Below are 72,089 nucleotides of genomic sequence, written 5' to 3' on the forward strand. Positions count from 1 at the left end.
AGATACTCTAACTCTAGAATCCATGCTGTCTCTGTCTCTGTCTCTGTTTCTTCTTCTCTCTGCCCCATATAAATACTACAATACTACAAAATGTAATTCTGTATAATTACTTTCATAATGATAGAGGAAAGACTTCTGAAAATCTACTCTTCCATGAAAGAAACAAGAACACTGGTAATAACGTCAAATCAACTCTCTCAGAACTCTATAAATGAACTAAAGGCTTTCAAAAATCTGAGTGTTTATACAAGAAAAAATTGTTCACTCTCATAAGTCAGCTTTGTAGTGGTTACTTGCAGTATTNTGGAGGGGCAGTACAGGTTTGGAGCTCGCCCTTCCCAGGAATGTCACTATTTCATTGGTCTGTTAACTGTCTGAAAAGTTCCATTTTCAGGAATAAACTTTATTTGACCTGACTCAAAACACTCTTTACAAAAAACTCTTATAAAGGGAATTTATTAATAACAGTCAGTGGTAATTGCCTAACATGGAAGCTGCCTGTTAATGATGATTCCAGGTAAGGCTAAGAAGAGGCTGACCAATATACTTAAAGGTAAAAAGTGGGGGATGAGATGTTCATAGAGGTCTTTGAAAAGAAAAGATTTCTTGGGAAATAAAAGTCTGGACAGGACTAAGAAAGACATGAAAAGACCTTCGTCGCTTACCTCTGACTGACCTTGAACCTCTGTGAAAGAAGATAGTGGAGAGTAATACAGAATTGTAAAAAACTTGCCTGAGTGTTGAATACATGTCTCAACATATACACAGAGTCCCCTCAGTAAGGCTAGGAGACTTACTAGTTTGCGGAAATATAAAAAAACAAATCTCTGTTAAATCATTCGTTGACCACTATATTAGCCAAGTTGAGATTTGAATAGCACACAGGACAAAGAAAATAATTTATAAATTTAACTATTTTGGAAAAATCACCAAACAATAACAAAACCAAAATAAAATAAAATAAAATAAACACAATAAAAAAAGCAACGACTATGAAGAAATAGTATTTGATTTACAGATTTGCCACATTATGTTATTTAAAAGGTTAAGTGTTCATAAAAATGATGAGTCATACAGAGACAGAAAAGTAAGATCCATTTACAGGAATAAAGCAGCCAGTAGAAACTATGCCTGAAGAAACCTGAATATTGGACTTACTTCACACAAATATTAAAGCAGATAAAATAACTGTGCTCAAAGAAAAATAGAAGCCATATCTAAATAATTAAGGGAAGTATGAGATTGATGTTTCACCTAATGGAGAATATAAAGACATATCAATTATAAACAAGAACACAATAGAAATCCTGGAGTTAAAAGTATAAAAAATAAAATTTGAAAACTTATGAGAGGGGCACATCACTATATTTAAGTTGGTAAAAGGAGGAAGCAGTGCATCTGAAGGTAATCAAGATTATTGATACTGAAGATCAGGAAGAAAAATGAACAGAGCCTCAGATACCTGTGGGACACCTTAAGAACATTAACATACACATGTGAGAATTTTAGAACTAAAAGAGAGAGAGAAAAGAAATATAAACTTTTTAAGAAATAAAGGCCCAAACTTTCTACATTTGATGAAAATGATTAATCCACATCCACGTAAATGTCAATGAGCTTCAGGTAAAATAAACTCAAAGACATAAAACACTAATCATATGGTAGTCAAGCTGTCAAAAGACAAAGAGAGAATTTCGGCAGGATTAAGAGAAAATGATTCATTATGCAGAAGGGACCTTCAAAAAGATTAACTGACTTATCAGAAACCATGCAGTCCAGACATACTTTAAATGCTGAAAGAAAAAGACTGTCAACCAATAATTCTACATCTCTTAAAGCTATACCTTAAATTAAAGGAGAACTTAAGACATTCCAGATAAAAGAAAACCGAGAGAATTCATCAATAGCAGATCTGCCCTGTAAGAAATAGTAAAGAGAATCATTTAGGCTAAGATGAGAAGATACTAGACAGTAATTTGAAATCACACACTAAAATAAAGGGCACCTGTAATGGTAACTATATAGGCAAGTATAAAAACAGTATAAATGTATTTTTGCTTATTCTGTTTTGTTTCCTATCTGATTTTAAAAATAGTGCATAAAGCATACTATAAAATTGTGTTGATGGGCTTCTAATCAATAAAAGCTTGAAGGATGTGGGAAGGAGTAAATTAACATTGGAGCAAAGTTTTTTTAATTTTTTAATGTTTTATTTATTTCTGAGAGAGACAGAAGAGACAGTGTGAGCAGGAAGGGGTCAGAGAGAGAAGGAGACACAGAATCCAAAACAGGCTCCAGGCTCTGAGCTAGCTGTCAGAACTAAGCCTGACGCGGGGCTCAAACCCATGAACCGCGAGATCATGACCTGAGCTGAAGTTGGACACTTAACTGACTGAGCCATCCAGGTGCCCCAAAAGTTTTTGTATACTATTGAAATTTAAGTCATTATTAATACTATGGAGACTGTTTTAAGTTAATAAGTTAATTGTAATCTATAGGACAACTACTAAGAAACTAAGAACAACTGCAAAGTAAAAATTAAAAGGAAATTAAAGTGTAATACCAGAAAAAAAAAAACTAACAAAAGAGAAGGCAATAATGGAGAAAAGGAGGAGCAACAACATATTTTTTTAAAAAAGAAACTACACATATAAACTTTATTTCATTAGTAATGTTAAACGTAACCAAAGTAGACAGTCCAATAAAGGTAGATATTGAGAGTGGATTTTTAAAAACAGTCAAATTATATCCTATTTATGAAAGACAAGCTTTATATTCAAAGTCACAAATAGGTTAAAAATAAAAACTCAGAAAATATATACTATGCCGTTAGTAATAAAAAAAAAAGGGCAGAGACAGCTATACTAATATCAGGCAAAAAACAAGGTTACTCAAGGCAAAGAAGGACATTTTATCAATATTTAAATCCATCAGTAAGATCTAACAATTAGATCTTAGAATCTTAAGATCTAACTTAAGCCAATGAAGCAAGGTATGGCATATTAAAGATACGGCATTTTGCAATAACAATTGCAAAATTTAACTCTACAATGGATGGAACAAATTGGCAAAAGATACAGAAGACTTGATCAACATATAAACCAGCTAGGCCTAAAAGAGTCCTATAGAAGTTTACAGCTAAAGTGAAATACACAGTCTTTTCAAATACATATAGAACATATGTTAGGCTATAATATATGCCTCAGTAAATTTTAAAAGATTTAACTCACACAAAATAAGTTTTCTTTCCACAATAAAAGTAGAAATCAATATCAAAAGAAACCTGGGAAATTCACAAATAAGATAAGTTTAACAACACACTTCCAAAAAAACAGTGAGCCAAAGAATAAATCACATGAGAAATTAAGAAATATTTTGAGATACACAAAATATCAATAAAAATATGAGATAAAATGACAGCAGTGCTTAGAGTGAAATTTACAGGTGTAAACTCAGTATTAAGATAGAACAGAGAACTCAACTTAATGATGGAAACATTCACCTTAAGAAACTAGAAAAAGAAAAGAAAACAAAGCCCAAAATGTATAATCTATCAAAATTCTGATGAATGATAAAATGACTATGTGAGTCTGTGTTAATTTAAGTGGCAAAGTCTTCTAAAACACTTATAAATTTAAGTCATTAAGAGTTCACAATTAGTAGTGTCAAAGTTATCTAGAAAGACTGATCGTGTCTTATGAATATTAAAACGTATTTTAATTAAGTCTTATAAACTTTGTGCTTGTTTTTAGATATTCAAGATGTCTTCCTCAAATAGCAAATAGCAATTATCTAAATAAAAGAACTATCATGTTGGGTAATAAGTTAATATTTGAGTTTTTATTCTATTTGATATACATTATGAAAATAATGTATTTTGGACAAATAGGTGGGCAAACATAAGTGACATATTTCACATAAATACACATATACATATATATTTTTTTTCCATATGTCTGTATTATAATGTATTTTGGGAAGGAGAAAGAAAAAACTAACATCTAGGGTACCGAGGAACTGGTCAGGCACTACAAGCAGGTATATAGCTAGATCTTGATGTTCCTTGGTGAACGTTTCAACAGACAATTTCACAGGACATCAAAATGAGTCAAAGTTACTCCATTACCATGGTTAATCATTACAAAGACAAGTCTGCCCCACAATCATATCTAAATGCTAACAAAAACTTGAACACTATCTAAGCCACAGGAATCGCCAAACATTCTCCTACCATGGTAAATATAAATGGTTGCTGCTTCTTTAGAAATTTCGGCTTTTAGTATGGAGGTTCCTCAGAAAATTAACAAAAGAACTCCCCTATGACCCAGCAATAGCACTGCTAGGAATTTACCCAAGGGATACAGGAGTTCTGATGCATAGGGGCACATGGACCCCAATGTTCATAGCAGCACTCTCAATAGCCAAAACATGGAAAGAGCCTAAGTGCCCATCAACTGACGAATGGATCAAGAAGATGTGGTTCATCTATACCATGGAATACTACATAGCAATGAGGAACAATGAAATCTGGCCATGTGTAGCAACATGGATGGAACTTGAGGGTGTTAAGCTGTGTGAAATAATTCAGGCAGAGAAGGACAGATACCATATGTTTGCACATATAGGTGGATTAATGGAACTTAATGGAGGACTATGGGGGAGATGAAGGGGAAAAATAGTTGGGGAGAGGGAGGGAGGCAAACCATGAGAGAGTCTTGAATGCTGAGAACAAACTGAGGACTGAGGGGGGTGGGGGAGAGAAGAAGGGGAGTGATGGGCATGGGGGAGGGCACTTGCTGGGATGAGCACTGGGTGATATATGGAAGCCAACTTGACAATAAACTAAGAAAAAAAAGAAATTTCGGCTTTCACTTCTGTCCAGTCTTCTTTTCTTCTAGGTAAGATTTATTATGAATGTAGGTAATACTTTCCACTTCCTGACAGTATCCTTATCCAGGCCAAAGGCCTACTTTCTTAAACCCTCCCCAAAGTTATATTTCACAAACTCAAACCTCTAAGTCCTTTCCAGGATCCTTTAACTGAGATGCTGCATGGATTTAAATGGTGTGTGTTCTCCCTTATGACAATGAGTTATATACCCAACTTTTTCAACTATAGGTGTGTTCCAGCTGGTGCTTGTCTGGAGGAGATTGACAGTCTGAATACATACATACAAAAATGTATAAACAAATTATCTTTAGGAATTACATAAAGAGCAAAATGCTAAAAAGTATTTATCAGAATTTTTGAAATATATATACATATAGTATATAAATAGAGTCATTTAAGAAAAGTAAAATAAGCATAGAAACTATGAGAAGTTTTTCTTTTAAAAATTTTTTTTATTATTTATTTCTGAGAGAGAGAGAGCACGCGTGAGCAGGGGAGGGTCAGAGAGAGAGGGAGATACAGAATCTGAAGCAGGCTCCAGGCTATGAGCTAGCTGTGAGCCTAGAGCCCAATGCAAGGCTCAAACCCACAAACCGTGAGACCATGACCTGAGCCGAAGTCGGATGCTTAACAGACTGAGCCACCCAGGTACCCTGAGAAGTTTTTCTTTCCTAGCTCAACAAAAGGTGATTGCTTCTCCTACTATATATATGGAAAAGCAGTTAATATTAAATTATGATGATATGTCAGTTTTAATAATTGATAATGTCACAAAAAGTAACTTTGTTTTTTTACATTTCTACATATTTTAAACTAATGTCAACTGCTGCCACTGTGAGTTTTTCCTATGTTAACAAAATTGTGAATTTTTTTCTCTTACTGTGATTGAGATATAAATCGAACTATTGACAGAATATTTCAGAATTGCCTTTAAATGAAATAAACTGTCTACTGCTGATCAGTCTGGATCTTATGTCCCATTTCAGTCACCAAAAATGAGGAATAGTGTACAAGTTTTTTAGAGGATGCTCTGAAATCATTTTGATTTCTCCCTGAGGAAATGATCATCTAAATATATTCATATTCAATTAATCTGCTTCTGCCACAAGAAGAAAATCATTCTAGTTACAGTACACCTGGTTTTGCATTTGCTTGAGAGACCTAGTACATAGTTCTCTATACTGTGCACTTTAACAAGAGTAAAAGATTCAGTTATTAAACATTTGGAATAATAGAAATAGCTACTCAGAATTTCTATTTAGAGCTTCTTCAGATTTATCATCTAAAACTAATACAATTGGATTATGGAAAATGTGGACAAAATAATGCATATTTTATCAATAATTTGACTAAAATAATCCAAATTCATGATTATCTGTAGGTAATGAACTGAAAGTTTTAATTCAATATACTCACTAGGAAGTCATTTGTGGCACTTATTTTGCATGGAGTGATACAAAACAACAGTGAGATGACAAAAGCATGTTTTGAAGAAGTAAAGGCATTTGTAACAGGCGCCAGATTTGGACATTGCAAATCCAAGCTTAATTTTATTTACTACCTTTTGACACAAATTTCAAATGAATGAATGTTGGCTCTATCTTGTCAGAAAATCGCTCTTCATCTTGCAATCATTATTTTAATTAACGGATACAAAGTGAAAATAATATTTGGAATTATCCCATGAACACTGAACACTCCAAGTGATTTCATGAAGAAAATGATAACTACATTACTCACCGATAGCTATCATAAAGATCAGTACAGGTGGAATTGTTCTTACAAGGATTCATTATGCAGTCATTGGATTCTTGTTCACAGAAACCTCCTTCCCAACCAGCTAAGCACACACACTGGTAGCTCTAAGGGAATATGAAAATTATACACCCTTTAGGTTATTTCTTGCTATTAAGCATATAATATCATTATTACTTCTGGCAATGTTGATCTCTGTCAATTTATGCCTATTTCAATTTTTATAGAATGTCAATATTTCCCCCAAATCACTTTTACCATACTTTACAAACTATGTGGACAGTATTCTTTGTTTCTAATTCACTAAAAATAAATATGTATTATGCTCACAACACAGAACTATTGGTTTTGTTAAATATCTTAACATAAACATAACATATTAGTAATATGGTTAGTGATTGTGTAAAACTAACTAAATACATAACTCAGCAACTAGCTCACTCATTAAATATATACGTATATATACATAACTGTATTATATATTTACTGTATTACAAATAATTAATTAATGTCTCTACACTATTGTTGTTCGATTGAAATTAATTTTGAAGATTTACTGTGAAAAAAGGAATGTAAAATATCTCAATAATAACTCTATTACTTACATAATATAATCATAACAATTTGGATATGAAGAGTTAAGCAAAATATATTAAAATTAATTTCACCTGCTTCCTTTAGCCTTTTTTAATGTCGCTGCTAGAAAATTTAAAACACACACATGGACTCATTACTTTTCTATTATACAGAGCTGTGCTAGCTAATAATGACAACTTGGTTCCTCTGTGTGGAAATAGAGTTAAGTCTACATAGTTACATCTACCAGAGCAGGAAGTCCATGAGATTCAAGGACCTATTCTAGCTTAATACATTCCAGCTTCTTGAGGAGGACTGGAACCTTATAGATGCTTAATACATGTTGGCTGGATGCATAAGAATATATATGACAGGAAAAGTCACATAAAAACTGATGTAACCCACATGGATTTCAAAAGGATTCTGTATGTTTGCTAGAGGTAGATAGTAAGTGTTTTTGAATACTACATTCAAACAACAATCAACAAGCATAATTTCATGCTCTGTGTATTTGCATTTAGGTTACAATAATTTGAATGCCACTGAATATTCTGTTTTGGCTTATTAGGGTCAATTGGTTTGCTATGGCTTGAGAGCAGCTGAAAAGTACAAAGGGATGACAGCCACCATATTGTCAACACTGGGCTTTATTCCTGACATATGTGTTAATTCTCCAGCATACTCATTAATAGCACTCCTGGTTAGCTGGAGTTTGTCAGTAATTTTTTCATGCATTGTGCCCCGCACATTGCTAACCTTCTCAATGATTTTGGTTAGATATGGAGTTTTCATTTAATGTAGTTAGCTCATTTTTTCTTCCCTTTTTTGAAAGCATTAAAAAAGAATTACATGACTATTGATATAGTGCTTATATTTATTTAAAATGAAAGCAATTCTATAGTAAGCAAGACAAACATCTACTGTAGGTAAATTGGGGAAACTACCCAACTCAGTGATGGAAATTAAGGTGGAGTGGTATGGATAACCATGCATACCATGCATGAAATGTGGGGACAAATGAGGTGCTCTGTTCACTTTCTAAGATATATGAATAGTTTCTGCAAAGACAAAGGTTCAGGTTTACTGCTGGCTTTTCTTTTGACACCTCAGTAATAATTTGAAACTAATTTAGTAATTGAGTAAAAAACTGATCATATCCTTCCCATTAAAGCTATATATTCCATAAAAGCTAATAATTATTAGATATTCCATAAAAGCTAATGATTATTGGTGTTCTTGATGATTTCATAATTAGTAGAAAATTATCATCAATTTAATGGTATAATTATCATTAAAGTCTCAGGTACTACAGCAGTGATCTAATTATATGTGATATAATCTGCACAAAATAGAAACATAAAAAATGAAGGAAATAGATTTTTAAAATCTTAAACATTAAAAATATACATTATGAAGAAAGCAGAAATGAGTATTAACTGGAAATAACCCAGAGTTCAACTATTTATATTAACCTGTTGCTTACATATTTCAGAGGCATTTTTCTGAATTTGAATACTTTAGTACAAAGTACTTTCTCATTCAACATTAAAAAATTAATTAATTCCAATAATTTTAAATAGCAAAGGTAAAATACTATTTTTAAAACATATTACCTTGGTATTAAATAAGTAAATAATAATATTTTGAACTGGTTTTGCTGAGGAGAGAAATGTATTTAAAAATGTTTACTAAATGAAGAAAAGTTTGCATGAGGGGTGCCTGGGTGGCTCAGTCAGTTAAGCGTCTGGCTTCAGCACAGGTCACAATCTTGCAGATCGTGAGTTTGAACCCTATGTTGGTTGCTGTGCTGACAGCTCAGAGCCTGGAGCCTGCTTCACATTCTGTGACTCCTTCTCTCTCTGCCCCCTCCCCTGCTTCTCTCTCAAAAATAAATAAACATTAAAAATTTTCTTTAAAAAGGAAAAAAAGTTTATATGATTTATGAAGTCAGAGCCACATCATTTTTACCTCTTAATACAAAGTAGACATTATCCTTCTTACCAAATAGAGATGAAATATTTTTTTTATTTTTAAAACACCCCAGTAAGAAGGAGAAAGGGAAGACAGTAACATGATAGTATGTATATAGCATAATGAACTACATAAGATAGTATGTATATAGCATAGTATGTATATAGCATAATGAACTACACAACCAGTGAGATGATAGACAAAGCGGTCCAGTTTTATAAGTATAATAACTATATGTTAAATATATGTGTATAGTGTATTACATATAGCTGCCTTCCATAGCAGGGCATTTACCTATTTAAATTCAGGTAAATGGAAGCTAAGCAGAAAGAAGTAGCTGGAGCTTACCACAATCTCCCATTTCAGGAAAGGAAATATTGGTATTCAGCTTTATCAAGGACATATATCCCTGAAAAGAGAGCAAATGAGCCCATACTTTGATGAATACTCTTTTGCGGGCATTTGTCCCCAGTGCAAGCCAAAAGTAGCTAGAGTTAACAACAAAGATTTAGTGGTCTTGTAGTGCAGGGAAGCTAGAGGTTGGAGTTGCAGCCTGAAAGATGGAATGGGTCTGCTAAACACTTCTGGCTTTCATTTGACACCTCAGAGGGCCACCATCTAAAAGGAAGAACAAACCAGCAAAAATCCCAGCCCAGATCATGCTAAAACTCTACTCAACAGAAATGAAGTCATGTATCCATTTTCTACTTGCCTGCCAGGGAAAATTAAGTGCTCTATGGAGGAAGTTAACATTAGAGCTTTTCAGTCATGTCTGGTATTTGATAAAAAAAAAAAAAAATTAAAGGAATGCTGATGATTATAATGCAAGCGAAAAATGATAAAAATAGCCTCCTCATATATTGCACTTATTGGACATTTAAAAATAACTGTGATTAATGTGATAAAAAATATAAGTCAAGATAGAGAATTCCACTAGAAACCTGCTATAATAGAGTCAAAAGAATGACGCACATTTGAAAATAATAATTGAGGGGTGCCTGGGTGGCTCAGTCAGTTAAGCATCCAACTTTGGCTCAGGTCATGATCTCAATATTTGTGAGTTTGAGCCCCACATGGGGCTCTGTGCTGACAGCTCAGAGCCTGGAGCCTGCTTCAGATTCTGTGTCTCCCTCTCTCTCTCTCAAAAATTAAATAAGCATTAAAAATTTAAAAAAGAAAAAATGAACATAATAATTGAAATTTAATAATGTAATCCATTAATTTAATATTAGAAATCTTAACAGAGGGGATTAAATGTAAATATCCAGGTTGAGGTGCATAAATTACAAAGGATAGGGAAGGCAAGAAGGAAATGAAAAATATGGGAAATATTGTGAAGAATTAATATATGTTTAATTGTGTTACCAAAAAAAGAGGAGTAGGAGAGATTAAATAAGAGAAATATTTGAAAAATTACTGAGAATTGTCTAAAAATAGCAAAAGACAGTAAGTAATCACTGACTTAGAAAGCTCTCCAGGCCTATGTTGGATGAGTACAAAGAAAACTCTTTCAGGGAGTATGAAAGAAGGAGAATAAAATTTAAAAGCAGCTGAAGAAGAAAGATTATCTTCAAAGAGCCAATTCTGACATCTCACTTCCCAGTAGTGGAAGCAAGAACCCAGTAACCAATATTCCTATGAAGGAAAAAAAAAATAACTACCAACCTAAAAGTCTATGCCCAATAAAAATTACCGTTGGCAGAAGAAGAATAAACACATTTTTAGAAAACCAATGCCTGAAAATTTACTGCAGTGTTTAAGATTGTGCAGATTTAGTGACAGACAGCTGGGATCAACTAAGCTCCATGAAGTATTATTATATAATTATAAGCATATTATTTAATCTCAAGGAACATCAAAAATAATAGTAACTGGGGTTACCTGGGTGGCTTAGTCGGTTAAGCATCTGACTCCTGCTCAGATCATGATCTCACAGTTTTTGAGTTCGAGAGGCTCTGTGCTGACAGCACAAAGCCCACTTTAGATATTCTGTACTTCCCCTCTCCTCTTTCCTACTTCTGCTCTCCTCTCTCTCTCAAATAAATAAATAAATAAATAAATAAATAAATAAATAAATAAAACAAACTTTAAAAAAGAAGGAAATGGTACATGATAGATAAGAGTTTGAGGATTCAAATGAATACTTTGTATAGAACTTCATGTGATATCTGACTTACAATAAAATACCAATAAATCTTAACTAAAATGTTCTTTTATCCAGTGACCTATGCAGGTAGTCTGAACTATTTCTCAGACTCCTATTCCTGCTGCTTTGACATTCTTCATCATGGAATACCTTTACTTACTCTCCCCAACCCCAACTTTCCAAAGTTTATCCCTCCCTCAAGGTTAAAATAAATGTCACATTACACCCAAATCTTATTTCCTCCAGTTTACTTTCCTCTTTCCCAATTATTATTTTATCTTTATCTTTCACAGTACTTTAAAAGTACATAAGTTACTCATGTACATATATTTTACATGTAGTAGTTATGATATTTAAAAATATTTTATTGTTTTTCTCTAATATAAAATATAAATATAAAATGTAAATTATAAGAAGGCAGAGACTTAATCTTTTTTGTTCAGTTATTATCAGTATTTGGAATGCTGTCTTTTTTGACTAAATGAATGGATATTAGAAAATAAAGTCTATATGATATTAATTGGTAATAATGTAGTCAGACACAGGGAATATTTTATTTATGAAGTTTCTAGATATTAAATCATCTCATTTTCCTAACAAAAAAGACTATTTTAGAAAACATTCAAATAACCCTTCAAATAAACATTCAACTAAAAACAAGTTCTACAAATAAGGACTGGAAATTCCAATAAAAGAAAAATTGAATTAGTTCTCTTATGAACAGTGTATATTGAGATAATTATATTTGATTCAATCTTAGCCACAAAATTCATCTTACAAAATACGTCTTGTGTGAAACTTCCTTTTAGACTCCTAAAAAATTTAGATATACACCAAAGAATAAAAATAACAAAATTTTCAAATTGTGATCTCTTTCTGACTCATTATTCATAACTAGGCAGAAGAAAAAAGATTTTTTTCTTCAATAAAATTTTTAAAAATGAAGTAAAATTCATAATAAATTTACTTCTTGTAAGAATAATGAGCTCTGCTTGTTGACTTAAAGTCTGTTTCCTTTTCATGTTATTTTTAGTATTCATTTTAATCTATAAAGTCTTAGAAAATTGGCTATAGACACAGATTTCTAAATACTGGATATAATGATACTCAGGATTAGATATAATACAGTAATATTTATTCTTAAAAACAAACAAAGCTATGTTAATATGATTTCTTTCAACTGCAGAAACTGATTTATCTTGGTGCTTTAGGTCTAAAGTGAAATAATATGTATTATTCTGACATAAAGTTAATGGAATATTTAAAAACAATTTCTGGAAAAAGTTATAAATGCTGAATTTGATTGAACATATTTTGAAACAAGGCAATCAAAATACATGCTAAACTGAGTGGTAGTTTCAAGGCAGAACTGTTTTAGAGAAAGTTTCTTTAACTTGGGAAAATGTAATCTATGAAGAGAATGAAATGCCATGTGTTAGATGTGGATGTTGATAGGGCATAAATCAAACTATATTGACCTTTTAAAAACACTTCTACAAGAAATATAAACCTGTAAGATAAGTATCTTTTCATAAGTCATCATTTTCATGTAAAGATTTTTTTCTTAGTAGCAAGAAAAGGAAATAAATATTTTAGTTCTTATTCTAAATGAGAAAATGATTTTTAGTGCAGATTTCCACTTTCATTGCAATTGGTTCTCCTTCATTATAATTAATTCATTATAATTTAGTTCTCTTATTGAATGTCCTACCTTCATAAACTACTGGCAATCCTTTCAAAAGGTTTCCTTACCGTTAACAATTCCTTCTTCCCTTCCTTCCTTTCTTCCTCTTTTCCTTCCTTTTTTAAAAGAATTTAGGGGCACCTGAGTGGCTGAGTCTGTTAAGTGTCTGACTTAAGCTCAGGTCATGATCTCATGGTTCATGGTCATGTTCTCACTGTTCATGGGTTCGAGCCCCGCGTTGGGCTCTGTACTGACAGCTTAGAGCCTTGAGCCTGCTTTGGATTCTTTCTCCCTCTCTCTGCCCCTCCCCCACTCATGCTTTTTTTCTCTCTCTCTCTGTCTCTGTCTCTGTCTCTCAATAATTTAAAATAAATAAACTTAAATAAATAAATAAAATAAAACAAGTTAAAACTAGACTAAAAGGGCTTTGGCTACCAGTGCCAGGATTTTATTCTTTACAGATAATATAGCTATCATGATAAAATAATTCATCTGCCATCAGACACATTTCCAATATTATGACTACTGTTTTTCATACTGACTTAATTTGACAACTGGAGATACAGTATATTACCTAGAGCTTTCTCCCCAGGACATATATAATATTAAAGAATACAAAAACCATAATTTTCTGAGAGACCATCACAAACATAAAGATGTCAGAATATGAATGCAATTCTGCTAAAGATAGTGTAGATGTTTGGGACAATTACTTTCTGTTCTGAAAGTCAAATGACAATGATAATGCAAGTGCACCATAAACTAAACATCACGTTTTACCCTCTGTTAGGCTCTTTCTAAAATATTTCACAAAGATAATAGATAACTCCTTTTCTCATGCTCCACTTTCTGGCACATTAGAAAACCCACAAAATTTTACATCTTTTCTTGTTCAAAGTTGTGTTAAACATTAGATTATTCAGTCCAGTGGTTTTGAAAATTTTGTTAATTTTAAGTAAGAAACCTTCATACAGACATAATTTCCTAGGAAGTGAAAAGAAATAAAGCAACCTAAAGCATATTTGCTCTGACTGAAGCAAGGGAAGGAAGCCCAAAGCCCTTCTCATTTAGCAGCTTAGCCACCCTCTCCCTTCCCCATCTATCCTTGAGGACATCATTAACACTGAGTTTCAAATCACAGACTGAAAAACACTGATCCATCCAACCTATTTCATTTTATAATGAAGAAACTGAACTCATGGATATTAAATTAACTCCTCAAGCTACTATGACTAGCTGATAGCAATACTGGAATTAGAACTCATGTCTCTTGACCCTCTGTCCAGTATTTCCAAATGCAGCTTGAAAAAATCAATTCAAACGTCTGACAAATTAGAAAATTCAGAAATAAATTTTCTGAAATGTGCCTCAAGACAGCCTGAGAATTTTTTTTCTAATTTTTTATTTTAGAGAAAGAGAGAGAGAAATCAGAAGGAAGTGAGAGGGGCAGAGGAAGAAAGAGAGTCTTAAGTAGGCTCTATGCTCAGTGCAGAGCTTAACATGGGAGCTCAATCCCACAACCCTGGGATCATGACCTGAGATTAAATCAAGAGTCAAAAACTCAACCAACTGAGCCACCCCGTTGCCCTGACAATCTGAGAATTTTAAGGCAATCTTCAAATCATGTACATTGAATAATCATCTCACATGAATTCCTATAATCTTCTCTGTATATCAGAAATTTGCTACATTGTCTGGCTGACACAAACATGATGCCATGCGAACAGCAGTGACCGATAATCGTTACCCTTACTCTTATGATAGAGATGATAAAGAAGAAAGCCCTGATAATAACATAGTAACTGATATTAATCGGTTTATAACTGATGTTGTATATATGAAGCTTGAACTGTACAAGTATGGACTAAAAGCTTCCCTGACTACAGATTATTTTCAGGTTAGACATGGGCAATGCTCATCCTTGCTGAAGTTGATAGCGAGCAGAGAGAGTAAAAATCACTACTTTGATTGAAGGAAGCAGTCATGGGACATTTTCAGTCTCAGGATATATGTAAATCATATATCAGGAAAACTTTTCAGTGTGTCTAAAGTTTTCATACCACAAGTTTGGAACTCAGATCCAGACAGAAACCCCAAAGAAAATGAACATCTAAAAAACTGGAAAAGTAAGCTAGGTTTTTTCACAGCAGCAGTAGAAGCAAGTACCGAACAAATAATGCTGCATTACCATACTGTTTTAGATCATTTCCAATATTGCCTTACATTACATCATGTTATCATTTAGTGAAGTGAAATAAAATAATGAACATAAGATAATATAAAGATATTTTGAACATGTTTTTCAAGCTATTTTGATTGTTTTGTTTTGTAAAACTTTGGATCTAGATAATATTTTTAATTTATTAGGATTTTTATTTTAAGTTATATAAGATTAGGTAGAGATTTTTCTTTAAGTTTAAACAGAAAGCATTTATATGCAACACTATTATGTATATGCACATATATAATATAGTGCACATAATTATAGATACATCTAATACATATGATAGATGCATATATATCATAAATTCTACATTATATACGTATAATTGAATTTAATGTCATCTGAATGTCAGTGTGTTTTCCGAGTTAAACCTTCAGCAAATACCACATATTATAGTGTGTCTTTATTTTTTCCCTTTTTTAAAAATAATTATTTCCTAGTAATTGCCAAGAGAAATTCTAGCACATCACAGTTAGGAAAGCACTGATTAGACAGTCATAGTGTAAACTGGCTTTGTCTCTCACGACCTTAACAATATGAATGCTTTCTATATCTACAGGTTACAGTTCCTTGATAGGAGGACCGTTTTGTCTTATGGTTAACCATCATGGTTTTATTGCAGGCTGAAAAGTCACCTTTGCAATAGAAATAGGCAGTAAGAAGGGTGGAAAAAGAACTCAGCCACAAGTGTTGTAATGGAGACAGCAGAGGGTACGAGGGCTAGGATGGTGCAACAATGCTTAGAAAAGAGTGAACAGTTTCAAATTTGATTCTAATACAATAATAATTCCAAAAAAAATAATAATTCCAATAAAAATGTGTTATTCTTAAATTTAATTAATTATGAAAACAAGCATTTTGGAATTTAATGTTATTGATTTGATCACTACTCCTCCCTCTCCTCAGGATAATTAGACATAGATGTTCCTTTCTTCCTTTCCTCCTCCTTTTTCTTTCCTCTCCTCCCTTCCTTCCTTCCTTTGGAGTCAGGAAATGAAAGTTATGTTTTCATTCAACCCACAGGTAAATAATTTCTACAGACGTTAAACCAACTATGTTATTAAATTGATGTGAATAGGGAAAGTACCCAGGAAGAGAAGTCAGGATATTTGATTCTGGACTAGGATTCTGCTACATATACGCTATTGAGCCACTCACTTAACTTGGTCATTACCGGTCTTAATTTTTAAATCACTAAAATTAAACTTGCTTTTATTCTGTTACTATAATTTTTAATAGGAGGAATAATCAAAGTAATTTTGTGTGTATGTGGTATATGGAATCTCTCGTTAATTTATGATCATGTATTATATAATTGTTTTCTTAACAATAATGTAAATTTTAAGCAATCAATTTAAAATTTTAAGACAAAATAATTTTGAAGAATTTTTCACAGTACCTTCTTTTTCTTTTAATTTTCTTAAATGTTTTTTTTTTTTTTAATTTATTTTTGAGAGAGAGAGAGAGATGGAGCATGAGCAGGGGAGGGGCAGAGAGAGAGGGAGACAGAATCAGAAGCAGGCTCCAGGCTTTGAGCTGTCAGCACAGAGCCTGGCGCGGAGCTCAAACTCACAAAATGTGAGATCATGACCTGAGCTAAAGTCGGCCACTTAACCGACTGAGCCACCCAGGCACACCTTCACAGGACCTTCTTAAGTTACTATCAATTATTTCTTCACTGATGTAGATGCCAGGTGACCTAGTGTAGATTTTCATATACCTTTCTGTTTTCCAATATGTCCTTCACAGAATTAAATGCTTGCTTTTACAAGTATTTAATCTACAAATCTAAATCTGTCCCTAGAGACTTTGTTGTCACAAAATATATTCATGCCCCCTAACACTTTGCATTTTTCAACTACTGATTCAGAATATAGCCCTGTAAAGCCAACTTTCCCAAAGAAACATTCTCCTTTTGGTCAACTGGGTTGTATGGATTTGTTGTTGTACATTATTAACTATTCAAAGATATTTTGGCATAAAACGAGAGAAGCCCCATTGTGATCACCTGATGTGAGTTACAAGAACAGTACAAGGGGATCATTTACTCTCTCCATACTGCTAATTCATAGATATAATATATAAATGCATGCATATAAAAATTCCTGTTTAAAATACTCAACGGATACATGGGAGCTACTGGTGGCCCCTGAGGTGACCACAAGCTAACAATGATACTGAAAAGATTCATGCGTCTTCCTTAGAGCGGTACAAGTCCCAAAGGAATTTATGTTTTCACCTATTGTTTTCATTTTATTATGTTTTTTAACCTCACCCCATTCTCCATCTGCCAGTGCCAATAACACTTTTCACTGTTCACAGGGCTCAGGTTGCAACCCAACTTCTGTTTTCTGTCCATATGCCATTGAACAATGTACTTAACCTAACTTTTCATTTATAAAACTGGATTGAGAACAGAATTATGTGGGAGATATATTTTGGAAGGGCTTTCTGTATATTCATGTATTAAAAAATTGTTATTGTTTAGTTATCTTTATATTTATTTTATTGTTCACTGTCCGAGCACTGTAAAACCATGAACCCTGAGTTCTTGGTCTTTACTGAAGCATAACCATAAGCCAAACTCATAACCACAACTTAGCTCTTGTTTTCCCTAAGGCATTTTCAACCTCCAACATCTCAAATCATGATATTTCAGTCTTTGACACCATCTCTTATACTCTCATCTCCTCTAATGCTTCATTTCTATTCTATTTGCTATTTTACTTTTACCAGTACTGCTCACTTAAGTACCCCTATTCTCCAAGTATATTTGACCAGATCATTAGTGCTCTCTCTTCACTTTCCAGATTTAAGATTATCATATAGCATTTCCCAAAATGGGATACCCACACCACTTGATATATGAGAATAACAGGTTTATCATAATATTTATCATTACTCTAAATTGTATTAGAAGAATAGAAAAGTACATCCAATTCTGAATACATTACTTGAGAATAAATTTATTTTAAGAAAGCAATTGAGTTGATATAAGTGGTGTATATATTTGTGGCAAAACAACAAATTTCTCTAATTTTAATTAGCTGGTTGAGACTGAAAGTTATGCATGTTTCCTTGATACTCTATTAATATACTCAGGTCTGTTTTAATAACTTTTATTATGTAGTTTAAAATACTCAGAACTGTGGTGTGTGTGTGTGCGTGTGTGTGTATGTGTGTCTGTGTGTGTACTTCTGATAGCTACCCTACAGACAATGTTTTTCCTTTGCAAAATTTCTTTAGGTTTGGTAAGCTAATATTCTGCTAAGGAGGCCTACATTCTAAAGATGGTTATGACAAGTATTTTAGTTATCCTTATTTCTGACCAACAACAGATTTTCTTTTCTTTTCTTTCTTTTCTTTTCTTTTTTTTTTTCAGTTAGTGTAAGTTAAAAATAGTAATCCATTGGGGTGTCTGGATGGCTCAGTGGGTTAAGTGTCTGACTTCAGGTCAGGTTATAATGAGCTCTTGGGTTCAAGCCCTGCATCTGGCTCTCTCTGGTCAGTGCAGAGCTTGCTTCAGATCCTCTCTCTCTCTCTTTCTCTGCCCCTCTCCCACACTTTCTCTCTCTCAAAAATAAATAAACATTAAAAATAATAGGAATTCATTGGTGAAAATATTATTCAGAGACCTGAACTGATTAAATATTTCAGAGACATCCCTAACTTATTTTAGAAACATCCCTTGCTCCTTCATGACCAGGTGTAGTGTGCCCTGTAGCTTGCAACCACAGAAATGCTAATCCTGGTTAAATAAATTACCCTGTGCTCCTTTTCTTGTTTAGAGGTTTTCCATTCCCATGACTCTGAAAGACACTGCAAAGGAGTCCCATGGCTAGAAATCATGTCACAATTGCCTACGGGAAGGTCTAATGCAAGTAATTTCTGAGACAAGCAAAAGATATAGAATGGGGACATCATTAATGTAAGAAATGCCAGAATTATAACATAATTCAACTTGGCTTGATTTTATTATCACCCAATAGTATAGAAGCAATGGAGGTAACTCACATCTATTTCAAACTATTTGTAGCTATAGGGTTCTGTCAAGAAAATTGTAATTGGTATTTTCAAACAAATTTCAAGTTCACTTTCTAAATCTTTAAGTACTATTTCTGTCCACTCTTCTCAGATGGCTCAATAGACTTTCTTTTATACCACAATGTCATTAAATGACTTGTTATTTACAACAAACACATAAAACACCAGTGACAGCAAAATGTTAGTAATAATATTAGAAAACAATTAATTTTAAACTGTGATATATGATATAATGTTATTTCATATCCTATATTTTATTAATTATACTTCTTTTATATTAGTTGAAACATGCATGAATGCACTTTTATACAAAAGAGGTTATCACTTTCTGTTAAAAAGCTTAAGAAGTAAATAAATGAATTTTACAAAGTCTGATATCTAGTAAATTCTCAATAAATTGTATGTTTTTTTTAATGTTTTATTTATTTCAGAGAGAGAGAAATAGACAGCTTGAGCAGGGGAGGGTCAGAAAGAGAGGGAGACACAGAATCTGAAACAGGCTCCAGGCTCTGAGCTGGCAGTCAGCACAGAGCCCGACGCGGGGCTCGAACCCACGAACTGTGAGATCATGACCTGAGCCCAAGTCGGACGTTTAACCAATTGAGCCACCCAGGCGCCCCAATATATTGTATGTTTTATAATTATTACTATTAATACAGATTCTTAATATAGATACTTCTAAAAACTTGAAAATTAGATGTATATCATTTGACATTTAAAATGAAAAAATAATTTTCTTTAGTGAGTTTTTAAGTAAGGCTTTCAAAAATATATGTATTCATATAAATTATCAATTTTTATTTCTATAATTTAATTTGGAAATAATTATTATCTCTAATGTCCTCTTCTTTTCCTCTAGACATTTATAGTTTATAATGAAACGTCTATGTGGTATTCTTTATTCATTAAAGAAAAAATATCTCTCAGGAACCTGTGTGGCTTAGTCAGTTAACTCTTGATTTCAGCTTAGGTCATGATCTCACAGTTTTGTGAGTTTGAGCCCCACATCAGGCTCCACACTAACCCGTTGGAGCCTGCCTGGGATTCTTCCTCTCTCTTTGCCACTCCCCACTGCTCACATTCTCTCTGTATCCTCAAAATAAATAAGTAATCTCAAAAAAAAAATCTCAATTTTTTTCAACTGTAGCACTGAAATGCTACAGGTTTACCAGCTTTGTGTTGTTATTAAAATAATTTATCAATATAAAGTCTTATATTAAATCATAAGATATATTTACTTTTGTTTCCCTTCCACTGAAATTATTCAAATGTGATAATTTTTATTCAAAATAAAATATTTTATATTTGACAGGGTGAAAGTTTGGGAAATTTCTCATCATAGTGATTAGCACTAGGAAACAATTCCCTAAAACATGAGCTTTATCCATTGCTCTAGAGCAGATGCAAAGAAATAGAAAATTAGCACTTTTCCCTAAGAAGCAAGGGCACGGAAAGTTTATAATTAATAACATTAATAACAGCTGAGCTCACAGAAATGAATTCTATGTAAAACTATCCTCATGCTCAAGATTAACAAATGAATGCTGTTAAATCATTTCATCATAATATTGACAAAGAAAAACACAAGAGAAGTAAAAGAAAATTCATATACCATTTTTTCTTAATTTCCTAAATATTTACTAGAAGTTAATGATATCAGTGGCATTCTAGGTGTTTTTGATACTTCAGTAAACAGGACAAAATATTTGCCTGAAAATTACTATAATGTTCACATAGGAACATATACATACAGTATTGATCACAAATAAGAATACCTATTGTCTGTAGGCCTTTTTGTATAAAATGTTATGTGTACTATAGTTCGTGTAATGTGGGCTGCGTTGGGAGGCTCTAGGTGAGAATCGATTTCCTTGCCATTTCCACTTACAGAGTTCCTTCCTCGTATTCCTGGTCTTATGGCCCCTTCCTTCATCTTTAAAGTCAGCACTGCAGCATGGTGCTTTAGTCCTTACACTGCCTTCCTTTGTCTTCAAATCTCTCTGTCTCCTTAAATGATACTTGTCATACATTTAGGGCTCACCCACACAATCTACTCAACTATCTCCTCTCAAGACATCAAATTTAATCACATTTGTGAAGTTCCTCTTACCAAATAAAGTAACTTTCACAGTTCCAGGGATTAGGTCCTAGGTATCTTTATCTTCAGTCTACTCACTGTCCATCTGTCTACCCTCTGGCATTCTATTCATGAAGGTAGTTTTCTAGTTAACACATACAAAAATAGATTTCAAATTACATTCTTAAATATCATTCTATTAAGTCTATTAAATTAATTTTTAAAATTTTTCTAATTTTCTAATATTTCTATTTTTTAAAATTGTTCTTTCTAGTTGCCTACCACTACCTTATTACTGGGCTATTATATTTATCATCAGTTATGGTATCTACTTCCTAAATAATCTACATGTCTCTGACCATATTCATTCCTACTTCGTAATAGCCAGAATTACCTTTCTAAAATTTAAACACAACTGAGTTACCCAGCTCCTGAAGAAGACTCTGTGGACTACTACTATTTATGGAAAAAAAAAATCTAAACTCTATACTTCTGAATAAACCGTCCTCCCTATCCTGAGACCAATACTCCAGTCCCCTTTTAAACCCCTTCACATCTTTCCACAAGTATACCAAGCACTCCAAGTACAAAACAATTAACCACCATTTTATAAGCATGTGATGTAGAATTAACTTCAATCAATACTTTGCTTGGCAAGCTCCTATTTATCCCTCAAGAGGGCAGACTAAACTTCATTAAGACTTTTGTTCCTTCAGTAATAGAAATAGTGGCTACTCCATCTGTGGGTCTCCACAATAATTCATATTCTTTTTATGCCATTTGTGTGGTATTATTTTTTTAAATTATAACTCTCTCTCCTCAGTGTGAATGTGAGCATGTGGGAAATACTGTGTCCAGATCATTTTTGGATCCCTCGAAATGAGAGCTTGGCAGGAAGAAGACACTCTACAAATGTGATTAGTTGAATGCATGAGGCCTTCAGAGGCAAGTGAGAAAAACTAGTGCCTATAATAATAACATAACTGATGAACACTTCTCCTCTCTTCAAGATACTATCATATATTAAACTAGGTCTCTCTTCAGAAATAATCATTGATTAAACATGAAATTAACTCTTGTTTCTATTTCTACTCCTTATTCAGAAACTGTAACATACATACATGCATGAATGTATATTTACATATGTACATATATTATACACATATGCATGTGTATATATATGTAATGCATATATATACAACACACACATATATATTATATATGTATATATGTGTGTATATATATGTATATATATGTATATATATGTATATATATACATATATATATAGATATAAAACATTTGCTGAAACACATTTTTGGCCCAAGTTTTCCTTGACTGGAATTTTAAAACTACTCAGTAATACATTTATATAAATTTTGCACTGCCTGCAAATTATGGTGATTTTATATTTTCCAAAACTGTTCTTCTTAAATGAATAATTATGCTGCTAAAACATTATTCAAAGTATATTCATATGAATTCTTTCATTCACATATTAAATGTAGGTTTCTTTGATTTTTAAACTTCTGTAAACTCACTTAGATATATCCTTCTCAATCTTTTTTTATTGAAGTATAATTAACATAAGTATTATTTCAGTTTTAAGGGTATAATATAATGACTCAACAATTCCATACATTGCTCTCACTCAATCTTCCTTTTTGAATTATTGCTCTCAAAAAGAGTGAGAGGGTGCTTGCTTTGCACAGAGGCTCCAGCAGGTTTTTTGTTGGTTTGTATTTTGTTGTTTCCTCGACAACAAAATAATCGTATCATATAGCTGCCCAATTTAGCATCTCAAATTCTATTTACCAAAGTCTGGGCTGCTTAGCTAATGTTTACTTTCTTTAGTCAGAGCCATGGGCTGTTGTGGGATCTGTGGTGCATGAGTCAGACTCCTCTGCATACCCGAAGCTCTCCTAACCCCTGTTGCCTACAGTATTGGCAGTTGACAATCCATAGCTGAGTCCTTCCCTAGGATTTGTCTTTGCCTTAAGGGAACTGCTTTGTCCAATTTTATGCCACTCTGTCTAAGCCCCAGGATAGCCTACAACCAATTACTGGTTTATACAAAGGTACAAAGACCAAGCTCATTGGCCTCAATCAGAGACATCTCTGAAGGGGTAACTCTGCTTAAGCACTTCCTGTGGGACTGCCTAAAATCTCTGTTACACCACACCATTGCTAAAATTGTGTCTGTCCATTTCACTTTCCTCACTCCCTTATAGGTACTGTTCCTGGAGTATTTCACAACAAACTCTCTCTATAAAAAATGATGTCCTCTCTATAAAAAGTCTCCTGGGGAATCCCATCTAATAGATTTGGAGCCAGGAGTGGTTTAGCACATGAACTGTAAAAATGGCCTTTGGAGCTGGGTTGTCTGAGAGTCAGCTGGCAAAGAGAGCTCTGTCAGTGGCTGTAGGTGTAGTATGGATGGCCCATCGCATGGTATACATATGTGAGTGTTACCAGCTGGGAACTGCATTGGAATAATTGTCAGAAGGGAATATACTGACATGTAGTATTATAGGCACTTAGGAAGTTTAGTGAAAGTAGAAATAATCAGAATAATGTCATCAAGTGGCTCTTGCTAAGTGTCACTGATACACTGGAAAAAAAAAAAACAACCAAGGACAAATTAGGGTGAATAATTATGAATAATAACACTTAAAAAGAGACCTCTTTAGAATCTCATGAAGAAGCTCTGATCTTCTGCAGCTGGAGAGAAAAAACTGAGGAGCAGGACCAGGACTTAATTACCAGAGCAGGAATGCCTGAATCCCTCTGGGAGGCACTAGCATTATAGGAGAAGCCACTCTCGTGCAAGATGACACAGAGATCAAGGTCTTATAAGATAACATGCAACTGCCCTCCACTAGGATTTAGCCCCACCCAGCTGTAGGTGTGAAGATTATATGATAAGACTTCCAGACATATCTTCCATCACACAGAGATCACTGGCCTATCTCCACACTTACAGAAGTAGTAAAAGGTATATGCAATTGTACCAACAGTAGAGTCTCAAAGGACTGGTAGAATCTTACCTTGGAACCATATAGTTTATGACCCTGGATGTTTCCTAAAGCCTCTAAGCCTCCTAATATGTAAAATTATTATAGAATGTTTTAATAGTTATATAATGTATCTATGACTCATTAAGATAGCTCTTTGAATTACAGATCTTACTTTTATGTCATATTTTATAGTCAAAAGCCCATGTTCCCATGCATCAAAAGTAAATGAATGAGTTATTGAGAAAAATTGCTAGTTAAAAAATTGTAGCCATTTCCATTATTAAATATCTTCCATATACCAAGTATCAATTTAAAAATGAGACTATATAATAGGGATCCAACTTTATTAATTTATACTACATATATAGACAGAAACATAGACCTATAATACACATATGTACATAGATATATAATATATACATTTACTAGTATAAATATTATATAATATATATACTACTACACACACATACACACGCACACACATATACAGTGTGATTATCATAGGAGGCATGAGTGATTAAGTGTTTTCTTTGACAAAATACATCTGTAGGAAGCTCAGCCCTTCATAAAACAGGCCTGAAGAAAGGGCATCTTGTTCATTCACCTAACAGATATTTACTGACTCCTTTTTATGTTTTTGGTGCTCAGCATACAACGATCAATAAATGACATAAGGTCACTACTCTGAGGTCACAATATCCTGAGGCTTCCACTCCATTAGGAAGACAAAGGAGAAAACACAGACACACACACACACACACACACTGTGTATATAAAATCACCAGATCCAATGATATGAAGAGAAATAACACTTGGCATTGAGAGTGTCACAACACATATTTAACAAAAACAAATAACTTAGCTTGGTGAGTCATGTTATTTTCTTTTATCACACTTTATGGTAAAAAAGTTTATTTCTCTCTCTCTGCAAGAGTCCTAAGGGAAGGGATTATGTATAGTTTGCCATTTTGTCTTCAATTAATAGTACACCATTTTTTGCCTTGAATGTATTTGAATGAGTGTACAAACTAATCTTGCAAACCAAACTGAGAACACATAACAACAGTAATTCAGGAAATACTTGTTTGACTAAAAATAGTGCTAAATTCTGTCCAGGTCTGAGGATACAAACTGATGTACAATTGCAAAAATCAAATGATGAAAAATTATTATTTTGCAGTATTACCAGATTTTTTTCATAAATACATGAATTATTTCTCCTTTTTCAGTTTTATTTTAGTAAAGTTTATTTATTTTGAGAGAGAGAGAGAGATTGGGCACATGAGTGAGCAGAGTGATGGTAGAGATTGAGAGAGAGAGAGAGAGAGAGAATGGGAGAGAGAGACAGAGACCCAAGAGGCTCTGCTGTCAGCATAGAGCCATTTGTGGGGCTGGATCTCATGAGCCACGAGGTCATGACCTGAGTGGAAATCAACAGCCAGATGCTTAACTGACTGAGCCACCTAGACGCCCCAATTATTTCTCACTTTTAAAATGAGCTTTCCTATAATTTTCCATGTGAAAATGATGAAATGCTCTTTTGTAAATCTATACATGGATATGTTAAATCAAATTTGAGACAAAATAAAGCATGTAGGAAAATAATTTTTCTTTTCCAAACCAAATCAAGTGTCATATAACTAAACTGTAGAGAACGAGTACACATTGAGGAAAGTATAATAACAGTAGCATGAAAAAGACTTTAGCATTTAATTTCATGATTAGATTACATATATGAGCTTTATAAGAATTCCTAAGAATTCATATGCACATTAACAAAGTAAGTTCTTAAAAATACTTATTTAGTTTCTTTTTTGAGAGAGTGAGGGTGCAAGTGAGCGAGGGACAGAGAGAGAGAAAATCCCAGGAGGGTCAGAGAGAGTGAGAGAGAATGAGAAAGAGAGAGAAATGGGGCACACCTGAAGTGGGGCTTGTGCTCACCCAATGTGGGATTCGAGCTCATGAACTGTGAGATCATGATTTGAGCCTAAGTGAGATGATTAACAACTGAACCACCCATGTGCCCTATTTAGATATTTTTCTAAAAATAACCTGAAGGAGCAGCTAGATGAATTGATTCCGAAATTATATAGAGAGCCTAAAACACAAACAACAGAAGCAGAGTCTGGCTAAATTAACCAAAAGAATGAGAAATATGGCAGGAGATTAGAATTTATTTGAAGATTATTTGTTAACTTACTTAAAATTAAGTAAGGGAAAATAAATGCCTCATATTGTAAAATCCAAGGCAAATCCTACAATTTCAAAATGTTATCTTTGGCCACTTGATCAGAATCACCTGAGGTGCTTATTAAAAATGAACAACTCCCAGGCCCAGCCAGGACTACTGAATCAGAATACCTAGGGAAGGCCTCCACATATTTGCTTTTGAACACCATCATGAACGAGACTGATGTCTTCTAATATTAGTCGTTAACAGTGACTTTGGTACAATATACCAAATGCTGTATTTTCCTACTGAACTCAAAAATTCCTGGAAGACAAAATTGTGCTTTCTTCTCCCAACTGGCAGAGCAATGTCTGCACTTTTTTTTTCTCTTATATGATAGATATTACGTGCTACTTTAAATTGTCATAATTTGGGAGCACCAGGGTGGCACAGTTGGTTAAGCCTCCAACTTAGGCTCAGGTCATGATCTCACCGTATGTGGGTTTGAGTCCCACATTGGCCTCTACTGACAGCTCAGAGCCTGGAGCCTGCTTCAGATTCTGCACCTCCCTTTCTCTCTGTCACTCCCAACTCACATCCTATCTCTCACTCAAAAATACATAGACATTAAAAAAATATTTTAATGCTTTAATTTGTGTGAACATCACACTCCTACTTTTCTCATAATTTGCAAAGCTAATATCATCTTTTTAGTCTGTGTATAACCCAGAGCACAAATAACAAGGACTTTTAATGTAAAAGTCTTTTAAAAATATGAATTGAATTGAATGAAATTAATTTCACAGACAGGGTGATAGTTTTGGGGGGGGTAAGAACACAACGTTGAGTGGACATTTTGGTGTTCATATGACTTTAAAATCATTAAAATTAATTCCAAAGTTTGTTGGTCCATTTATGTAAGAGAAGAGAAAACTAATATATAGCAGGCTAAGACTTAAACTTACTTGAACTGCAGTTTGCCAATGAATAAAAGGCAGAAGCAATAATTTTGTCTCTCCTATATTTTAGTAAAACATGCCAAGTCCCAAAATCTTTTTATTTCTCTGAAAATGACATTTGAAATTGATTAGGTCAGTAGCTGCACATATTTTATTATCATTTAGCTCCTCATCCTGATAGCTATCTGAGAATTTCTAAGACTGATTAAAAAGTGTACCACTTATTGAATAAGACATAACAATGATAATTTTGCTTCTGACAGCACTCATCGGGATTAGTTTGTGTGCAAAAATCAGTTTTTGTTATTTTCCAGATTCCCTTATAAATCAGTTCTTTATAGCACATGACTATACATAATGTATAATTCAGGACTCAAAGCAACAATTTGTCCTGTCTATGAAATAATTTAAGAAACATCTCCCAAGAGAAAAGACCTCTGGTTATTTGGAAACTGTATGCATTTGTAATATGTGAGATGGAGACATCTGTTTGGATGTTCTTTCTTGTTTTTAAATGTGTTTTCTTTCTCTATTGCAACTCAGAATTCCACATATATTGCATTCATATTAATATGTTCTCCTTTTAAAAAAACACCTTGAAGAACTGATCATTAACAAATGGTCATATGCTGCAAACATGATTTGGGTATATGTGTATATGTTGCATATAAATGAAGGCCTAATAGAATTAAAGGACTTGCAGTAAATCTTATAAGTATATTTTGTTGGATAAGCTCCTAAAAGTACCTCTTTTTGATTTTCCTACTTCATAAATTTGTTAAGCAAAGCATAATCATTCACTAATACTTATCTTGAAAACAGATTTTATGATAAACACATACCTAACTTATTGGTATTAAATATTATATTCAGATTTGGAGGATACGTGTCATTAGGACTTTTTTTTAAAAAAAGATGTAATAAAATATTTAAAATTATGTTTTAAGTAACCTCTATAGATAAATGACTGCATTAAATTAAGGTGAATTATTTGTAAGTTTATTTATTTATTTTGACAGAGAGAGCATATGAGCAAGGGAAGGGCAGAAAGAGAGGGAGAGAGAGAATCACAAGTAGGCTCAATGCAGAGCCCAACAGGACCTGAGCCTAAACCAAGAATTGGACGTTTAATCAACTGAGCTGTCCAGGTGCCCCTCAGTTAGCATTTCAAAATAAACTACTTAAAATGAAAATAATAGTTGGCTACCATTACATTTATTAAATGAATTCATTATAGTGATGTACACAAAATTTTAAAGGTAAAGAAAAAAAGCTAAGATTACAAGTATTATTACTGAAAAGCAGGTAACAGTGAAAGTAGTCATCAAGTTGGACATGTTTAGTTCTATTAAATGGCCACTTTGTGGGGCATGTTTCTTGGCAGGGTCTTAAAAATCAGTATATGATGAATATAAAATGAGGTATACTCAAAATGCCATGGCTTATGATTTTATAGTATTGGCCTATTTTATAATGCAAAGTCCTAATTTTGTAATAACTATATTTGTCAACTATTATTTATTATATGTTATGAAATCCACTTCCATTCATGTGAAGACAAAAGAGAGCTATGATTCTGTCACTAATGTATTTTAGGGATTATATGACACAACCAATGTGAAATTAAAATAAGATGCAAATACATTTTTCCCACATATATGAATAAAACTATATTAGTATATTAATTAATATCATAAATTGCCAAACTGTGGGAAACTTGGCAGAGCTGACATAGGTAGAGATAGGTGACTATTTCTTTTGAAAAAGAAGAGGAATCGCAATGACTTTCCTATGGCATTGAATACAGTAATTCTGATTGGGAAATATATTACACTTTGTACTACTGAGTACACTGTTGTACACTTTGAGTTTTTTGAGGGGCTAAGAATTTAAAGGGAGAGGTTCATAAATAAGGGATGTGTCTCTATAGGCTGAGATGAAGCAGTCCCATTAAAGTTAATATATGGTCCCAAGAGAGCATCTACTTTAAAATCACCTTGACTGGCAGTACAGAATAGCAAAGACAGTTCACTATTGTCAAATATTTGGTATCAAATAATCCAGGCTTGTCACCCACTGTGGTATTCTGAGAACATGACTCAGAATCAGAAAAGCAAACTCAAATCATGGCATTTGTGAAGGGTAAAATCAAGGCCAAATCCACTGTGGATAGAAGAAGAAATGCAAATCCCTAAACCATACAAAAGTCTCATGATTATGATTCTCACACTTTTGTGTAATTAGAATTTGTGGGAGCCTTGTTAAAGTGTTCGGCTCCCACTCCAGAGTTTATGATTTAATAGGTGTGAGATGGGCCCTGAAAATTTGCATTTCTAGAAAGTTCCCAAGTAATGCTACTGCCGCTGGCTCAGGGGCCACATTTTGCTTTATGAGATTCTATCATTAAAGAAAATAAAAGTATAAGCAGTATATCTTCCACAATTGATATAGATATACTACCAAAAATGAACATACTAAAAGCAATAAAAACAAAACAAAAAACCCTCCAAAACCATCAAGTGTTGGAGAGGTGAGGCAAAGGAAACAGAAAGAGAGAAACAATTTTCTTAGAAAGAAGCTTAAAGATAGACATTGGGTTCAGCTGGCAGTTTTTCAAGACTCCTAGCAGCAGCCAGATCAGAGCATGTACCCTGGAAGTGTCTGACCAGAGTTAAGAGTGAGGAGAAAAACAAAGATCAGTTGTTGACAGGATAATTATTTATTTTGAATCTACAGAGCTTTGTATGCTGTCGAGATTAAAGGAAATGTTCTTTTACTGGTGTAATGTCCTTGGGACTCCATTACACCAGTAATAGAATAGTATTTGTTAAGAGGGATGAAGAAAAATAAATAACCCAAGAGGACCAAGGTCAAAAAGTCGTACAAAATAGTTACTGTTATTATATATAATCAAAATAAAGGATTTGTTCTGTTATGAGATACAAATATGCTTAAGCAATGTAGTCAACTGGAAAATAAATAATATTTCCAAAAACAGACTAAAACATAGATTAATTAACAAACATGAATGGCAATTTTGAAAATTCTGTAAGGCTGCCATGCTTTGGAGCATAGGAATTTTTTTTTTTTTCAGTATATGATGCAGTCGACAACACTGCGGGCATTATTTTCTGATGTCCCCATAGTAGGAGCCATACAGTTCCAAGGGACACCACCAAGCCCTGTCATTGCAAGTGACTGTACATAGTAGAAAATCTTTCAAGTAAAATAACTGACATTTTGTTTACTCTTCTATTGCTAAAATCTAAAAAAAAAATTACAGAAACACTTTCCACTTCGGAACGGGCAATAACAGAAAATACGCTGCAAGCTTATTTTTTCCCTCCACATAAAATATGTCAATGCTCAATTTTATTATTATTTCACCATGCTACAATAATGTGCGATGATTGTAGAGAAATGATCTTAGTTTAAATCCCACCCTACCCCTTCAAGGCATTAAAAATTGTGCAGGGAAATTTCAGAGGAGCCAAGTTAAAGCTAGGTCATGAATAGAATATATGACTGTTTTCATGAAATAGCTCAGAATGTGTGATAAGAACAATAATATTTTAAATTAGTCTGTTGCCTCAAGATAATTCTCCAGAATGCCACACTAAATACATAATATATTCCTTTATATGCTGTATTTTTATGATTCATTATTAATGAAACATGAATTATTAAATGCATATTTCAATAATTAGTGGCTGAATTCATATTACAGCATGTCTGATGGTAACTAATATAGTTGATTTTATGCAGCTGCATTAATGTGTATATTTTAATGTGTCCCTATTGTCTTTATATGGAAGAGTAATGTAGGTTTATGTGTAGTATATGCTTTGTTAAGTTTTATGAATTAGACAATATAAGAATATCAAGGGAAAAAGTAGATTCAAGATCATTAGCAATGTCAAACCGAATGGGAGAAAGCATTTTAAAGTTTTATAAAACTAATGATTTCTCAATAGGCCTAAGGCTTTAATAGTTGGGAGACAGTTTCTAGTCTTCAATTTCATTAAAACATACCTGGGAAATGGTCCATTTGAGTGAGTTAAGACAAACATTCCTTGAGGCTCACAATACCCTTAATTTAGAATTGGATATCTTGAGAGAATAGGACTTTACAGGTAGGTATAGCTCTCATTGTAAAAACAAGGACACTAAGTCCCAGATAATTTAAGAGATCCATATTTTGTTCACAGTACTAAATAAAAAAGTACTGATGAATGAATTGGTAATTATATAATTGCCCTAAGGTCACAGAGTCAGTGTTTCTGAACAAATATATAAAATCTATCGGATTTCATAACACAGCTCTTTTTGCTTCTCTCAGCTGACTAATTCAAGACTGAATTTTTCTCTTGTTTGTAATTCATTCTTCCAGCACATCATTGTGGAACATCTATTTTAATCTGGACAGCATACAAAGCTCTGTAGATTCAAAGATAAATAATTAATGGTTCTGGCCCCCAAGAAGCTTACATGGGGAACAGGTAAAGCCACTGAATGAGAATATCATGAGGTAGAGCAAAGGGAGAACTAAACCCCAGGAAAAGATAAATCTAGTCAGATTTTGTCACACTTCTACTCAGGGTCCTCAATTTGCCTCCCTCCTCTTTCAGAGTTTAAAACAGATTCTTTGTAATAGCATACTTGGTCTCTCATCAGCTGTCTCCATAGTTTCTTTTGGAGCTCATTACTCCTTGATCATCTTTTCCTGTGCGAGCCTCTCCCTTCTCTTTTTCTGTTTCTTCCCAGACCAAACATACTTTTCCTTCAAGAATTTGACACATGCTGTTTGCTTCACCTTGACTAGTCTCCCCAACATATCCATATGCCATACTTCCTCACTTTTTAAAGATTTTTCCTTAAATACCACCTTTTAACTTTTCCTGATCACCTCACAAAAATAGCAATTCTTTCCAAAACCATGTCCACATCTTTTCTCACATTGTTTAGGAAACTGAAGCACAGAAAAAAGATACAATTAGCCCAAAGTTATGGAGCCTCTAGATGGCTGAGCCGCAATTTTAACACAGCAGTTAGACTTGAGACCCTATATCTTAACCACTTTGTCATACTGCCTCAGTCGTAGTGGAATTCAAAGAAATGGAAGAAACACTGCAGACCATTTTTAAACAGATTCTCTCAAGAGGGTTTCCTCTCTGGCTTTGGGCTAAAAGAAAATGCTAGGATGCATAATCCAGCAAAGGAAGGGATTGTAAGTGACAGACGGAGAAGAGAGTTAAGCCTTGACAGAGCCATTGTCTGATATTATCAGGGGCAGTGTCTCCAAACAATTTAAAAAAAAATTAAGCAAATTGCCTCACTGTAGGAGAGTTACTTTTTAACCAAGAAACCATAGATTTCAGGAACATCCAGCCACACTAGTACCTGTAGTAAAAAAGGGAAACAGAGCAGAGGACCAGGCCAGCAGTAGTATCTCCTCTTTCCTAACACAGGACTTACATACTTAGTGTGTGTGGTCCAAATGCCAATGTACTGGTTTAGTAAGTACAACCAATGTTATATTTTACCTATTTTTAACTAAGTACCACTGTATAGTGTCTTCTTCATCTTGCTCAGTCCTTAAAATAAATATTTTAATAAATTGAAATTTGAAGCTAACTTTCAAATTACTATGGGAAGACCAAAAAAGGGAAGACAGCACATTTAACTATACTGTATTCATCAATTCTAACCTTAAATAAGCAGAATTTTTAGATTACTAATAATATAACATAATAAAATTTGGGTTCATTGACTATATTACATTTTTATTTATATTTTGTGTGTATTTTTAAATTTTATTAGTGAAGTAAGCCACATAAATAATTTATAAATAACATATATTTGGAAATAAATTTAAAAATGTTTTATTGATAGAAGAACAAAATCAAAGAAGTTTGGAGACTGTTGGCAAAAGTTTAACTCAGTAGGGATATAGATATCCATTGCAGTTGAGTTCGAATGGTGATTTATTATATTTATATAATAATGGACAGATTTAACCCCTATGAATGTATTTAATTTAAAAATGATTTTGAAGTGTTTTAAAAGACTTAATTTTATTAAATATTAATACTTTTATGTTTATTTATTTATTTTAAGAGACACAGAGACAGTGTGAGTGGGGGAGGGGCAGAAAGACAGAGTTACAGAGAATCCCAATCAGAGAGGGAGCCCACATGGGGCTTGAACTCACAAAACCATGAGATCATGACCTGAGCCAAAACCAAGAGTCTGATGCTTAAGCAGACTGAGCCAGCGCCCCTTAAATATTAAAACTTTAAGTACATATTTCATTATTTAGAGTTGATGGTAGCTGTCTTAGAAAATACTGAAAATCTGCTCTATAATTTATGCAAAAAATTTTCCAATTATTTTGTTGAGTTACATTTATACTTAATAAATTAGCAACTTTTCAGTAAATTCCTCCATACAAATATTATTAATAATTATCTTTTTGTATTTAATTTAAACAGAATCCTTATTTTTCACCTTCTTAGTAACAAGATCTAAATCTATTCAGGTGGTGCCTGGGTGGCTCAGTAGGTTAAGTGTACAAACCATAATCTCATGTCATGACACTGAGCCCTGCGTTGGGCTCTGTGCTGACAGCCCAGAATCTGCCTGGGATTTTGTCTCACCCTCCTCTCTGCTCCTCCCCTGCTTACACTCTCTCTTTCTCAAAATAAATAAATAGGTAAATTCAAATAAATCTATTTGGGAAATTTAAAAAAATCCGTATGATGCTTGTCTGTGCCAGAGGAATTGATGTCAAACATAAATCTATTAAATACACAGATGTCATGTATTAAATGGTTCTTATTTTATTACATTATGAACTTAAGTCAGTTTTATTTTTCCTTCACATTGATATTCTGGATCCTTAATAAGACAAATTGTTCATATTATACTTTATCTTTTGATTCACTTACGGAGGACAACCGAATAGGAATTAGCTTTGAAAGAGGTCGCCCATGGGCAAAATGTCAACAGGGTTGTTATGCTGCCTAAACAGAATAATGTACAACATGAAGTAAGAGTGACTTAATTAACTGAATCTGTCTCAGTAGAGTGCACTTTTTCTCTAGTGAAGACATAAAAAAGATAGATAACTGCATTATGTCAATTAATCTACTTATATTTCAGTGTGAATATAAGAAATGAAGACATATATGTGCTATTTGTGTCAAGATAAACAGATAGATAATAAATATATAGACACTCATTTGAATCCACAGCAACATTGCCACCAAAAAAAAAACCAAACAAACAAACTGTATGTAGATGTTTTTACTCACAAAAGATGACCCTCCCAACATAAAATGGATAAAATTAAAAGAATTGCTGTCCACAAAATTTTAAATCATTACTTAAAAGATATTCTGATTCTATTATGAAGCCTCTTTAAGGAACCCTTCACTTTTTCTTTTCCCTGTACTAGTACATGTTAATGAGGTTACTCTAAAATGAACATGCTGTTTTTCCAAAAAGTAAAGAACATTTTCTTCATTATTTTTTTCTAAGTTTTGACCCTGTTTGGGGGTAGTTTCTCACTGTTTGGACCTTAGAGGAAGAATAGCCTATAGCCTAGTTTTTAAATGGAGAATTCATGAAACCATGAATCCGAGGAAAATCAGCCCTTGGGACAAGCTTTCACTATTTTGTAGTGTTTAGATACCAGCATATTTTATACCTGGTAGAGGGCCTTGGTAATTAGTAAACTGACCAAGCAGAAAGGTAGAGTGTCATCTAAAGCATGAGAGACTACCAACTCCAGGAATTCCTTCTATCTTACAATCTGGCCTGGACATATCGAGTATCCTGAGTCTTCCAAAGAAAATGAACATTCTGAGTTTTATAAAATATTTTTTCTAATATTAAATTTTGGAGGATAATTCAAACATAAATCATTACAGATCAACTAATGGGTGCCAAACCAAAGATCTGCAAGGCCAGATTCAGTCTCTAGGCCTCCAATTAAATCACTCTTGTTTTACTCTTCCAATCTTGAAGGAGAGATGACCCCATTCTGAACTAATTATCCCACTGGATGATGTATCTTCTAAAGGAGCAGGTAGGTTGTTAAACAACTGAAACTAAAAGGTATGTGGCAATAATTTCCACAACAATATCCTGAAACAGAAATATACTGGTTACTGTTCTTTTGGTAGTAAAATTTGAAACGACGTTAAAAAAAATGTCTTTTCCTCCCACTTTCTAAACTCTCTACAAAAGAATATGCAGTAATTTTGCAATTAATTTTAAAATGTTATTAAGAGTTATTCACAGAATTTTTTAAAAAAATGTAGCTTAATACTTTGTGTAATAATCAATCTTGGTATACAAGGAAAGCAAGACAATGGAATTATTTGAAAACAAAAAATAATTAGCCAGCTATAGATAATCAGAGAAGACATGATTTTAAGTTAGAAAAGAATATGCACTCATAAACTTATTTACAGTGGATTTATAAGATGTTCTATGCAGTAAAGAAATCCACACTACCTCTGTATCTTACAGTACATCCCAAGGTCTATTTTCCTAGTGGACTTCTGATCCAATCCAGGTTTATTCTCATTCATCCTCCTCACTACTCCTGTTAGAACAAAACCAGTTTCTCCTAGTGGAAATAGAAGTTTCTTTCCTAGCTCCTGAAAATTTTAGGTTTTTGCCTTTAACAAAGCAGTAATAATATGTTTTAAAAATTCATGGGATCTATAATTCTTGCTCAAGATCAGAAACTGAATATATATGGGTCTTCCCCTGCATCACATTTATTAATTACCTGGTGTAGTCTTTTACATATACGTGACAAGAATTATCTCTTGTTTTATGGATGAGCAGATATAGGACAGGCCTTATATAAATTGGTTCAATAGGTGGCAACTGAACTGATGCAATGAAAGGTCAAAACTGAGAACAGAAGCCAATGGCCACTAAATACAACTGTTGTCAAAAAATCGCCGAAAGGGGCGCCTGGGTGGCTTAGTCGGTTAAGGGTCAGACTTTCGCTTAGGTCATGATCTCGCGGTTCGTGGGTTCGAGCCCCGCGTCGGGCTCTGTGCTGACTGCCAGCTCGGAGCCTGGAGCCTGTTTCAGTCTGTGACTCCCTCTCTCTCTGACCCTCCCCTGCTCACGCTCTCTCTCTCTCCTAGAAATAAATAAAAATATTAAAAAAAAAAAATCACTGAAAGCCCGTGAAAGGACTTAACCTATATGAATGTTACAACTTTGCTTAGGGCCAGAATTTGTCTTCTTTGATCTATCCATTACTTGTGTGAACAAGAAGTAACAAATTATTTTGGGATCTGACTAATTAAGCCTATCAGTAAACACCTCAGGGACTGGTTGAATTTGTTTGGTTAAATTGCTAGTACACAGAATGGGAGAGATACTTTCCTTACTGCATTCTTGTCTTTCATTATTCTCTATTCCCCTCTACAATCTAAGCGGTTCTAGAAGAATTTTATCTTCTCTACCTAAATTAAGTCACTCTCATTATCTAAGCAAGATATAAAAAATAAACTCTTTTTTTTTAAGGATAAGAAAGTCACAGTAGGCATATATGATGATTGATACATAAATTTCTCCAAAATAAGATCCAATTGTATTACTGGTGTTATATACATTACTGGACACCCAATTCATTTGAATTTCAGATAAAAATTCATTATTCTTTTTGTGTAAGTATGTCCCATGCAATATTCAGACATATGTATTTTTATTTGCTGGATCTGGCAATCTTAGACGGAATGCATATTTCAGACCAGGTGTAGCACAAGTATTTTTTAAAGTAGGTTGAGACAAATTAGATAAAAACTAACTGTGGAAGTCTGTCCTAAATCACTGGATATATTCTTGTCCTGCCTCAAATGTCCAGCAGCTTATTTTCAGTTTTTCCTGTTTATCACATGTTCCAGAGACTAGCATGTTTTATATCACAGGTCTTCATATTCATATCACCTCCGTTTTTATTAAGGCGAAAAGTTTTGATTTGTCAATATTTCAGGAGAGATTTTCTATATATCAGATAGTTTTCTCTAAACTATTATATTTTTCAAGATTTAGGCAAGTCAAGAGGCTTGCCACCCTCAATTCAATTAAGGTATATTTGAATTTCTATTATGATAAATAAATAACTTGATTAAAACAAAATTTTTATATCTGTATAATGTTTCTTTATAAACAAGAAAAAGTCTTTATACACAGGTTCTAGGCAAGTTGTTTAAGATCATCTCATTCCATTCTTTATGTTTCATCTACTTTTCTTCTAAAACTCTCCATATGATATAGCAAAAAAGTATACATATATACACAACACATAACATTTTCTGAATCACTTCAATTTATATATATATATATATATATATATATATAATTCACAGAAAGGAGAACAGAAATGCAATATAAAATAAATCTAATTTATTAAAAAAATCTTAATCTGAGTCTGCCTTGAACTACAGGAAGATCTTTTAAAATGTGTATGGTAAAGGATATTTATATATATAATTTACTAATACTTCATGGTGATTCCTGCGATGTTTTACAGACATGAAATAAATCATAATGACATTAGCTATAATTTGGTTTTGAATCTAAATTTGCATGAGTTAGTATTTTTATTCATTCAAAAAAAATAAATTAAAAAAAGGATATTTATTCATTCAATGATCTCCTCTTAGAAAAAATAAGGGCCAAATTACTCTTGGAAAATATGTAATAAATTGAAAATGTTTTGCACATTGTGTTCCTTTGGAATTGTGTAGTATTATTTTAAATTTTATTTTAGGTTTAGTTAAAATTCTTTTAATTTAAAAGTATGCTTAATTTGTCTCAGAATACCAAAACATACTAAAAAATCAGAACAAAGTTTGATTGTACTGTGGATGTATTTATTGTGATTCATCACACAAGATCAAAGAAAACCCGAGGTGGACAAATGATAGAAATCCATTGACAAAACTAGTTGGATTGGTAAATTTTAAGGAAGGGTTGGTCTGCTCCCTCTTTCCACTAGAACACAAGAGCAAACTCCTTGATGGCTTACATGTAGTACTTAGTACCATTTGGGAAAAGTGAGAAGTGGTTCATACTCTTAGAAAAAGTTTTCCAAAGCTTTGGATTTTTTTGATGCTTGATTATCAATATAACAGTTTCTAATAATGTAAAAGAAGGTGGGGTGGCTTACTTTTATGATTTTTTCTTGTTAAATTAAGTTTTCCTTTAATTAAAATAGAAATTTTGGGTAAAGCTTTAGCTTATTAAAATATACTTAAAACTGTATTAAAACACAATATGTAAAAAGAACGTTTTTCTAGTATAAACATTGATTCATTCTTACATACATTTAATGAGGTATCTCAGGGGCACCTTAGTGGCTCAGTTGGTTAAGTGTCCAACTTCAGCTCAGGTCGTGATCTCACGGTTCGTGAATTTGAGCTCTGCATCAGGTTCTCTGCTGCCAGTGTGGGGCCTGCTTCGGATGCTCTGTCTCCCTCTCTCTCTGCCCCTGCACTACTTGGGCACTCTCTCTGTCTCTGCCTCTCTCTCTCAAAAATAAACATTATAAAATTTTTAAAAATAAGATATCTCAAATTTCAAATTCTGAAAACCATTATTGTTTAAAATTAATTTACTGAGGACACTTATCTTCACTAAATAGTTTTAGTATTTAAGCTTTAGTCTGTAAACATAAATTTTATGCCTTCACTTTGGTCAATTTCTGAATGGAGGTCATTTACTTGACATACTCCTAATCTCTGAAGGATGGAAATTGGACTTCTAAAATCTATTGCAAGGCAATAAATACCTGCTCTAAGTGCGTAGGACAGCAATCATCAGTCTGCAATATATTTCTGCATATTTCCTTTCAGACTCCTATCTCCTCATGACACTTCCACCAACTCTTAGCTTTCTTTTAGTGCCTATTGCTAGAGTCCTCCTTAATTTCTCATGCCACTTCAGGAGTGCTTTTTATGCCTCATAACCTGTTTTTGATTCTGCCAGACTCTCACTGACCAAAAATAAATACCACACCGAGTTCTAAAATGCATTGAACCACAATTACAGAGGGAACAATAAAAGCTCTTTCCTCCACAATCAGTACTAAGCAGTTGGATAAACTGATCCAAGTTCTCAGGTAGTTTGAGTCCCCAGCTCTTCAGCTATAGCTTGTTTCAGTTACAGAAGCCATTACCTTCTCATTGAATGAGTTTGCCAGGCTGAGTATCCTACCACAGAGGAAAGCTGCTGAGATTTTTTGAAGACTGCAAATTATTTTCCAGTTCTATATTTCTAGTTCAGAAGTAAGTTATACTCTAATAACCCGCTTGTAAGCCTAGAGACTTCCATTCCTGTGTTTCATTGCTTCTCTTAGGTACAGTACAATTGTACCTAGATTGTAAGTTTCTCTTACTGCATTTCTACTAATGAACTAACTCCATCTTTCCTAACCAATATTCCCTCTACAGCTCTGGTTATTTGCCAAGCTTAACCAAGATCCATTAAACAGCCATTCTCAGCCTATGCCAGGCTGCTTGTAACATTAAAGGTCCAGTGTATCTTGGATGAAATTCCTATCTGAAGCACCCACCCAAATCTTGGAGGAAAATCTCACTGAGTAGCAATAGGCTGGCATGACACTTTCAAATGTCAAGGACCCTACAAGCAATATGTATAGTAAAAATTGTATACTCTTGAAAAAATCCCTAAGGCCCCATTCTGTTCAATACCCTTTCAAATAAATTTTCACCAATGTCCCTCGATGGGTTTGTCTGCTCTTTCCACAACAATGTCCTTTAAAAGTCACTTCCTTGATGACTAGGACTTCTAAAATTGAGCATCAGCTCTAGCTGAAGATAGCACTTTTTCCATAAAAAGTTCCCATTTGAGAAAGAAATGTTTAGCATACTAACTCTATCTTAATCCTAAATTCACTTTTTAGAATTCTAGCTCTAAATTCTCCTCGGACCCAGTTATGCTGCAGATGAGAAGCTGACACTTAAAATTTAGTCTGTAAGGCTGCATCCTATTACCTGTGGATAGGACCATTCCCTGAATAGATCTGCTCTCTCAACACCTCTCTGGGCATCTCCCATTTTAGGCTTCAGGTACAGATTAGTACTAGCTGGGTGCTCTGTTCTCCAAAAAGAGGTTTACAAACATAAACTATTGCCATGGCTATACCCTTTCCACGCAGTCCAAAGGACATGGATAGCCCAATACTTATGCATTATGGCTTTGCATGTGAATCTTCTGTGGAGTATTTTAAAAACACAGAGACTCTGACCTCACTTCCAATTTGCTAAATCAGAATCCCCAGGATGTGAGTCTAAAATAGGCATGTATTTTTAGAAACAGCACAGGAGACTGCTGGAGTCTATTGAGGAGTCTCTGAAATATGGAATTGCTTTTGGAATTCTCATCTTCCTTAGTTGTGTGAGTTGGGAGGACAGCTGCACTCAAATTCTGTTACTCCAGAGGTCCAGCATGGTCTAGGACACAGAGAATCTTGAGAGAAGCATGTGGTCTGCAGACCTGCCCTGTTATATATTACTGTGTGACCATGAGAAAACTGCTTCACTTATATGAGCATCATGTTTTTCTTTGTAAAATACAGGTCTATGACATACCCCTGAACTATAATAGAAGTCCTGGAAAGGCTAACCACACTAAAAAAAAAGTGGTACCTATGTTTTCTGACAAGCAATTAGTCCTTGACTGTATATTTTTTAAAAAGTCACAGGATCAGTAATAATATTCCATAACAATATCTATGTCTAAATATTCACAAAATCATTCACATTTATATTCATGTCAATCACATTGGTTTCTTTTGAGTTTTTCTTTCAATTTTTTTTAAGTAGAGAGGATAATTTTTTTTCTTTTCGTCTCACTCTTTTAAGCACAGCAATTTGATGAAGGGAGATTTTCTTACTCTGAGAGAGCAGAAAAGGCCAGTAACTTAAATCAAGGGAACTGACCTGGAAGACTGTGGGACTAAGATGTAAGCGACCTTAAGTAGATGAAAGTCCTGATGCCTGAAGAGAGAGGGATCAGGCTAAGGTGTTTTGCTTTGTGTCTATCAGATGCGGAGTGTTTCACCAGAAATGTAGCAATCTCACAGCAAGCCCTAAAGGATGGTTCAAGAGTCCTAATAGCCTGAGATCATGTAAAACAAAAGCTCTCAGCAGGTGCCGAATCTCTGGGACCTTGGCATGAGTACAAACTCCATGGGTTTAATACTCTATGAGAAAATCTAAAAATTGTTAAGGAGATATAAAGACCTCCCATTTCAAATCATTCATTCACTTATTCATTATCCTTTATTTCCTTTCTCCTCTTTGTTTCTTCCCTTCCTTTCTCTCACTCCTTTCCTCCCTTCTCTCTCTCTCTCTCTCTCTCTTCACAATTAAATCATTGTCATCATCGTGAAACATGGTACATATTTGTAAATTCCTTTATATGTGGCAGATACTATGTTAAACATTTTATAGGCAATATCTCATCTAATCTTCATAACAACTCTGCTATTAGTATGCCCATAACAAAGTTGCTATTAACATGTTCATTATCAAAATGAACTGATTGAGGCTTAGAAAAGTTAAGTTAGTTGTTCAAGGTAACACAGCTAGTGAAGGCAAAGCTATCAATCTCAAAATCCCATCCTGTTTTGTACACACAGCCTTTTGGTTTTAAAGGGCATGCTGCAAAATTTAACCCTACTATAATCAAGATGATTCCACAGGCCACTCTACTATTTCAAACCAAAGTTTTTCATCAATTTACAGAAAGAGGCTACTTATCTGTGAGCTATAATTAATATGTACATATTATAACCAAAATAAAGTCAAATATTAATTGACCTGCACTCCAGAGCTCGATTTTGGAAACCCCTTGATATCTGTTTAAACTATATCAGTTTAAACTGATCAAAGAGGGCTGGTCAAAGAGTAAAGGCCAACGATATATTCTCTTTTCTGTGTTTGTGCACACGTGTGCCTATACCCTTCCACATATACTTGCTTCCACAAATATAGATCCACTTTCCAATTAAAAATTTCTTGGAATTTCTACCATGATAAACTCCACACAGATCAATGGGAGTTATGATGACATGATTAGCACATAATGGAGTTCTTTACTGATGGGGATGAAAGACTTAGTATGCTTTGACCATTGTTCTTATCACTTAATAATAAATTGTTCAGTCAACTTATTTACAAATGTGTATATATGTGTGCTTTTCTCTCTTATTATCTTATTAGAAAGAATATATAAACACAACATAATGGTTTTAAACTAGTCTTATATAGACTTAACTAATTAAAAATTGCATCCATCCAAATAGCAGAAAAGATGGTTTCTAGGAAAAAAATGTAATTATTGTGGACTGTAACTATCCACTAAATTGTCAATATAAATTGTGAAACCTATAGTTGTCTTAGTTACAGTTATGTAAAGAAAACAAATAATAATATAAAAGTATAATACAATGTTTGTATTGAAATAAGTTGAAGCTAACTATGACTCATAATTCTTTGAAAATAAATCCACTTATTGATTCATTTTGGCTGATCTTTGCAATGCAAACGTTATTCAATCAGTTCTAAATCATTGTTTTACCTGGACTATTTCTGGGAACTGTCCATTTTTATTAGAGAGTCTGAAAATGGAAAATTCCTCTCTCTGATCGGTTATAGTCTCACACAATATTTATGAAATTCAGTTCTGCTTGATAGATTTCTTAAACCTCAAAATTCAACCACCTGTAAATCTCACTTCTCTGTAATGAGTCTTGGAATAAGAAAGAATGGAAACTATGTCTGAGCTTCCAAAATAGATTTTACAAGTCCAAAGTTATTAAAGCTCCTGTATCTCTTTACTCAGGTGGATCAACAAACATTTTCTCAGGTTCTGTTTACTTTTACTTTGCATATAATCCTAACAAACTTGATTATCTATTTCATGGCCATGACAGATTCAAAGCAACAGATTAGAGGGGAAGAAATAGGGTACTTCAGATAAGCATCATAACTGTGGTCAAAATTTATTTTTGAGGGGTCTATATTGAAAGAATTATATAAGCCATTAAATGAATGAACTAAAATTTTATATTAGTCTTGGATTACACAAGAAAAACAATTTTATTATCTACTCTATTATTGAAACAATAGAAATCTGACAGCCATAAAAGTAAATGTTATGTTAAATTATTCTCAATAAACTCTTAAAATAAGGATTTGTATAATGAAAGGTAGAGATTTGGGGAATAAAAATAGGCAGATTTTATTACACATAAAGAATAATAGGTCATTTAGAATGGACATGGCCAAAGGACTTCATTTTGTGTTACATCATTGCAATGCCTCTTAACAATGTGTTTGGTTGTTAGCTAATGCCTCAAGATTTAGATTAAACTTTTGGCTAAATATTCACCACTGAAGATATTGCAACTAATCAAGTTGATCAAAACACTTAAATGAACCTTTGTGATATCACTGTAATTAATCAGTCAATATTTTTAATACTTTAAATATAATTTGAATCTTTATGCCCAGTCTCTATGAAAAGCTATAATTTCATGCATAGATTTTCTGATTAGGCAAATGTCAATACACAGAGAGTGACACTTCACTAAGTTATTACAGGTAAAGAGAAAGCAATATATTGTTATCTCCCTCACAAAAGGATTATAATGAAAAAATTATATTTATTCCTTTGTCTTAAAAACAAAAGCACCCAAAACAATGGAAGAATCCAAAATAAATAAAATAAAATAAAATAAAAGATAAGACAAAATAGCCTGCTAAAAACTCAGAGGATAAATCTCTCGATTTTTCACACTATCCTTTATTTCTCTTTTAAGGAGCTAAATTGTGAGTTGTCAGTACCCAGGAACCAAAAGCCTCTGTGCTCCACTTTGGATATCACAGACAGTTAGAGCTAGAAAATGCCATTTAGATGCCCGGCCCAGTAATTCTCAAATATAAGTACACATCAAGATCAAAAGGAATTATAAGTTATCCAGGTGCTAGCTGGATCCATCTACTGAATCAGAATTTTAACCACATGTGTTTTCAAAGGCAATCCCCTGGTTAAGTGCAACTGTGTCCAACTCTTTGATTTTATTGAAGAAACTGATAATGCAACTAAGACGTCCACTAATATGTACTTGTTTATGTACATATTTAAATAAATATGTACTCCGGCATTTAAATAGAACAGAAAGCTGTATTGTTCTTAAATTAATAAAATAGTGTCAAATATTGTTAGTGGACAGGACTAACAGTTCATTTTATGGTTCCAATAATTGTAACTTGTAGTAAATCATAGAACAAATCCATGTCAGAGTCAATCTCCAAATCTTCTCTCTAGTCTTTTGTTACGCAAAACTTAAAAGATGTTTAACTTGATCATTTTTGAAAAATGAATAAGAAAAATTCTTTTTTTGCAGGTTTGCTATTTCAGATAACATTCTATAGGACTCACAACATAAAAGCAATATTAGTATATGACAAGCCATAGCAGATTGTACATAAGAACTAAAGCATTTGAGATTTGATCAATTTTGTCATATTCCTATATAACAAAAAATATTGAGAATAAAACTTGTTACTATCTTCCTTACCACAAAAATGATTTCTTTCTTTTCCCCATCAAGGAGTATTAGGCAGTTATGTGTGTTAGAAAAATTCTAGAGCTCTCAAGTTCTGACACTAAACCAGAGTCTCTGTTAATTTCCATCAAGTGAGATTAAGCAAATCTTTATGGAGAGGGAGGGCATGAAAGAAATACAGGCTTTTGTATTTGGACAGAGAGCAGCTGGACTGGTTCCACACTGATGGAGGGCTTGTAATCCTAGAGAGAGAGCAGAACCCTGGGTTTTAGAGGTTCCCATTGGATATGCTGAAGGGGCAACTGGGATCTGACTACTAATTAGATAAGCACCATGTCCTTGAGGGCTGCAGAGAAGGTCCTGGAAGCCAAATTTGGTATGAAAGGATTGGAATCATTTGGCAGATTAACCCATATTTGGAAGGAGCATGAGGATGACAAAATGGGCATTTCAGAAGCAGCCAAGATGAACTAAGGGGCACAGCCTATTCCCTCATGATCCCAGCATGACCCATCCCTCGCGTTTAGTCTCCAATCCCAAAGGGAGGAGATAAGCAACTCTCAAATGACCAACGTGGATCTTTCAAGCATATGGTGGTGAAGGTAAAGGCAGCTTTATTTTTCACTAGAAAACACATAAATTCAATTGGATGTTGCACTGCAGTGTCTGGCAGAAAATTTATATCTGTAGTATACTAGTATATATAATATGTATAAATTTTAATGTAGTTGCATATGAACAAAAAACTTTGTCCTTTCCACATGTTAGTTCTGCTGCACTAGTTTTGCTTCTTTGCTGTAATCAAAATTAAGCATTCATTATTCATGTAAGATACAGAGGAAAATGAAAGTAAAATGAGAGGGTAAAATACTTGAATAATTTGATCATACACATTTAAATAAGCACAAAGAAATACTTATTCTCAAATGTAACTAAGAAAGTTACATGGGAAAAGAAATCCTATTCTACCCATCCTTAACATTTGTGTCTTATTATGTGCTGAGCATTCAAATTTTTCTTTTTTCTCTCATTGTTTTCTTAGGTTTACTGAACCATAAAGAAGGGAAAGAAGAAAACTGGCTCATTGTGACAAACTACTTCTCATCCTGGTTTCAAAGTCTTCTGATTTTCTGCTTTGTATCTAAACTCACAGTCATGATGCTACATATAATCATAAGGAAATGATGCAAATGTAAAAATGCTAATCTAAAGTGTACCCATACCAAATTCAAAGAAAAAGCAAGCCTAACATCTGTAGCATTGCCTGGGTTGGTTTAGAGAGGTCTAGTCATAAAAAAACAAAAACAAAACAAAACAACAGGCTGACAAATCTTACAGCCTTATAGGTTGAATAAGGCATCTTTCTGTTTGTCACAGTTATTAAATATTTTGCAGAAACATCACCCTCCATGTCTTTCTTTATCTTTTATACTTCAAAGCCTTCAGCATTTTACAGTTTGTCTTCTTCCGTTATGTTGGTGAAAGCTAGCAAATATGAAACTCCTATGAGACCTTGCTTTTTTGTTTTTTGTTTTTGTTTTTTATCTTTCATTTTTTGTTTGAGAGAGAGAGAGAGAGAGAACAAGAAGAGCCTGAGTGGGTAGGGGCAGAGGAAGAGGGAGAGAGAGAAGCGAAGCAGGCTCCCCACACAGAAGCAAGCCCAACACAGGGGGCTTGATCCCACAACTGTGAGATCACGACCTGAGCTGAGACAGTCGGACACTCAACCAACTGAGCCACCAAGGTGCCCCTGAACCTTGCTTTATTTCAACAATTTATGTTGTTTATTTTAGCCAGTCTTTATTTCAAAGTTATGAGTTTTTAGCTCTTGCTCCTTTTTTTCTATTTATTATTATATTATATAATGTATTACTTTTTATTAAATAGTATTTATCCTAAAAATGCAATATTTAATATAATATTGGTGTAATAGTTAACTTAGCAGGCTTGGATGCTCACACTCTATCTATTCCAAGGAAAGACTGACCTTTTAACTGGGTCCTGGAAGCTAACTTCTTCCAATCAGTTAAGTGTCTGACTTCGGCTCAGGTCATGATCTCACAGTTCTTGGGTTCGATCCCTGTATTGGGCTCTGTGCTGGCAGCTCAGAGCCTGGAGCCTTCTTCAGATTTTGTGTCTCTTTCTCTCTCTTCCCCTCCCCTCCTCACACTCTGTCTGTCTGTCTCTCACTCTCTCAAAAATAAACATTAAAATTTTTTTTAAAAACCCTCTGACTCAAGCCATATTAAAAAATAAGCCATATGTGATATCATATTATTAGATCCAAGGGATTTCAGCCAGAAGTTCAACAATTGAACAAGGGTTGTTTTTTTTCTTTCAGCTTTGCTACCTTCATGGTCACTCATCATTAGGCAGCACCCTACTCCCTTCCTTGGAGTATAAAAATGGCAACAGTAATTACATGTATAAAATCTAGATGTTAGGGGGTACCTGGTGGCTCGATTGGTTAAGCACTGAATCTTAATTTTGGCTCAGGTCATGATTCCATGGTCATGAGATCAAGCCCCATGTTGGGTTCTGTGCTGAACATTGAGCCTGCTTGGGATTCTTTCTCTTCCTTTGGAATTCTCTCTCTCCCTTTTTCTCTGCCCCTTTTCTGCTTCCATATGCTTTCTCTCTCTAAATAAATATATACACATTTTTAAAAATTTAGATGGCATTAGGTCTAGAGGTCACACCCACCTTTTATTTACATCCTATACGCAGGTAAGGAAGCCTTCCCTCAGAAAGAATTCCACTCTCATCTCAGAGAGCAGCATACAGTCACAGGACCCACTCTTTCAAGAGTCCCCAAAAGTGAGATGAAATTAGAATGAATAAGACAAAGCATCTGATAGGAACAAAGACAAAGTAATAGGGCCACTGCATATGCTTAAATGGTAGCTAGGTAACTGATGCACTATCCATTTCTGGTCATGGCCATCTAAACATTAATCATAATTCTCCATTTGGATGCCTGCCTTCCTTGTGGGAAAGAAACAGTTTGCCACAAATTATCGTCTCATTGTAAAAACAATGTCAGTACACAGATAGTCAAAATACGTCAATGAAAACGAGTCTGTCTTTCAAAGTATTTTCTTCTAACTTCAACTACTGTAGTCCTTTGCAAAAATCAGCTTTGTTGCTAAAGGATAAACTATAAGCCTGTACTACTATTGCAAGCATTAACCTGTGTTGTATGTCATTTATTTTCTGAAGCCAGTCAGTGAAGCCACCTTGAGTAGATATTTTTTATGTCAGGCTTTCTGAAAAATGAGAAGCCTGAAGGGATCCCATTGATTTGCCAACTGTGTCACAGTCCGTTTAAGGCAGAATGGCACATGCTTGTGACAAAGGTGATGACAAATGGATATGTACTGAAGGGACAGCACCAACACAGATGAATGAAGGAGTTGATGGAAGTATACAACACAAGATAGAAGGCAAAATCAAATTTAAGATTAAAAATGTCAATGAAATATTTATAATATCTTAAATTATATAAATTAGGTACATATAAGACTAACATCATTCTTAGAATAATTCTGAAATTTTACACAAATTTAATATTATCAAGAATTGTAAAATCAAAGAATGAATCTACTGTTTTATAATATTTGTATCAATTATATAGAATAGCGAATAGAAAAAATNAAATCAGCATATATATATATGACATATAGACAGATGCTAAATATATTTGTATGGGTTAATTTATGCAGCCCAAATTAAGACACATTAATAATATTCATGGATACTAACGAGATGCAGATCTTTGCAGGTAGAATTGTGCTCACAGGCATTCAAGATGCGGTCATCAATGTCCTGTTCACATCTCAGGCCAGCAAAACCCGGATTGCATGAGCAGGAGAACCCATTAACCACTGAAGACAAGAGAGAAGAGAAAATAATATCCCTTTAATAATGGTATGTGTAATGCTAATCATTCTAAAGAATGTTTTACACAACTAAATGCATTTCACTTTTAACCTCAGAAATGTGAATTCACAGCTCTCTGCAATATGTTTTAAATAACTCTTTTGCTGAGTTCTAGTTAACTTAAAATTTCAGTTTGAAATTGGAGCCATCACAATAAACATTTGATAACAGTTTACAAAGCAACAATGAAAATATCCAATTTTCTCCTTCTCTGTTTTCCTCTTCTGCTTTCTCTGCCTCCTTCTCCTCCTCTTCTCTTCTTTCTTTCTTCTTCTTCTCTGCTGCTGTTGCTTCTTTTTCTCCTTCTTCTCCTTCTTGTTCTTCTCTCCCCCCCCCCCCCCTNAAACAATACCTACTTTTACATCAAATAACCTTCCTGGACTCTTTTAGGTTTAATACACAAGAAGTTAACTTGTTGTTAAAGTTTTAGTGTGTGACAAAGTACATTAAAGTGGGTAGTGTCTGAAAGTTGATATTCAACTACTTAAGCCTTAGTCAAAAAGAGCTTTCACATTTCATCATGATCTTTTAAAAGTAATAATCTGAATCTTTCCTCTATTTTATCATTAATGATAGAAAAAGAACAGTCTTTGAAGCATCTTAAGGAAGTGGTGACAGTGTGAATCGCCAGATTTATGGCTGCTTTTAGTCAGTCCCTGGGTTCTTCATTATCCCTGAGACTTACTATGTAATCTACACTGCCACTCTGCCTCTGTGCATGTACCTACTATTGCTCTCATTAAGCTTTGAAGTCCTGGATGGCAACAGTGTTTTCAATACATTGTGTGGTACTTAGCTGGCTTCTAGGTTTCTGCCGTACTTCTGTACAGCACTTGCACCTGGGCCTTTAAAGAAAATCAGCCCACAGCTGTCAAGAAGAGACAAGGGAGACACAAAAATGGCAGCACTCAAATAGGATTTTAGTTTACTCTTTTCATGTAGCACAGAATTTTAGTTTTTAACATCTAACTGAATCAAAAGAATTAATAAATATACAATTAGAGTTGTAAATAAATTAATGAGAAATATGGGATAAGTTGTGCTTCCTTATATATTATAGATGATATTATATATGTTAAGAAATTCAAATTAAATGTCATATGTAATGAAGGCATTATAGAGTATTATCAATCATAATGGTATTTAAATAAATTCAAGTTTGGATACTGATGCAAATTGGCAAGTAACGAAAAACTAGAGTCAAATTAACTTTCTATGGTAGAGATATTATCTATGCAGATAGATGAATTATTTTAAAAGAAAAACAAGAATAGAGAACTTAAAATTAGCAAAGGGTCTGAAAGACAGAGATTAGTGTAGGAAATAAGGCTTGCTTTTATTATCAAGAAATATGCTTTCTGAATGTTGACTATTCTGGGCTATGTAGCTAAGAAGAGAAGCACATGAGCCTAGTGAATTAAATTGGATACTATAGGGAAGATAAATAAAAAAACAAACATCCATAATTGTTTAAAATTTAAAACAAAGAAACAAAAAAATGTGGTTTTTCCCCACATCTAATTTGTTACTAGGGGCTATGTGGTAACTTATCACCATTTTATCAGGAAATACTTTTTAAGCATATTACCTGGTTTGGTTTTACTGTTTTTCCAGAAAATACAGTCACTATTTTTATTAGTTCTTGTTTATCACTATTGCATATTCTTGATTTGAATTGAAATCTTCATTAGATAAGCCCTGCATGATTCTAGATGTATTTTTATACTTAAAAATATTTAAATATACACCAAATATCATATATTAGTTGTACTGAATCAAAGCTTCTGAAATGATAAAACTTCATGGTGAAAATACAGACATATTTTAATAATCTACTGCTAATATGATGAATAAACATATTTGAAATTTATAATTGTATGTTTACATTTCAATAATTGTTTCTTGTATATAGTCATGTAATGAATACTGAATCAGGAAGTTTGGCTTACCAAACTATTTTATTTTTGAGTAAGTATTAAGAATATAATGTCTTAGATTTAAGCTTTATCTATTGATATGTATGATCTAATTTTTAATAAATGTTTTGGTTCTCTGGTCATTAAATCTCCCTGGTGGGGTTCAAAATATATTATGGCTCATTCTATTATGAAATAGATTAATATATCAGGTATCCAAAGTTTACATTTTCCATAATGCATTATGTATTGACCTCTAAAATTTTAACATATAGCATTGCATTATAAGTAGCATATTTGAAAAGTATATTTTGTTATTGTATAAGAAATTACAATTTAAAATATTTTAGACTTTTTCCCTTTATTATTATGTTTTTATGTTTTTAAATTCTATTGAGTTAATATACAGTGTGATGTTAGTTTCAGGTGCACAATATAGTGATTCAACACTTCCATACAATACCTAGTGCTCACCACAACTGACAAAAATCATATGAATATTATCAATTTATGTCACTCAGAATATATCAGAACTGCCCTATACATAACCATATATAACCATTATTCTAGGTTACCTAGACCTAAAAGTTTTGCTAACCACTCTCTGAGGCATAGCATCTTGCCCCTTCCTTATTTTGTAGTGAACATAGAAATTGAAAAGTCATTCCCAGCATCCCCGAATACCTAAGAGCTTGAAGTCAGAAATATGGTAATAGTGATTTATTTCAAGGTAATTTGAGAATTCCACAAATTTAAAAACATAATTTTTAGAGTGACAAAATCTGAATAAAGAAGAAAAGAGAAAAATGATGGTAATGTTGGTAAAATCAGGAGTTGCAAATAGGTGGCCCACAGCCGCAATATTTATCTTGCTTTGCTGCCATTGGTGTTAGAAAAGTGAATTTTACATTAATATCTACAGAGATATTCCAGTTTACAAGGGCCCCACTACTGCCTGTTTTTTATTTTTTTTTATTTTTTAATTTTTTAAATATTTTATTTATTTTTGAGAGAGAGATAGAGACAGCATGAGCAGGGGAGGGTCAGAGAGAGAGGGAGACACAGAATCCGAAGCAGGCTCCAGGCTCCGAGCTGTCAGCACAGAGCCCGATGCGGGGCTCGAACCCACGAACCGTGAAATCATGACCCGAGCCGAAGTCGGACACTCAACCGACTGAGCCACCCAGAAGCCCCACTGCCTGTTTTTTAAACTGGGGCTGCCTCACTTCATTTGAAAAACATCAGTTATGCTCCTTAATGTCAGAAATTTGCAAAGCTTTGGTTTAAAGAAAATTAATTCATAATTTCAGTTAAATTATACCATTTCAAAATAAAATGACTTTCTAGCAAAATGTGTTTTTTCACTGATTACATTATCCATTTACTGAGGGATTGTGTAAAAATATATTTTAAAGGAAGTAAAATAAAACAAAATAAAATGGACAGCTTTTTGTCAACATCCTTCTAGCTCACTCTTTCTTTTCTCTTCATGTCCCTTAGCCATATGCATTTTACAGAGCTATTTTGTGTCAATTTTCCTGTGTCTTAACAAAAATTATCATCTTAGGCATATTCTTCCATGACTAAATCCATGTTCTAAAAATTTTTTAAGTTTATTTATTTTAGAGAGAGAAGGAGGGGGAGGAGCAGAAAGAGGCCCAAAGCCCCGATTCGGGGCTCGAACTCACAAACCTGATCATGACCTGAGGCGAAATCAACAGTTAGCTTGTTAACCGACTGAGCCACCCCAGGTGCCCCAAAATCCATCTTTTAATACTCAATTTTTTTTATTTCTCCCTTTCATTCCTCCAATTTTTCCTTTTCTTGATATCATCTTTTCCTCTGTAAATTGAAAGGAATACGTATTTTGGTGGGAGGAAGTGTGTGTGTGTGTGTGTGTGTGTGTGTGTGTGTGTGTGTGAGACTGATGGGATAAAATAATGATTTATTTTGAATCACTGTAAATAGTGACTTCCCTTGCCTACAAATGAATACCCTTAAGATCTACCATTAGAAATAAATTAAAAAGGGGTTCCAGGTGGCTCAGTCAGTTAAGCTTCCGACTTCAGCTCAGATCATGATCTCACGGGTCTGTGAGTTCAAGATCCACGTTGGGCTCTGTAGTGATAGCTCAGAACCTGGAGACTACTTCAGATTCTGTGTCTCCGTCTCTCTCTCTGCCTGTCCCCTGCTCGCAGTCTCTCAAAAATGAATGTTAAAAAAATTAAAAATAAAGAAAAAAATGGCTAATTATACCATTAAAATATAGAAGCCACATCTCATTAAATTTTCCCATTTGCTACCACTGTGACTCACCAAAACATAAATGGGTTCGTCAGAGGTTGGGGTGTTTTGTGAAAATAAAAGTGTTGGCTTTGGTATTCAGGGCAGGATAAAGTCAGTAAATAATCAAGGTTACATACTGAGCTATTTCATTACTATGTCAGAATCTAAGTTGGACTACTCTACAGGAATTGCTGCGGCTGAGTGAACTCACTGTCATAGCAATATCCATGCAGGTAACGGCTGGAACTGCACTCATTGACATTGATCTCACAGTGTGGACCTGCAAAGCCTTTCCCACGTGGACACTCGTACCCAAGAGGAGACGTTTCCAGATCTATTTTCTCTCCACAAACAGCTCCATTCTCACAAGGATTACTAGCCTCACATGGCTCCAAATCACAAGATGAACCTGGAAGGAAAGAATCAGAGTGTCAGTGTGCACTTAATGAACAAATCCCCCAGACTGCTGTCACTTGCCTGGCATTTGTCTGCATAAATGCATTCCACTTAGTCTCTAGGCAAAGACTCATAATTCTCTTCCATATTATCATTGTGATTCTCTCTCTCTTTCTCTCTCTCTCTACATTACAATTTAAGAAAGAAATGTTATTTATGATTTCTATGCTTCATCTAACAAAGCACCAGCAGGCAGCAATGTTATATGACAGCATTCTTAAAAATCCCATTTTGTTTCTTCATACTTTATACCTCTTCTCCAACAATGTTCTCTGAAGACATTGCAATTAAAAAAGTACATTATCGATGATTTGATGCTTCCTGTGTTTTGTTTTGTTTTTTTCTTTTTTGGTACCCCAAAGGTTGCTATCACTATAAGCTTTGCCTGATAGATTTGTTGCTATACTCAAAACAAGTAAACAATGAAAAAAGAACATTTTGATAAAGCTTTAATCTTATCTAAAAGTGCCTTGCTGAATATCTGAGAGAGAAAAATATCCAGTAGCCATTAAGTCCTTTAACTGCCCAGATTTTCTTAGTAACTTTGCCACTATAGGGATGAAGGGATGATAAAATGAACTGGGATAAGAGATAAAGCTTTCAAAGTTTTAAAAGTACAGTGGTAGTTGGAGAAATTCTAAAATAATATAGTTAGTGCCCATAAAATAAGAGCAAAAGAAACTGTACTAAGTTGAACACTCAGTGCTTCAACTTCAAAGTACAGTTAAAGAAGTAAAAATAAAAACTACTTCCAAAGAGCATAAAAATAAATAGTTCCTTCAATTAAAACATCTATTAAGTGCCTCTTTTTTTTTTTTTTTTAAGAGCTATGGTATATAGTGTGGAGAATTCATAGAAATAAGACCTGTTCCTTCTCCTTGAAACATCATGAAATTGAAGTATATTGCAAATGGTGCATTTCTAGATACTATTTTATCATAATGGAAGTATTTTCTTTGCAAAATAAGATAAATGGCATTGAACAACATTCACCAGAAATACATAAAACAGAAAAACATAAAAAACACAGAATTATCCTTAACAAAAAGTTCTCATGCATACCCTTCTTTCTAATTACCTATTTCTAAATATTTAATTGTGAGAATAGGTGTTTTGCTTTGATTGTGAGAAGTTAATTTAGCTTGTCTCTTTCATAAATAGTTGCATGCATATAATCCATTAGATTGCTGTACAGTAATTCATTCTCATATTTGAGGCATCACTCATGATATTCTATTTTACAGAATACACAGGAGTTTACTGTACCTTGAATACCATGTTGATTTATATATTGTTAATTAACTATATAAATACTTACTGAACACTTACTATGTGGTATACAATGATGTAGAGGAACCTGGGGTTATAAACAATGAAAGGCTCGTACAAGCAAGTAAATCAATGCAGTATAATGAGGGGTAAATGTGGTCAATCTCTCATGCTAAGGAATCACTATAGCAGGAAGAATACTAATATGGCCTCCATGATCCCCACCCCCAGGGTACATGACCTATAGAATCCTCTTCCTTTGAGTAGGGGTGAGATTTGAGAATGTGATAATATATCACTTCCATGATTATATTACATTATACTGCAGAAAGGATTTGTGGAAATAATTAAAGTCACCTGATCAGATGACTTTGAGTCAATGAAAAGAGAGATTATCTTGGAAAGTTCTGACCAAATAAAGCATGACTTTAAAAGAAGTGAAAGTCATTCTGATTGCCTGGAAAGGAGAGGAAATTAAGAAACAATCCCATTTACAATGCCAGCAGAAATTATAAAACACCTATGAATAAACTTAACCAAGGAAAGAGATGTATTCCAAAAACTATAAAACAGTGATGAAAGAAACTGAAGATGACACACACAAAAAGGAAAGATATCACATGCTCATGGGCTGGAAGAACAAATATTGTTAAAATGTCTGTAGTACCCAAAGCAATCTACACATTTAATGTGATCCCTGTCCAAAAACCAACAGCATTTTTCAAAGAACTAGAACAAATAATACAAACATTTGTATGGAACCAGAAAAGACATCAAATAGCCCAAGCAATCTTGAAAAAGAACAAAACTGTAGGTATCACAATTCCAGATTTCAAGATTTACTGGAAAACTAAAGTAATCAAAACAGTATGGTCCTGGCACAAAAATAAACAAATGGATCAATGGAACAGAATAGAAAACCCAGAAATAAACCCAAAATTATATGATCAATTGATCTTTGACAAAGCAAGAAAGAATATCCAATTTTTAACAGTCTTTTCAACAATGGCACTGGGAAAACTGGACAGCTACATGCAAAAGAATAGGGCTGGACCACTTTGTTACACCATATGAAAAAATAAACACAAAATGTATTGAAGACTTGAAACCATACGTGATACTTGAAACCATAAAAATCCTAGGAGAAAATTCAGGAAGTAATTTCTCTGAAATCAGCTATAGCAACATTTTTCTTTTTTTTTCCTTAAATAGTTTATTGTCAAGTCGTTTTCCATATAACACCCAGTGTTCATCCCAACAAATGCCCTCCCCCATGCCCATCACCCCCCTTCCCCCCTCCCCCACACCCATCAGCCCTCAGTTTGTTCTCAGCATTCAAGAGTCTCTCATGGTTTGCCTCCCTCCCTCTCTCCAACAATTTTTCCCCTTTCTTCTCCCCCATGGTCCTCTATTAAGTTCCTCCTAATCCACCTACACTTGTAAACATATGGTATCTGTCCTTCTCTGCCTGACGTATTTTGCTCAGTTTAACACCCTCAAGTTCCAGCCATGTTGTTACAAATAGACAGATTTCATTCTTTCTCATTGCCATGTAGTATTCCATTGTATAGATGAACCACATCTTCTTGATCCATTCGTCAGTTGATGGACATTTAGGCTCTTTCCATGTTTTAGTTATTGTTGAGAGTGCTACTATGAACATTGGGGTACATGTGTCCCTATGCATCAGCATTTCTGTGTCCCTTGGGTAAATTCCTAGCAGTGCTATTACTGGGTCATAGGGGAGTTCTATTGTTAATTTCCTGAGGAACCTCCACACTGTTTCCCAGGGGCTGCACCCGTTTACATTCCCACCAACAGTGTAGGAGGGTTCCTGTTTCTCCACATCCTCACCAGCATCTAGAGTTCTCTGATTTGCTCATTTTAGCCACTCTGACTGGTGTGAGGTGGTNATGGTATAGTTTCATTCTTCTGCATGTTGCTGTCCAGTTCTCCCAGCACCATCTGTTAAAGAGGCTGTCTTTTTTCCATTGGATACTCTTTCCCGCTTTGTGAAAGATTAGTTGGCCAATTTAGTTGTCAAAGATTAGTTGGCCCAAAGATTTGCGGGTCCAATTCTGAGTTCTCTATTTTTTCCATTGGTCTATGTGTCTGTTTATGTGCCAATACCATACTGTCTTGATGATAACAGCTTTGTAATAGAGGCTAAAGTCTGGAATGGCGATGCCTCCTGTTTTGGTTTTCTTCTTCAATATTACTTTGGCTATTCAGGGTCTTTTGTGGTTCCATACAAATTTTAGGATGGTTTGTTCTAGTTTTGAGAAGAATGCTGGTGCACTGTTGATTGGGATTTCATTGAATGTGTAGATTGCTTTGGGTAGTAATGACATTTTAACAATATTTATTTTTCTGATCCATGAGTATGAAATGTTTTTCCATTTCTTTGTGTCTTCTTCAATTTCCTTCATAAGTTTTCTACAGCTTTCCATCATACAGATTTCCTATATCTTTGGTTAGGTTTATTCCTAGGTAATTTATGTTTTTTTGTGCAATTGTGAATGAGATCAGTTTGATTTCTCTTTCTGTTGCTTCATTCTTAGTGTATAGAAATGCAACCGATTTCTGTCCATTGATTTTGTACCCTGCAATTTTGCTTAATTAATGGATCAGTTCTAGTAGGCTTCTGGTGGAGTCTGTCAGGTTTCCTATGTAGAGTATCATGTTGTCTGCAAAAAGTGAAAGTTTGACTTCTTTACCAGTTCTGACGCCTTTTATTGTCTGATGGCTGATGCTAGGACTTCCAGCACTATGTTAAACAACAGTGGTGAGAGTGCACATCCCTGTCGTGTTCCCGATATCAGGGGGAAAGCTCTCAGTTTTCCCCCATTGAGGATGGTGTTAGCTGAGGACTTCTCATAGATGGCTTTTTTGATGTTTAAGTAAGTTCCTTCTATCACAACTTTCTCGAGGGTCTTTATTAAGAATGGATGCAGTAATTTTTTTAAAGATAACCTACAGAATAGGGGGAGATATTTGCAAATGACATATGTGATAAAAGGTTAATATCCAATGTATAAAGAACTTATACAACTCAACAACCAAAACAAATAATCCAATTAAAAAATGGACCAAAGACAAAAACAGACATTTCTCCAAAGAAGATATACAGATGGCCAACATACACATGAAAAGATGTTCAATATCACCAATCATAAGGGAAATGGAAATCAAAACCATAATGAGATAACTTTCCACACCTGTCAGAATGGCTAAAATAAAAAACACAAGAAACAAGTGTTGGCAAGTACCTGGAGAAAAAGGAATCCTTGTGCACTCTTGGTGAAAATACAAACTGGTGCAGCCACTGTAGAAAACAATATGGATGTTCCTCTAAATTAAAAACAGAATTACCATATGGTATAGTAATTTCACTAACAGTAGGTACCCAAAGAACAAAAAAACACTAATGGAATCACTACTATCTATTGTCCCACTTGAATCTTTTTCTATTCATGCCACTTTAACAAAGAACCTATCCAATGACACTTGCTTTTGCCTCCTTTTGAGGGTTTTGTGGATATGGGACTTTGCGTTGTTGTTAAATAGATGAATTTCTTGCACTGCTACAGCCTTATTCAGGTAGTGCTTTTCTATAAAAGTCTGCACTGTTTCCCACATTTTACACATCTCACTAACTTCATTTGAAGTGAGTTATTCCTCCGTCTTTTTTTCCTTCTCCTCTGCAGATGAGGTGCAGATGTAGACTTCTTATAATCTTGCAATTTCAGCCACTCATGTACCTTCTTCCTACTTCTCGATGATTTCCTTTTTCACTTTCACTGTAATCATCTCCTTTTTATTGCCTTTCTTTCAACCTTTTTCTGCATGGGGACTATCATATAGGCTCACACAGATGTTGACTATAGTACAGTGTTAACAAACTCTTGTCATACACTGTATTTAATGTAACTGGCAATAAAGCAGCAGATGAAAGGGTTTATATCTGCAGGCAGTCTGACCCAGAATGAAGCAAAGCATTCCTAAGCTTACTTTTGTATGGAAAAACAAAGAACTGTCCAGACGTGCTTTGAAGCAACAAAAAATACACTAGTGCCAGTTCTTGACACCCTCAGTGTTTTATTTCTGCCAGACACCACAGCTTGAGATTGAGCATCTGAGCATGGGAAACAATCACCCACAATCCCTCAGTGAGAGAGGGAAGAGCCACTGGCTCAGTTGTGATCATGTGACATGGCACACAGTAGTAGTGGCATCACATACTCTCATATTGCAAGACATCACTCATTTACCAAGTTAAAATTTATTAGAAATGTTCGTCTTGTGGAACACTCACAAAACAAGTTACTCACAATCCCAGAATCCCAGGTTTATATATATATATATATTATATATAAATATGTATATACTNATTTGCAACAACATGAATGGATCTAGAAAGTATTATGCTAAGTGAAACAGGTCTCTCAGAGAAAGACAAATACCATATTATTTCACTCCTATGTGGAATTTAAGAAACAAAAGAAATGAACAAAGACAAAAAGACATAAGCCAAAAAAGAGACACTTAACTAGAGAGAAGAACCTGATGGTTTCCAAAAAGTTAGTGGGTGGGGAGGATGGGTGAAATAGGTGATGGGGATTAAAAGTACACTTATCATGATGAACACTGAATAATGTACAGAATTGTTGAATCACTATACTGAACATTTGAAATTAATATAACACTGTGTTAACTACACTGGTATTTTTTTTTTTTAATAGTTTCTTGTCAAATTAGTTTCCACATAACACTCAGTGCTCATCCCCACAAGTGTCCTCCTCCATGCCCATCCCCCCCTCCCCCCACATCCATCAGTCCTCAGTTTTTGTCAGCATTCAAGAGTCTCTCATGGTTTGCTTCTCTCCCTTTCCCCCACCATTTCCGCCCTTCTTCTCCCCCTTGTTCCTCCGTCAAGTTCCTCCTAATCCTCCTATACGTGCAAACATATGATATTTGTCCTTCTCTGCCTGACTTATTTCGCTCAGCATAACACCCTCAAGGTCCATCCATGTTGCTACACATGGCCAGATTTCATGGTTTCTCATTGCCATGTAGTATTCCATGGTATAGATAAACCACATCTTCTTGATCCATTCATCTGTTGATGGACACTTAGGCTCTTTCCATGTTTTAGCTATTGTGGAGAGTGCTGCTATGAACATTGGGGTACATGTGCTCCTATGCATCAGCATTTCTGTATCCCTTGGGTAAATTCCTAGCAGTGCTTTTTAAAAGTGATGCCAATGTTAATGTGTTATAAAAGCAAGGATGAGCTAAATGAAATTCATAAATTTTAAATAATATCTCTGGTTGGGACAAGATCATAAAATGCTTTGTGGTCTATATGATTTGGACCTATGTGCATTGAGAAGTCATTAAAATCTTTTCTTAAAAAGTGGTAATGAAGTATACCAAACCTGTTCACACTAAGAATTACATTGTATTTCCAAGTTGTATTTAAAAATATATGCATAATGTTTATCTTTTTCCCTGAGGTTTTATTTTACTGAAAACTGCATCTTATTGACACAATTTAAAATCGAGAAGCCATGGTAATATACATTTTATTTGCATACATAGTTGGTAGGAAAAATTAAAAACCTATTTTCATTAGTTTCGTTTTACAACTGTGTCATCAATTTACAAAATCCCAAATGCTTAAGTTCCAACTAAAGTTGTACTGGTAGTAGAAATGTGCATTTAACTGAACTATTTTTCCTCTAATTGAAATTTGCATCAATCAAATTAGTATGCTACTTTCAAGTGTATGAATCACTTTTATTATCAAGTTCTTTATGATATTGTTAAACTTCTTAAAGAAAAATACTGTTTTTGAAGGTTTTGAGTGGATGTAGATGTTTATAAAAATGTGAATATGCTAAACATGCTCATGAGTTGTATTAGTCTAGTGGTTTGATTTTTTTAATGATGATTTAGATAAACTTAAATATAAATGCAGAATTCAGGTATTTATTTAAAAAAACATAGCAGTGTTATCAATTAGTAAATAACAGGTTAGGTTAGGTTACATTTCTGTTAAGAGGTGTCATATAGGAAGTGTAAATGATAGTAATAAAGACACAGTGGCATCTACTACAAAGATACAGGAATTGGAAATCAAATCCTCCAACTTTTACAGTCTGCAACAAAGGCTTGAAATGATCAGCCTAGACAGTATAAATTCTGTAGATGTTTATAAAAATGTGAAAATCTTAAACATGCTCATGAGTCTGTATTAATCTAGTGGCTTGATTTTTTTATGATGATTTAGATAAGCTTAAAGATAAATGCAGAATTTATTTATTCATTTATTATTTATTTATTTATTTAAACCACACTGCTCTTTTATTCAATGAAACAACCCCTTTAACACAGTGTTGAATCATACACTGAAAAAAAGGCCCAGAGAAATTTCTGTAGATAAACCAGTGAAGAGAACGCGCATTACACATTTTAGTCAACATAATCACTCCGTCAAGAGGGAAGGGAGAAAAAGGGAAGTAGAATGATAAACAAGGGGCTCAAACCCTCAGACACTGCAAAACATTCAAATGTTTGGGATTAAAATAAAATTTAAAAGAAAACATTCCAGGAAGGAGAGGAACAAATGGCATCTGGGGCCGCTTAAATGCCCAGGGACCATGAAGAGTTAAAAAGTAACTAACTCATGGGTAAACTCATGGGTAAACAGAGTAGTTCTTCATGAAGCATACATTGAAAACGTTAAAGCTGTACTACTTATATTCTTTTAAAATCTATTATGAATCTATTATCCAAATTGTGCAAGTGAAACAATGCTTGCTAAACAGAAGAATTAGATGACACTGTCTGTCTTTAATCAATATTAAGGTGGTAATATTTTTCTGCAGTGGGAATGACCAGGGAGGTCGATAATTATCTATCATCAGAAATTTCACGTAGACTAATGAAAACTTAGTAGTAATTTTTATGGGGAGATATTCTCTCTCTTTCTCCCTCTCCTTCACCTCCATCTCTATATCTATCTCTATCATCTCTCTGCATCCCAAATGCCCAGACCCACAGCTCCCGATTATACTATGAAGATTTAATTTATTCTCATAGTGATCAGCAAGACAGAGAACAATGGAAACAATCACATTTTTTCATCACAATCCCTAGAAATTTTCTCATTTATTTTCCAGTAATCTTCATTTATTAGTGGAAAATGGTATAGATGTATTTTATAAGCAATGGCTATATGTCAGATTTATAATTTAAGAAAAATAAAAATTGTATGCAAATGGCCCCTGACTTATAATGGTTTAATTTATAATTTTCCAACTTTACAATGGTGCAAAAGTCATATGCATTCAGCAGAACTGGACATCAAATTTTGAATTTTTATCTTTTCCTGGAGTAGCAATATGTAGTATGATACACTTTGTCAAGCTGAGCAAAGGCAATGAGCCTCAGCTCCCGGTCAGCCAATGATGGAGAGGATAAACTTACCACCATTTTCTACCCATACAACACTGTTTTTTTACTTTCAGTATTTAGTAAATTTCATGAGATATTTAATACTTTATTATAAAACAATCTTTCAGTAGATGATTTTGCCCAACTATAGGTTAATAAGTATTTTGAGCACATTGGCAGCAGCTTTGGCTGAGCTATGATGTTTAGTAACTTAGGTGTATTATATGCATTTTCTACCTATGATATTTTCAACTTATGGTGTGTTTATCAGAACATAAGCCCATTGTAAGTTGAGGAAGATCTGTATATTTAAGGTGTACAACATGATGACGTCATATACGTAGTGAAATGATTACTGTGGTTAAGCTTACTAATAAATCTCCTCACAGAGTTACAATTTTTTGTAATTGACACCAGGAAAAAACTGTATATGTTATAATTTTAATGTATTTTTAATGTATTAATGTATTTAAGGTTTTTAATGTGTTACTATTTTTTTTTTTACTTTTTTGCAATCTTAGCTTAAGTTTTATTTTTTAAAAATATCGGTACAAAAAAGAAAATATATCTTTCTGTGTGATATCATTTTGAATTTTGGAAATAAAAAAGAAATTGTGTCAGATTCTCTCAATGCATACAAACTGAAAAAATGGCAAAGATGTAAGATAACGTGAGACCAAAGTGAGAAAGAGGTGGCATAATTCTCTCATAATTTAACCCAATAATTTCTGCATTAAGATTTATTTTAAAACACTGAAAATTTTAGATTAAGATAAATCCATTGATAATAATGTCTGTCTAATAGGTATATTTTGCTCCTTTATGATAAAATTTTTTATGGAGCTACAGATCCCCATAGAAACATGAACTAATTATTCTTAACCCCCCCTTTCCTTTCTTCTTCACCTGTGTTTCTAAAGAAATAGAAACAAACATCAGGTCTTAATCCAATCTCATCACACTTTTAGTACCTTGTCCTGTTCCTTTTTGTCCCACTCACTTTACAAAAAAAATTTAGTCATCCACATAATAAAATGTGTGGTTAAGACTATAAAGACATGCCAGCTCAGAGCCTGGAGCCTGTTTCAGAGTCTGTGACTCCCTCTCTCTCTGACCCTCCCCTGCTCACGCTGTCTCTCTCTCTCTCTCCTAGAAATAAATAAAACATTAAAAAAAAAAAAGACTATAAAGACAGGGGGTGCCTGGGTGGCTTAGTCGGTTAGGCGTCCGACTTTCGCTTAGGTCATGATCTCACGGTTCGTGGGTTCGTGGGTTCGGGCCGCGTCGGGCTCTGTGCTGACTTCCGGCTCAGAGCCTGGAGCCTGTTTCAGTCTGTGACTCCCTCTCTCTCTGACCCTCCCCTGCTCACGCTGTCTCTCTCTCTCTCTCTCTCTCTCTCCTAGAAATAAATAAAACAGCTCAAAAAAAAAGACTATAAAGACAGGAATCAAAATCATACATGATAAAATATTTATTTTATACAAAAAGAGAATAATTGAGGATAAAGGCACAAAAAGGAACACATTAAAAATGGCAAAACTACTGTCATAAATCCTACATTATCAGTAATTATGCCAAGTGAAAGAAGCCAGTTATGAAAGATCACATCACATTCCATTTATATTAAATGTCCAGAATAGGCAAATCTGTAGAGGAAGAAAAATAGACTGGTGGTTGCCTACAGATGGGGAGGAAGATGGAGAGTTACTGCTAATGGGTACAGAGTTTCTTTTAGGGGCAATGAAATGTTCTTAAGTTAGGTTTCAATGATGGTTGCTCAAATCTGTGAATATGCTAAAATCCACTGAATTGTATAAACCTGTGAATTATACATATATGAATTATATATCAGTAAAGCTACTGAAACATAACAGGGTAATATTATCTTTTTAATAATATTAACTGATATCTCTGTTAAACCTTGGTGGGTCACCGTTAGGTCAATCCATTTATTGATTAAGGGAAGAACAGATACCATATACAATTAAGAATTCAGTTGATCAGGGATACTGACTTATAATTTTATTTTCTCATAGTGACCTTATCTGACCTTTAGATCCGGGTAATGCTTGCCTTTTAAAATGGGTTTGGAAATGTTCCCTCCTTTGTTTTTTTGGAAGAGTTTGAGAATGATTCTTCTTTAAATCCTCGGTAGAAATCACCATGAAAGCATGTAGTCCTGGATTTTCCTTTGCTGAGAGGTTTCTGATTACTAGTTCACTCTCTTTACTCATTGGTTTATTCAATGTTTTATTTTTTTTATGATTTAGTCTTGGTAGGTTGTGTGTTTCTAGAAATTTATCCATTTATTCTAAGCTATCCAATCTGTTGACATGTAATTGTTCATTGTAGTCAGTTATGACCCTGGTATGTGGCTTTCTGCAGGCATGGGTGAAATGATATTTTAGCAAAGGTCTGAAGGGCTGAACCCCTGATCTTGATAGCCATGGTAAATTTAGCAGCAGTGAAAGCTGAAGGGAATCCCTGAAGTGCAGGGTAGTGAGGTTGAGCTTGAGAGAATGAGAGAATGATCTTACAATGAACAAGAAGAGAAAATGGACCACAATTTACATCAATCTTGGTCTCTCAGCAGAGGGTGGTACAGTGGGAGAAAAGGGCAAACAGATAAAATACTATGAGAAACTTCAATAGAAGCCAGAGAAAACTCAGGTAGAGCATACACATGAAACAATTTCCTCTAAGCCATCATACTACATAAACCACCTATAAACCAGATGTCACACTGAAATGGAAAAAAAAAAAAGCTCAAAAGGAGAAATCCCCCGAAAACACAGATTATTGAACACAAAAGAAGTTGACATTTAACCTGGGATAACCAACCATCTTATATCAACAATGACAGTACCTTTAATAGTCAAGCTTATTCTATGTCTTCAGCAGCAATAGTACCTTCAATGGTATGTTAAGATAAAATATAAAAGGACATTGCTTGTTTGCAAAATTACATTTTTAGTACTGTTTATTTTCATCTCATATACAAACTTCAAGATGCTAAATCTCAGTTTAATGAGGAGCCGGCAAGCTTGGGACACAACATTGCATAATATTGGGGAAGTCACATAAAAATAATACAAAATCTTTTGCTTTTAAGTAGAACAGCAAATATTTATCAAGGAACACATTCTAAAAATTCATTCTGGACCCTTGCCTAGTCATTTTCCCAATCCTATATCTTACTGCCACTGACAGGATAAAAATTTTCAAGGATTTTTCTCCTGTGACAAGACATTTAAATTCAGATTTTAGATCAAACTATGGTACATAGTTGCCCGTGAAATGAAACTACCTCAAGTACAAAATAGTTGGTGAGGTTAAAAGTTTGAAGAACAGCCCAATACTCGTTAAGACTCAGAGTCTACTAGGTCACATGACTATAGCCTTCTTCTTTATTATTTTTTTAAAATGTTTTATTTATTTTTAGGAGAGAGAGAGAGAAAGACAGCGTGAGCAGGGGAGGGTCAGAGAGAGAGGGAGTCACAGATTGAAACAGGCTCCAGGCTCTGAACTGGCAGTCAGCACAGAGCCCGACACGGGGCTCGAACCCACGATCCGTGAGATCATGACCCAAGCGAAAGTCGGACGCTTAACCGACTAAGCCACCCAGGCGCCCCTATAGCCTTCTTCTTTAATGTAAACAACTTTAGCTTCTCAGGTGATCTTATTTTTTCACCATATTTTACAAAACTAAGTTTATTTTGGAAAAATAAACAAAATGGAAATCTGTAGCTTCTGTAAGCTTCTACTCAGAGTAGACAAATAACGGATAAAAATAACAGTGCAAAGAAAATGTTTCTATCTTTATATATTTAGGGAATTCTGATTCACAAAAGAGGTACATAAAATCAATGTAAGGTAACTCCTGAGACATGACTTAGGTAATATTTATCATAATAACAATCACTTAGAACTTAGAACACACTAGGTACTATTTTTTAAAAATATTTTTACTTATTTCTAGGAGCGAGAGAGAGAGAGACAGCGTGAGCAGGGGAGGGTCAGAGAGAGAGGGAGACACAGACTCCGAAACAGGCTCCAGGCTCTGAGCTGGCAGTCAGCACAGAGCCCGACGTGGGGCTCGAACCCACGAACCGTGAGATCATGACCTAAGTGAAAGTCGGACGCTTAACCGACTAAGCCACCCAGGTGCCCCTACTATTTTAAGTGATTTATATATGTCACCTCATTCTATCCTCACAAAAAGTCTATGAGTGGGTATTGCGATTATCCCCATTTTTTAAGGTGAGGAAATTGTGGCACAGGTTGATTACATCAGTAGGAGAGCAATGCTCAGTCCCAGACATCTGGGCCCAGATGCTATGAACTCAGTCAGAGTGCACGGTTAGTCCCCATGATCTTCAGTTTTTCAAAACTGTTAGTTTGTTGATTTGTTCTTTAATGTAAGAAATTCCAGGTAATTTCATGTAAATAAATTTAAATAAAAATCCATTTTGCTTTATTTAATCTGAGTTGCCTACCGGTTGAAAATCATAGGCTTTGATGACCATTATTACTTTAATTCTGGTGATTCTATGTAAGCAGCATACATTCATAGCTTTTAAAAAATGCCCTCAATATTACGTTCTAGGAACTAACATTCACTCTTGTTTTAAACTGCCCCAAAACGACTTCTTAAATAACCTTGAAAAAAGCTGTACTCTAGTACATTGAGTATTATCAGTCATATGATTGGTTTCAGCAATTTCATGGCAAATTCCTTGACTAGAGTGATTAAAGGTAATGAATTTAGGTTAAAGCCTAAAGTTGAATAAAATAGAAGCAGATGAATTCCTATATCTTTTTCCTATATAATAAAATTCTTCTTGTATATGAAAAACATTATTATTTTCTGAGGAATATTAAATCACATTTAAATTCCCAAGAAAAAATGCTTTTCTGAATATCTTAGAGATTATTCAATACACTAGAGTATATTTGTGTCCATTATAACATTGAAAATCAATGAGTTACTCACAAAATATATACTTGATAAAGCTTGATAAAGCATACTTAGCTATAACAAATGTTATAAGCTCTGCATTCCGTTAAATCCATTAAACATATAAACTATCAAATGTCAAAGATGAAGCAATTGCTTATCATCTATTTAAAACAATATAGGGGAGGGGTACCTGGGTGGCCCAGTCGGTTAAGTGTCTGACTTCATTCAACCCAGGCCATGATCTCACGGTTCATGGGTTCAAGCCCGTGTCAGGCTCTGTGCTGACAGCTAGCTCAGAGCCTGAAGCCTGTTTCAGATTCTGTGTGTGTCTCTCTCTCTGACCCTCCTCTGCCCATGCTGTCTCTCTCTCTCAGAAATAAATAAAACATTTAAAAAATTTTAAAGCAATATAGGGGAAAAGCATATGTCATCTTTAGTAATGTCTGCAATAAAAAAATGCATACAAATTGATTTTAAGCCAATGGGTTTCAGTGAATAAATTGCCAAATTATTTTCCAAAGGGGCATTACCATTTTGCATTCCCACCATTCCTGCTAATGACAGTTTTGGTTGCTTTGTCTCCTCACAAACATTCAGCATTGTTGTTTAGTTCTTATTTGTTTATTTCATCCTATCCATACTAATAGGTATATGGTGGTCACCATAGAGTATTAATACAATTTTTTTTAACTTTTTGTTTTTATATTATTTAAAGCTTACATGAAAATTTAAAAAATAATACAAAAACTCTGGTACTTTGTTCAGAGTCACAAAATGTTTGTATTTTGCTATATTTGTATTAATACTTCCTCTGATGTTTATATACGTATATATATATATATAACATACGTTTCTATTACATATTATGTGTATCATATCATTTTGAGAGAAAGTTGGAAATACTATGACTATCTACCCTGAAGTATAGCAGTGTGCAATTTTCTAATAACAATGTTATTCCTTATATTGTCACAGTACGATTATCAAAATCAATGCTATTGTTTAACTCACAGTACCCATTTTGAATTTTGTCAATAAGTCCAATAAAATCTTTCACATATAGTCGTTTTGTTTGTTCATCTGCATCAAATCCAAGCTCACATTCAGAAGTTAGTTGTGATTATTTTTAGTCTGGAACAATTATTTATCTTTTCTTGGTTTTTTTGGACCTTGACTTTTTAAAAATTACAGTCCAGTAATTTTATAAAAGGCCCATCAGTTTGGCTTATTTGATGTCATCTTATGTAAATTCAGGCTTTATGTACTTTTGGAAGAATAACAATAGAAGTGATATACTGTCCTCAATGCATCATTTCAGGGGACTATGTAAGTTTCTTTGTCCAAATATTAGTGATGTCATTTCCATTTCACCAATTATAACTTGTCGCTTTGGATTTAACAAATAAACTTATGTACACATCCTGTCTCTTATGAATTCTTCACCAATTATTTCTAATAACTATTGATGATTTTCCATACCATTACTTTTATACTTGTTACCTGATATTCTACTATAATGAAGAGTTTTCCCTTTTAACTCTCCATTTGTCTATTTTCAATTGTATATTTATGTAAGAATTGAGGCATCAATTATTATGGTATTAAATTATTTTTAATCCATTAACTGTTGTTTATTTTAATTCTCAAATTTTTCTTATATTTGGACAAAGGAAGCCCTTTTAAGCTGGATGCTTTTGATAATTCTCATTTTTCTTTGAGTTCTACTTTTTTATTAATGCCAAAAGATATTTATGGTTATCTTGGAATGTATCTTTTCTCTAAAAAGCCTCAGTTCCTTTAAATAGAGATTAATATTTAGAAATAAAAATCTGGGGGCGCCTGGGTGGCTTAGTCGGTTAAGTGTCCGACTTTCGCTTAGGTCATGATCTCTCGGTTAGTGGGTTCGAGCCCCGCGTCGGGCTGTGTGCTGACTGCCGGCTCAGAGCCTGGAGCCTGTTTCAATCTGTGACTCCCTCTCTCTCTGACCCTCCCCTGCTCATGCTGTCTCTGTCTCTCTCTCCTAGAAATAAATAAAACATTAAAAAAAAATTAAAAAAAAAGAAATAAAAATCTGGTTTTATCTATATTATATAGGTACATAGATATATACACACCTACATATATATAACATATATTTGTATACACACAAATATACATGCATATATATGTGTGTATATATATATATTTATACACAGATATGCATGCAGATATATACACAGAGACACACACATAAGGTTCAAGGTGATACATGCAGTTTCACTCAATCATCCAATACCACTGGACACATTCTAGATAGCATAACATAATAATGCATGCATATAAATACTTACATTTATGTTTCTATGTCTACTTATTAAGAACCATGAATTCTAATACCACTAGAATGTCTTTTAGTTCTCCTTCTTTCCATATCTGTGAATTCCTTCACTTCCAGCGAGATATCTAAATCCTATTATCCTCAGTATATTCACGGATTTGCTCAAGACTATAATACACACAAACACACACACACACTCACACACACAAAGATTTAGAATCGTCAACCAAAAACAAAACCAAAATTACTAAGCAAAACTACTAATGAAAAATCTATTTGGTCTTGTTTTTTTGCTAAAATACAAGGGGTGTGTAGGTAGCTCTGCTCGACTTCGACTTGGGATTTGAGCCCCACAGCAGGTTCTGCATAGACAGTGCAGAGACTGCTTGGGATTCTCTCTCTCTCTCCCTCTCTCTCTCTCTCATTCCCTCCCTCCCTCCCTCCCTTTCTCCTTGCTCCTCTGCTGCTCACATTCTCTGTCTCTCAAAATAACAGTAAAATAAAATAAAATAAAAAATAATATAAAAATGTATATTAAAATTAAATCCTAATTGTGCAGATTTTTTAATAAATACATAATTTTTACTCCATACATACTCCTTTAAGATTTAGAACATTTTTATTACCTTAGAAAATGGTCCAAATTCCCATTCCCAAACAATTCTGTGTCCGGACATCACTTCTACTATTTTTTTTTCTAATTGAGAAATAACATAAATGGAATCTTAGAATAAATTCTCCTTTTTGTCCATCATCTTTGTTAAGCATACTGTGTGAAATGTTCTTGTTTATTAGCAGCTTGATCCTTCCTACTGCTGCATAATAGCCCATTGTATGTATCTATCACTAGTTGTTTTATATATTTTTATGTTGACAGACATTTGACATGATTCTAGGTTTGAATTACTATGCACAAGATTGTTACAAACATTCTTATAAATGTTTTTTATAGACAAATATTTTCATTTCACTTGCTTATATACCTAGGATTCAACTGCTTTTCCTACGCTAGATGTATGTTTAACTTTAAAAGTAACTTCTAAACTGTTTCCCCCAAATTTTTACATTTTATTTTATATCGATAATTTTAAATCTGTATCATCAATGTATAAGAGTTGTATTTACTCTACATTTTCCAAAAACAATTCTTTCTTTCTTTTTTTTAATAGTTTCTTGTCAAATTAGTTTCCACATAACACTCAGTGCTCATCCCCACAAGTGTCCTCCTCCATGCCCCTCCCCCCCTCCCCCCACATCCATCAGTCCTCAGTTTTTGTCAGCATTCAAGAGTCTCTCATGGTTTGCTTCTCTCCCTTTCCCCCACCATTTCCGCCCTTCTTCTCCCCCTTGTTCCTCCGTCAAGTTCCTCCTAATCCTCCTATACGTGCAAACATATGATATTTGTCCTTCTCTGCCTGACTTATTTCGCTCAGCATAACACCCTCAAGGTCCATCCATGTTGCTACACATGGCCAGATTTCATTGTTTCTCATTGCCATGTAGTATTCCATGGTATAGATAAACCACATCTTCTTGATCCATTCATCTGTTGATGGACACTTAGGCTCTTTCCATGTTTTAGCTATTGTGGAGAGTGCTGCTATGAACATTGGGGTACATGTGCTCCTATGCCTCAGCATTTCTGTATCCCTTGGGTAAATTCCTAGCAGTGCTATTGCTGGGTCATAGGGGAGTTCTATTGTTAGTTTCCTGAGGAACCTCCACACTGTTTTCCAGAGGGGCTGTACCAGTTTACATTCCCACCAACAGTGTAGGAGGGTGCCCGTTTCTCCACATCCTCGCCAGCATCTAGAGTTCTCTGATTTGCTCATTTTAGCCACTCTGACTGGTGTGAGGTGGTATCTCAGTGTGGTTTTGATTTGTATTTCCCTGATGAGGAGGGATGCTGAACATCGTTTCATGTGTCTGTTGGCCATCTGGATGTCCTCTTTGGAGAAGTGTCTGTTCATATCTTCTGCCCATTTCTTCACTGGGTTGTTTGTGTTTCGGGCGTGTAGTTTGATGAGTTCCTTATATATTCTGGATATTAACCCTTTATCTGATATGTCATTTGCAACTATCTTTTCCCATTCCGTTGGTTGCCTATTAATTTTCTGGGTTGTTTCCTTGGCTGTGCAGAAGCTTTTAATCTTGATGAGGTCCCAATCATTTATTTTTGCTCTTGATTCCCTTGCTTTTGGGGATGTGTCAAGTAAGAAGTTGCTGCGGTGGAGGTCAAGGAGGCAAAAACAATTCTTTCTTATTTTAGGGACTTTAGAGGAGTATCCACTTCTAGTTTTATTTTGCATTTCCTTCATGATTAATGATGATAAGAATTTTTTTAT

The 72,089-nt window shown here is 34.1% G+C and overlaps 1 long non-coding RNA gene across 1 annotated transcript; it reads right to left on the bottom strand.

Annotated features, from left to right (window-relative positions):
• Positions 1 to 6,666: 6,666 nt before the first annotated feature.
• On the bottom strand, positions 6,667 to 53,631 carry LOC144226833 (uncharacterized). Its single transcript, XR_013333749.1, has 3 exons — positions 53,496 to 53,631; positions 48,906 to 49,027; positions 6,667 to 6,752 (listed from the first exon to the last, which is right to left on the bottom strand). It is a non-coding gene; the product is annotated as an uncharacterized LOC144226833 (long non-coding RNA).
• Positions 53,632 to 72,089: the final 18,458 nt, after the last annotated feature.

This window comes from Crocuta crocuta, unplaced genomic scaffold (assembly GCF_008692635.1).
Source record: "Crocuta crocuta isolate KB4526 unplaced genomic scaffold, BGI_CrCroc_1.0 scaffold33, whole genome shotgun sequence".
Taxonomy (NCBI): domain Eukaryota; kingdom Metazoa; phylum Chordata; class Mammalia; order Carnivora; family Hyaenidae; genus Crocuta; species Crocuta crocuta.